At 50.6% G+C, this 56,182-nt stretch overlaps 2 protein-coding genes across 2 annotated transcripts; one reads left to right on the top strand and one right to left on the bottom strand.

Annotated features, from left to right (window-relative positions):
- The first annotated feature begins 1,189 nt into the window (after nucleotides 1-1,189).
- Nucleotides 1,190-2,511, top strand: LOC120647154 (transcription factor ILI3-like). The gene is made up of 2 exons (XM_039923808.1): nucleotides 1,190-1,683; nucleotides 1,851-2,511. Exons 1-2 carry the CDS (start codon nucleotides 1,579-1,581, stop codon nucleotides 2,001-2,003), a joined length of 258 nt encoding a protein of 85 aa, XP_039779742.1. The 5' UTR covers nucleotides 1,190-1,578; the 3' UTR covers nucleotides 2,004-2,511.
- A 15,729-nt stretch (nucleotides 2,512-18,240) lies between these two features.
- On the bottom strand, nucleotides 18,241-27,129 carry LOC120648252 (serine/arginine repetitive matrix protein 1-like). Its single transcript, XM_039924981.1, has 4 exons — nucleotides 27,037-27,129; nucleotides 25,872-26,087; nucleotides 25,294-25,408; nucleotides 18,241-18,740 (listed from the first exon to the last, which is right to left on the bottom strand). The coding sequence occupies exons 1-4, from the start codon at nucleotides 27,127-27,129 to the stop codon at nucleotides 18,241-18,243; spliced, it is 924 nt and encodes a 307-aa protein (XP_039780915.1).
- Nucleotides 27,130-56,182: the final 29,053 nt, after the last annotated feature.

Here is a 56,182-nt window from a genome sequence, read left to right as displayed (position 1 = left end):
TGGTGGTACTGGAGCCCTGGAAAAATACGCGGGGCCGGGGGACACCGATGGGCGGTCGATGGATGGATACGCTACGCTACGATACGCACCCATCCGGCCGGGGGGCGCAGGGCGCAAATGTACATACAACATAAGTGGGGTCCGTCCGATCCGTATGCGCGGGTGTCATGTTCCCGGGCGAGTTATGAAGGTCATATCGCGCGGGGGGGAAAAGATCTCGCCGCCGAGTTAAAGGACCACGCCGCACCGCCTCAAACGGGGCGATCCCAAAGATACTCGCGATCTCGGGCCTCGTCCCCACACAGGAGGCGCGTCCTTCTCCATGTCCGGTCCGGGCCAGCGCCCAAAGCCACCACCCTGCCCTCTTCGTCGGTCTTCGCCGCCGGCCACGGATCTACCACTGGCTAGCTAGCAGCAGCTACTACTGTAGTACAATGCACGGAGTTAGCATTAGCATCAGCGACAGCACTGCAAGCTGGTAGTACCTTCTCCGACCGTTGATCAGCTGGTCCGTGCATGTGGCGCTCCCAAGTCAACATTTGCCGTCAACTGAATGCGTACTAATATATATAAAAGCCCCTGATCATTTCTCTTTTTTTTAGAGTTTGCAGAGAGAGTGCACACTATCTTTATGAAAGTTCAGGTTAGCACATGAACCTATCTTTAAGTAAGCGACCGAAGTGACCCTGCAGTATTGCGAAGAAAACCGGTTCCCACAAATCCCCATTTTAATACGACGTCTCATCTCCTAAAGTCGCCCGCCTCATTGTCACCGGCACCAAGTTGCTGATACAAGCGAGCTGGAGGAGATGATGATACAACTAAACTTAAGCTCACGTGGTTCCGAGTCCTAGCTTCACTAAATGCATTGTCTTAGATTACACGAGCAAATTATGCTACAGATTGGCTGCTCAGTTTCTAGGAAGCCAGTACTACTGGTGCTAATCACACGATCAACACTGGCGTTGTCTGTCACAAGTACGTGTCGGTTGGTATACTACCACTGTCACATACATCCCTTTTAGGCCCTGTACCTGGAGCCCAATGGGCCGGGCCTGGGCAGCCCGTGTCCGCTTCCTCCTCATATCATGCGGGCCGGATTCACCCGCGGTGGGCCCATCTCCCCTCTTTCCTCCCAGTGACAGTCCCTCTCCTCCCTATTAATACGCGCTCCCTCCCCATCTCTTTCGGACCAACCCACTGGCTCTGGCTCTGGCTCCTCCCGGTTGCAGTTGCAAGCTGACCTCGCTGCTGCTGCCACCACTCACTGCTCTGCCAGTTCTTTCCCTCGACCTCACACAGTAGCAAGCTATTAAGAGCACTCCCCGGAGTTCACCAGCTAGGTTTAAGGCATTGAAACCCTATCCTTTTCAGGTCCCTCTCGCCTTTTCTTTTCCTCCCTTGGCTCCTATTTCCGTTTGCAGACCGGAGCTCGCACACACGTACTACTACATATATACCCAAGTTCTGCGAGAGGCCGAGGCCGAGGCAGGGACGACGACGAAGAAGAATAATCCACCAGGAGCTGTATAGTAGCATCATCCAAGCACGTACTCTCTGAGCTAGGACTCGCCGGAGATGTCAGGCCGCCGCGGCAGGATCAGCGACGACGAGATCAACGAGCTAATCTCCAAGCTCCAGGCGCTCCTCCCGGAGTCCTCACGCCGCCGGAACGCGAGCCGGGTATGTTAATTCACAGTCACAGCTCACTTGATTCCGTTCCCCAAATGCACATCCCGCTGGGCGCGTGCAGTGCAGCCCCATTTCGTCGGTGCAGCCGCAAAGCCCGACATGGATTGTTGCTCTCGGGCTGTTCTGTTGTCTGATGCCGGCCGTGCGTATGTGTGCAGTCGTCGGCGTCGAAGCTCCTGAAGGAGACGTGCACCTACATTAAGAGCCTGCACCGGGAGGTGGACGACCTCTCGGAGCGGCTGTCGGGGCTCATGGCGACCATGGACAACGACAGCCCCCAGGCCGAGATAATCCGGAGCCTACTCCGGTGACCGCCAGGCCGGGCCCTCCTGCCGGCTACCTAGTTAGCTGCAGCGGGCCGCGCAGCTGAATTATATTAGTGAAGACGACGAATTGAAGGAGCTTGCTCGCTCGCTTGCTACGACCTTTTCATTTTTTTTTTCTCTTCTTCTTCCTCCAGTATGTGTGTGTGTGTTTGTTTCCGTACCTGCTGTCTTATTAATCCAAGGACCCTCATCGTTCAGAAGACAACGAACGAAGGGCTAGCTCTTGGTGTACCAGAGGGGTTAGTAGAGATATATATGGACTTCTATTAACCGACCAAGCAAGGTACTGCTGGTAGCTTGTAGTAGCTCGTCATCTGTACGTAGTAGACTGTAGCTGTTATTCAGAGTTGCAGATGCATCCTAGCTAAGAGTTTATTTTTGCTTTGTAAATCGCCTGTTGTTGCTCTGCTTCTCCTTGTCTGCTCTGTCCTTGCTCTGCTTAACGACGACCACTCTGGAGACAAATATATAGCACCATCATGTGTTTCCCCTATCTGTTCACCCTGATGTTACTCGATAATAATGTGCTCCTTCCGTTAATTTTTTCATTGTTACATGAGAAGTCGAGATCGTTTTGGACAACATATCGAGAGAAGAAGCGGTCGAGTGAAAACCACCAGATGGAAGCCGAAAATGGATTTCCGAAGAAGGCTCTAAGCCATAGAATGATACGGAGTACATGCATGGAGTCATGGAGAGGGTTCTCGAGGGCTTCACATGGCGGCGCCCAGCACGGATACGGCAAACCACTCGAGCGACGTGAAATCAATACGAAAACGAAGGCCCCTCGTGCGGCCGCGCGCCGGCGTAACGTGGAACTGTGGAAACGGTTCGAGTTCCGGCAAGCCCGATGTCGGCCCGGCCGCAGATATGGAGAAGAGGGAACAGGCCGGCGACGAGCGGGAGAGAAGAGACGCGGCGATCGATGCGGGTTAAAGAAACCGCAACGTGGTTGAGGACCCGAGTTCAAAAACAAAAACGGGATCTGCTTATTCGAGGCTTTTTTCCAAAGCGAGGCGGTCCTGTTTGGTTTTCTAGTTCACGCAAGTTGAGAAAAAAATCTCACAGTCATGAAATACTAAATGAAGTGTATTTATAAATTTTTTTCAAAAATGAGTATAATTTTTCATGACGAATATAATGACGATAATTAATCCATCACTGGCTACAATAATGCTACAGTAACTATCCTTTAATCACGCGATCAAATGACTCGTTAGATTTTCTCGTGAAATAGCACAAAGATTATGGAATTAGTTTTATAAATTATCTTTATTTAATAACAGTAATTAATAATCAAAATTTACTAAACTAGTACTAGGGAACCGCTTGCTAGGGCTGTTCCCAGTTCCTAGAGGGTCAGACTTTCGAAACTATGCATACTAGAGCTGGCCCCAGTTCCTAGAGGGTCAGACTTTCGCCTTGGCCTGGCCTGGCCTGTCATGCATCGGACTTGGATCCTCAGGGAGTAGTAGTATCTTGGACAAATGGACAGTCCCAGAGACATGGGGACCCACCAGATGTCCATCACTGCAAGATCTCTCCCGGCATGGAAGCGTCGCGTCGGATCGCCGCTCCCTACTGGATTACTACTACTGCTGGATCGTAGCCCGGCCGGCCATTGCCATCAGGAATCAAGGCTCGTGTCCGAGACGCAGGGACAGCAAGTACGACGCTCTTAAGAGAGGTGGACGAAGATTTCTAGGAGCTGGGTACCCAGTAGGGGTTATCCTGTCCATCCATGGGAGCACTGTTCGTTCTCGAGATCTGTACCGATAGCAGGTTTATGTTGTATCATGTACTTTCTACTGTATATCACTTTATGTATACGAATATCTGTACACAATAAAACATGCGACTCGCTCTCTCACCGTTTCAAAATCATTTGAACCACACCTCTGATCTGTGTCTCCCGTCCCCTCCCCCCCCCCCACACGCCTCGCGGAGCAGTGACGGCGGCGATTCCATCCTCTCCACCGCCCGCACCGGAGAAGCCCAGATCCGGGGCCGGCAAGGCCGGATCCGGCGGCGGCGGGCCGAGATCCTGCGGTTCCCGTGGCCGGCGGCGCTTGCCTCCCGGGCCCTTTGCCCGGCCGCCAGTGAACTCGGCCCCGCGCCATGGGCTGCGTGCACGGCCGCCGGTACACCACCAGCCCCGCGGCCCCCGTCACCTCCTCCCGCCACCGGGACCACCCCGTGGGCTCCCAGCCGCAGCAGGAGGGGGTCGACTCCTCCGACGCCGCCGCGGCTCCGGCGGAGGTTGGAGCGGCGCCGGAGCAGCAGACGGACCAGAAGCCTGAGAAGCCGGCACAGGTGAAGAGGGAGCGCCGGTCGCAGTCGTCGAGCTCCGCCGCCGCGGCGGCGCACGCGGAGGTGCGCCTGGGCGGGAGCTTCGCCAACAAGGCGCGCGGCGAGCAGGTCGCCGCCGGCTGGCCCGCCTGGCTCTCCACCGTCGCCGGCGAGGCCATCAATGGCTGGACCCCCTGCCGCGCCGAATCCTTCGAGAAGATCGACAAGGTGCGCCCTTTCCTCCGCCTCCCCAGCTTCGTGATCCATGTCGCGCGAACGCCGAGGTGAAAAATTGCATCTTTTTTTTCCTCTCTCCCAGATCGGCCAGGGCACGTACAGCAATGTGTACAAGGCGCGGGACTCGCTGAGTGGCAAGATCGTGGCACTCAAGAAGGTGCGCTTCGACAACTTGGAGCCGAAGAGCGTGCGCTTCATGGCGCGCGAGATCCTCATCCTTCGCCGGCTTCGCCACGGCGGTTCCCGGCGATGAACGGCGGGCTCCCTGGATTCCGTACTCCTTCTGACTCCTGTCGTTCTCGAATTTTTCTCCTCCGTTTTGATTCTAAGCGGCTGCCGCTTCGGCTACCCTTTTCTCTCTGCTGCTGCTCGACGCCTTCACCGGCTTCGGAGGCGGCAGCGGCCACGCGGCGTCATGTCGTCGCGGTGTTCTTGGGGTGCGAGGCCTGGAGCGGCGGTGCGGCGCCAAGGTCATCAAGTGCAGCTCCAACCTTTGCAAGCGTGCGAGGCCTCTCGTGGCGGCAGCCCAGCCGCCCCCGGTGGCTCCGCCTGTGCAGCTCCTCCAGGCGCCCGTGCTGGCGGCAGCGGCGCCGGCTGCAGGGGCGGGAGCGGCGTCGCGCGGGTCTGCCGCCACCACGCCAAGAGCCGCAAGCAGAAGTCGCTAGGCCTGCTCTGCTCCAAGTTAGGCTCTCGCTCCCATCTCGTCTCTCCGCCTTGTTCTTAGGCCGGGTCGAACCCCACCTCGGTGCATTAGTAGTGCATTAGTCCATTGACACTGCAATTGTATGTAGCACCATGCATTATTTCAGTTCAGACTTCAGAGATGCAACGGACCTCGGTGGAGCGACTCCTTGCTGTGCGCGATGGCACTGGCGACGCCGTCCTGCTTCTCGACGAGCGAGTCGTCGCGGCGGGACAGCACGGGCGCCACGAGTGTCACGGCCGCCGACGCTGACCAGCTCTTGCGCATGCTCGTAGACCCCTTGCCTTGCCGCCAGCGGAGCGGACAGGTAGACCTTGTGCAGGTTTGTACGCAGTTATTCTAAAGCTTGTCAAAGTCATTCGAAAATTATTATGGCTGTGCTAAAATTATGAGTAAGATTTTGTTAGCTGATTCCTAGATTTTAGTTGCTGAGAATTTTGTATTGCTCAATAAGGCTATAACTTCTTTATTGCATAAATCAGGGCCTTGGTTCTACAACAATATGTGATAAACAGTATCATATGCAATTAGATGAGTCTGGTAGATGATGATTTTCTCCATTTTGATTTCTTTTCATGTGAATCCAATCTAAAAGCAAGTGCGTCATAAATTAGATAGTAGTGCTGAAATCTTATATCTGATGGCAGTAGCATGTAGATTGTTGTATATGAGCAAGGAGGCGTTACCGTGTTACAAATCATGTGGATTTAGGCGTTATGAAGCCCGTGGCTGAGGCAAGCCTTTCTTGCTTCGTAGTGCCTGCGGCATAGGTTGGGGAGGGAGCCAAGGTATGTGCAAAGTCCATGGTTGGCTAGCAGGGCTTATCATGCATGATTTATAGCCGATGCTCAGGGTGTGACCAAGCTCCCAAGTGTAGATTGACTCTATCTATCTTTGAAAATGAGTTATCTGTGTTGAAGGTTAACCGATTCAATCAATTGCATAGAAAAAAAAATCGAATTTAGCGGTGTATTATCTTTTTTGAAAGACTATACATATGATTCTCATATGGGTTTGTTGCATTCTTAACTGACGTGGTACTATGATTAAGGCATGCCATTGTTTAACTGGTTAATCTGCTCTTTTTGAGATGAATTTTTATTGTTGTTTTTGCTAATTCAACGTTTATATCGCTTCTTAGGTGTGCTATGAGGGACAAGGCAGTACAACCTGGGTATGCTATCTGAATAGCAAATGTCGATGTGGTGCCAGGACGTACTGCTGGACTAGAGGCATCAAAACTATCAGGGCTTGGCTTCATGACTGAATATGAGTGCATTCTGCTTCTTTGTTATGATTCTCTTTAGAAGCATGGGTTCCATTTTCTTATCATGTGAATTAGACTCTATTTAATGGGATTGCTTCAAATGTGCTCAATGTGCCTGCATTTACAGACTTCAGTAGTGAGTAGTGACTGACCAAATGCCAATTCGGTTTTATTTGGATGGTGAACATAATCAAACTACACTAGATTGCAGGTTACTGTATCTGCATTTGCTTCATTTCACTCCTGAATACTTGTTTCAAAAGCTTCTGATGTGTAAATACATCCTGCCTGTTTTCAAGTTCCCATTTTTAGGTCTCAGAATGTTTGTGCTTATTGCTACATGCATTGATGTAGTAGTACATGCTAATATTTATGTTTAAATAAAGTGGTATACATGTACTGAGTTTTTTCTATATTTATCTTTACTCTTGAGTTATAAAAATATTTCTTGAGTTTTAAAAATATTTCTTGTGTGGCACTTTGATATTCTTTGACCATGTTTCAGAAAATCCTGGCTATTTCGTTTCTTTATCATCCCTAAAAAATCAATGTGCTTAGGCTCGGGTGCTGGTGGTACTAGGTTAATTGAATAATATGCTGCATATACATCATGGTACATAAATAAATAGCATGTATACATGCTATAAAAAATCTGCTCAACGGATAGTTAATTCATTGATGTTTTTTTGTATATACACTACAAATGAGTTCTTATTCACATGATACTAGTATAGTCTTCTAGTACCTGCTAGAACATGAATTCATTGATGTTAAGGTACTAGCATGTATCAACCGGTATATGCTTATCCCACTATCATCAAAATATTATCGCTGGCAAGAACTACAGTCCAAGAAAATAATAAAACAATTAAATATTAGTAATGGCTAACCACGACCACACGTTAATGAGCATGCTACCAAAAAAATATTATTGTTGGCAGGAGCTGCAGTACAAAATAGTCTTGCCTAGATGTGTGAAGAATTGTAAAAAATAAGTAGTGGAGAGTTAACGGTAAAAAGTGCAGAGGGGTTGGCAGGAACGGACAGGCTTTCTCTCGGATCTATGCTGTCCTTCACTCTGTGTATAGCAGAAATACGTGAGTGAAAAAAATAGAATACAAAGGAATACAGTCATATAGGATAAGGATGCACAGATCTCGGTACAGCATTTGCGGACAGGATTGAAGCACTCGCGGTTGCCGGGAACAAAATCGACTTTTCGGACGAAAAACGGCTTTCCAAGCTCGGTCCAAGTCCCGCGAGATTCGACGACGATTAGACGTCTGGATTAAGGAGTGTTCAAGAGTGGCTGCAGGCTGATGAGGATGAACGATTAGACGTGTGGATTAGATGTCTAGATAAAAATATTATGAATATTAAATTTGCTAACATGTATCAATAGTAGGAAGAGAGAGAAGAGAGGAGTGTCATAAAATATGAGAGTGTCATCATCATGACACTCCACTGGTACAATTTAAAATTTCAATCTAGATAACTGTGTCGATGGCACTTCCACTGAGATTGGCCTTACAGACCATGATGGCTTCCCTTTCATCCAGGGGCTGGATCCCGGCGCTGTGCGGTGGTCCACTCACTCCCATCACTCGCGTGCCAAATCTACCCCATAAGGCACGAAGTTTTCTTTTCTAAGGCCACCCAGCAAATCTGCCCCCGCTGAGGAGCTGCTGAGGAGCTGGGTCCTTGTGCACCCACAAATTCATCCCCAGAAAGCTGCCTCTATAAAAATTGATGGTCCCGATCGAAGCCTGGAAGGCTTCAACGCCATCCAACGATCCATGTTTTAAGGATTCGCCGGCTTCAACGCCTCCTCCACCTCCGCCCCCTCCCCGTGCCCTCGGCACCGCGCGACTGGCCGCGGTTCGATTCCTAGCGACCTTCTTTTCTCCTTTTTCCTTATCCTTTTTCCTCGCTCTCTTCCCCCTCATCCAGCCACCCCGCCTCTCTCTCTCTCTATCTCTCTCTCCTGCCGGCGTCGGAGGCGGGTCTGAAGACGCGACGGCCGCGGCGCGGGTCACCGCTCTGGCGAGCTGGGAAACGCTTCCCGGAACGGCGGAGGCGGGGGAAGCGGCGCGGCGGAGACGGGGAAAGCAGCGCCGACGCAGCTGCACACCCCGGCTCGGCTCGGCGCGGCGCGGGGAGCCGGCACCGGCGCATCCCGACGCGGCGGCTGAGCGACGCGGCGCAATGCAGGTGGCCGGGCTCCAACGCTTTCTTCTTCCCTCGCTTCCTTCCCCGACCCCCAAAGCTCGACTTGCTTGACGGCGTTCGCAGCCGGCCGCCGGGGCCGGATCCGGGCTCGCCCTCGCCGGATCCGGCCTCGCCCTCGCCGGATCCGGCCTCGCTCTCGCTGGATCTGGCTGCTCCCGTTTGGGGGGTGCTGCCGCTCGCCCATGGGCGGCCTGCGTTCTCGCTCGGGGCCCCTGGCGGGTGTTCCTGTCCTTGCCCCCCTCTCCCTCGGGCGGGTCAGCGAGTGGCGGCGCGGCTCGAGGAGGCGCGGGCGACGCACAGCCACAACCACCGCCCGCTCAGCTCGCTCCGCTCCGCTCATGCCGGCCCCTCGCGTCCCGCTGGGACGCCCGCCTCGCTCTACTCAGCCACGTCCCGCCCCGCTGCGGACAAGAGGACCGGCGGCGGGCAGGCCCCAAGCCGCTGTGCCCCGCGCTGCCGAGGGCCAAGGCCTCCTCGCACGCGGCTACCGTCCACCAGTCCATGTCGTCGTTGCCGAGGCTGGCGTGTACGCCGGACGCCACGGGTTGCATCTGCCGCCACCGCCTCGGCTCCGCCGCGGCGCGAATCCGCTCTTCCCTCGAGCGGATCGGGGCCGAACGGCGGCGGATCGAGCTTCGAGCTCCGGCGGCGCGGGCTTCCCCTGTGTCGTGGATAGCAGCCGCGAGCAACAGGCGGTGGCCTAGCAGCAGGGCAGCGGCGCGGCGGGGCTCCACCAGGCGCGGCCCACGGCATGGTCCCTCGCCTGCGGGACCAAGTGGTGGGCGCCCCTGCCGTGCGTCCTCGCCGGCACCCTCGCGCTCCGGATCTCGCCCTCCCCGCAGTGGCCGGTGGTGTGGATCCGCGTCCTCCCTGGCCGGCTCAGGTCCATGGCATCCATGGCCGGCGAGGCCCTCCTTCCTCACCCCTCCCTGGCCGGCGCGGCCCTCCTTCCTCACCCTTCCCTGGCCGGTGTCGGTCCATGGCCGGCGCGCCCTCATATGGCCATGCGCGGCCGCCAGCTCGCCTCGCCACGGCGGCGGAAGCTCGCACGCACCCGGCTGAGCTCCGGCGGCGGCGTCCATGGCCGGCGCGGCTCCGTGCTGCCTCCGGGCACGCGCCGCAGCCGGGGTCGGTTGGCTGGCGGTGGCCCCCGCGCCACGGCGCGCGGTAGCGCGCGACCGCTTCCTTTCCTGGATTTCCAGGACCTGCTTGTGCAGGAGGTTGGCATCCGCCGACAGGTGAATAGCCTGTGTGTAAGGATCACCGGGGTGTCCGTCCCTAGAGGGGGAGGGGGAGAATAGGGTTGCTAATCACTTTCTAACCTAGGGCTCAATCTATTTGCATAAGATAAACCTAACACGTCCTACACATGCTAGTTATGACTAAGGTTTATCTATGCTACTCTCTACTTACCCCTAAAAGACTTGCAACCTATAGCCAATCCTAATCAAACTAACTAGGAAAGTAAAGACACGCAAGATAGAGTAAATACGGAAACATAATACGGTAAGTAAAGAGGTGAGGGAGAGAATATGCAAACTCCCGTGAAGACACCAAGACACACGATTTAACGTAGTTCGGTTAGGACACCAATTCCCTCCCTACGTCCACGGCCACTTGTCCAATAAGAACAAGTGTGATGCCAAGTCTCTTCGCTTGATCACCATCTTGCGTTCGCCACCAAGGCTTACGGCAAGCAAAGGCTAAGTGGCGCCAAGTCACCAAGACAAGGCCACCGCCACCGTCTCTCTCAAAGCGTCACCAACGACACTGTCTTCACTATTGGAGCTTCTCACCAAGAGGGGTCTCCTTCCCCGCACAAAGTGTCGTTGCCTCTCCACACCAAGTCGGAGGGTCACACGACGAGTACACGATTGCTTGCCGCAGCAAAACTCCTCTCAAGCTTGCTATCTCAAGAGCTAGGCCTAAACAAGTGCTAAGCACTCTCACAAGTGTGCTTAAGTCTATATGATGTACAATGATGCTCTATGGTGGTTGGAGGTGTTCTTCAAATGTAGCAGGCTTCAGCAACTCCAGCACCCACCAAATGAGGCGTGGGGTGGCATATATATAGCCCAACCCCCCAAACTAGCCGTTGGAGGAAAGCTGACAGAAAAAGCTCGTAACGCCGGTTAATCCGATGCTCCTCCAATGGCCATCGTCGGTTCAACCGGTGAAGGTAATCTGCCCACTTAAAAACTAGCCGTTAGTTGTACGGGCAATTAACCGACGTACCGTCGGTTTAACCGGTGAATGTAACTGTCCCATGATTCCTGAAAAGTAACTCTCTGGACAATTACACTGATGTTCACTTTGCCTTCATCGCCGGTTTAACCGGTGACTGTAAAACTCCTGCTGCTTCTTCGGCCTCCAAGTCCATTACACCGGTGAGTGTAAAATACCCAACACCGGTTAATCCGGTGCCAAACCCTAGCTCGCAGCTTCTGTGTTCATTGCACCGATGAGTGCAATTTGCTCATCATCGGTTTAACCAGTGATAGCAAATTGTCTTCGTTTTGATCTTTTCGACTTGGATTTATTCACGGTCTCTTCAATTCGGGTCCTTTGGACCGAAGAGGTTTCAGGGCGCTGCCCTGAACCACTGTAGGTGCGGCCCTTCGGGCCTAACTACGCCTATCTTCTCTTTGTCATCACTTGAACCTAACAGTCTGAAAATGGTCATCTTAACAATCATATTAGTCCAAGTGTTGTGTTGTCTATATCAATCACCAAAACATTATATTGAAATGTGGCATGAGAGACCATTTTCGCTACACTATGCAAACACATTTCTTTCCAAGCCCATCAAGTAGTGAAGTAGCTCATCAGGTGAAGACCGCAAACAAGAATATATATTTGGAAGAATATAGTTATAAAATATTCTTTTTTGCAAAAGAAAAATATAAATCAACCATTCAGAATCAAAATGGTATTAACTTAATTGAAATTGTTGTTTTCCAATGTTATGATTGTCAATGTACATGAGTGAAAATACCATTGATCCAATGCTCTGATTTAATGATCATCAGAACAATTTCAGCTTAGCAGCTGAAAGCAGCATCTCATATTCAGACATATAGAACAATCTTTATGTTTCTTGGTCTATTAATAATTCAAGATTTAGCAATTGATATTTCGTACAGAACAATCTGCATCCTAAGGAGCTTAACCAAACATGTAATAAGATTGTATCACCTCAAGTTGTGTGGGCTGCAGTTACTTGTAATGGCCATGTTACTTGTAATGCCAAACTGAAAACTCATTTAGTTGTCATGTCTGGGTTGCAATTTTAAATTTAACTAGGAGCTGATTTTATACTTTAATTTGATAGGAGCGACCAATTAGTGCTGAGTATGAAACCACATCGCAAATGTGCCGGAGCGAATTGGAAATTATTGCTGATGCCTCTTTTATTATGTTGTTGCGGTCTGTTTAGTGAGTTTTGCAGGAAAGGTTGGGTTGCGAATCTGATTTTGGGAAAAGGCAGGTGATTTCACCTCATCTCTTTCCCTTTCTTTTGATTTGATGTCAATCTGATTAGTGTAAGTTGTAATGCTTGTTTGTTTCTAAACATGACTCAATCTTTACTCTTTAGTGACCATATGCAGTGATGATTAAATCAGTGGACTGATGGTTTCATGGTTTAATCAACTACATTGTTTCAAATGCTTCATATATGAGCTCCTTCTATATTCAGTTGTTGCCTTTTTGTTTTGTCATATTCAACGCCATCCAACGATCCATGTTTTAAGGATCATCATGATCAAATGATGATAATATTTTTCTGAGACTCCTAAGACCTGTTCTTTGTCTTGTTATGTTAACAAGACATGGTGGATAACTGGATATGCTCTGATGATCAAATATCTTGTGAGGTTCTAGGCATGGTCCTTTTTTTTCTCTTTACTGGACTTCCTACCATGCCGTGATGCTCCAAGTTTACGATCATATGATGACTCATAAAATTTCTGAAACATGATGTTCTACCTGTTCCTTGTCTCAATCGCAACTTTCATGTACCACCTTATGCCTAGATGAAATGTACAACTGTACATCTAAGTTGTTGCCTTTTTGTTGTGCCATCTTCTTTTCCGTGTGATAGTTTTGTTCTAGATCCTTACCTTACAACTACACAGTCTTGATTTTAATTCATTGGAACTTGGGTAATCTTTGATGGATTAGGTGCATGCTGAACAATCTATAAAAGTGAGCATTACCCTCTCTAGTTATCTCCATGCTATCATATCATCTGGGTTGCCAATTGACAAAAGGTGTCCGTTGGATGTTGCTGAATCTCCTCTGATGGATGATGCAATGCAACCCAAGGAGGGGTACCGTGTTGTGACACCTCAGGTGTAAGTACACTTAAATATAGATCACTGTACCCAATTAAAACTTAAAAGAAAAATGTGGGAAATTAGTTCAAAGGGGAGAGGTCAAATAAAAGTCAAAGTATACAAAAGAAATTAAAGGAGAAAGAAAGCTACTCAGATTTCCATTCAAAAATGTGCACAAAACTTTAGTTGGCTCATGAGAGGTACTTCAATTGACATGAGCTCAATTGAACTTCAGCCAAAAACCAACCAAAGACTGAATAAAACCAAAGTCCTTTTGTGCAAGTTTGAAAATTTACAAATAGTTCAAAATGTGAGTTTCAAATGAAAATTTGCATAACACAAAAGTTGTAGATCTTAAAAAGTTATGCAAAATTTTTATTCAACACTTTTTCATTTGAGCCCTCTAAGAAGGAGATATTTTTAGTTTACCAAGAGGTCCATGAATTTTCAGAAGTCACAAAAAGGCCCTCACCTCCATCTCTCTCCTCTCGGCTGCTCTGTTTCGCCCGCCGCCCGCCGTATGCCGCCGGTGGACCTCGTCCACGGCGCGTCCGCGGCCAAGTGGACCCAAGGGAGCGCTTCACCGCCACCTGGCCTGCCCCTTGGCACATCTCGAAGAGGACACGCGCCCCTGAGGCCCTCCCGAGCCGCCACGCCGCCCCGCCATGCAGCTCGCCGCCTGCTCGCTCCGCCCGCTCGCCGTCGAGTCGCCCCGGACCAAATCGACCTCCCCCAGACGCCAATAGCGTCGCCCAGGTGCTCTCCGGCCTATAAAGAGGACCCAAGGCCCGCAGTCGCGCGATCCCTTTCCCCTTCCCCTTCCTTCCGCCGTCCGCCATGGCCGACGAGATCTAGCTCACGCGGACCGGCCACCACAGACCCGCATTGCTCCATCCAACCTCCCCAGCAGCTTCGCCACACCCCAGTTAAGCTCCACGCGCGCGGAATCGAACCCAAACCCTTCCCCGTCGCCGTTCCCCTTCTGCGCCGCCGCCGGCGAGCTCGGGCTCACTGCGGACCGGCCAACCCAGAGGGAGACCGTGTACGAGAGCTACCCCAGGAGCTTCCTCACGCTCTTGCGGTGCTCGTGCGTGCGACGTTCCTCTACTCCGAGCCCTCCTTCGCCTACACCGCCGGCGACCCGACCTTCACCTCCGCCATTGACGCCGACGAGCTTATTTCCGGTCACCGTGCACTCGAACGCCGACCTGGGTAGGTGTTCCTCGACCTTCTCTCTCTCTCACGCGCCTCCCCATTGCAGCCCCGGTAAGCCCTGCCTAGCAGAATACCACCGGCAAGATGCAACGGCGGAGAAGGCCGGCGAAGGACGCGGTTGTAATTTATTTTTTTTCGCTCAAGGGTGTGTTTACAAGATTTCCAGTGTTTGTCAGTGAACTTCTAAAATGCTAAACAAATCACTGAAAAATTGTAAAAATGCAAACTAAACTGATCTGGAATCCCTGTAACAAGATCTACAAGTTTTGTAACAGTCAAATCTGCAGAAACTCTACAAAAATTTAATCTAGGAAAAAGAATAAGAAAATCAACCCATGCATGTTCAGTAAGTTCCACTCAACAAACGACCTTGATTTTTGAATATATTGTCACAGATGAAATATTAAGCTTACAGTAAAAAGATGGTACCCAACCAAAATAGTTACTATGTTGGAAAAATCAAGATTCTCTAATCTATTGTTGACTTTCAGGATTTAATATTGGAAAACATATACCTAAACTTGCTCTGGAATTTCTACTGCATGCATGTGTAACTGAAACCTTGTTAATACATAAATTTCAGATTTATTAGAGTTCATTTTATATATACCATGATTAATGCTTGTTTAATCAACTTAATTCATCATGTATTGTTTTTATGCTCAGAAAAATCTATATTTATTTATTAAGTCTCATTTTAGTTCTGTGATCCTTTCTGATAATTTTGAGCTACAGTTACTTAGTATTTCTTTATATAAAAATCATGCTTAGTATCTCATGGTTAGATTTACCATTTTTGTTTTGAGTAAAATATGCCATATCTGATCCTGATTTTTGGACATATTCTTATTTAGAGTATTTATCACTATAATAAAAAGTTCACATGCAGTACTGATCAAATGAACCTTGAAAAATTTATGCTAACTCATGATAAGTTAAATGCATAACTAATTTATCTTGTTGTTATGAAGCTTAATAATTTTATGGAATATGTTTAGCTCATGACTAGGCTCTGGTAAAAATTTGAGAACCATATCCATAGTATAACTCTCTGTAGAATTAATCTTATTTAATAGCTTGCTAAATTTGTTCATTTTTTCACCTCTGATGTATAAGTATTTAAAATCTGGAAAAATTGCAGTACTGAGTAGCTGCTATGAAGTTTCTCCCGTAAAATTTGTAGCACCAGAACCCATGTCAAACGTTCTGTGCAAAAAGGTGAAGCAACTAGAGTAATCTAGTTACATGATTTGTTATGGTTAATTGCTTTATGGTTAGATGCTGAAATTTATGCCATATATGCTAGAGTATCTAATATGTATCACTTTAATTTTTCATCACTAGCTCATGAGTATATTGTTGTTATGAAATAGTAAAAGCATGCTATGTTTTAATATTGAAAATGAAAACCAAACCCCACACTCATTCATGAAGAAACATAGTTGTGTTTACTACTCTATAAATGACTGCCCATGAAATAAAATGTTGAGATAATCACTGAATTAACTTTGTTTGCCTACAACTTTATCGTGAAGAAAAGAAATCGTTATCCATGAATAACTCCTAATCTTGCATTGCATATAGAAACGGTTAATCTCGCGGACGGTGACTACGAATTGGTGCCCGCGGACTCTCGTTTTGATCAGGAGGTTAATTTGAACTGTGCTAACTTATCTCAAGGCCTGGGCCAAGCCCCAGAGGGGTTTCTGCCTGACAGTGCCCAAGAAGGCAAGCCCCGGTGCATAATCCCACTATTTTCCGAGTTATTATTCATCTAGCTTTTTATAATGTGTTGTAATAATTTTATTTTTGCATTTAAGTTTTCTAGGCGTTGATCGAAAACCTTAGATGCATGATCCCTAGGTACCTATGTTTGATACCCGGATCTTTTTATCGACTAGTTGCCATGCTAATTAGGTACGGTAGAAGTCGAGGGGTTTCCTGCCTCTCGCGAGCAAATAGGAATTTTACTGACTTTAATTCTTGCTGAAATATAAGGACAACGGGCGGGGTTGTGTAGTTATGATACCCCGCTGGTGTAGTCGAAAATGGTTAAGGTCGCGGTGTGTGGCTCATTTCGTTAAGCGTTTGAAAGTACTAGCCACATGCCTAGAAATATGGTAATCGGTAAGCTTAAGCACTTGATTGGACTTGCGAGTGGAACGACCATTCACCCTCTTGGTAGAAGTAGGTTTTATTTTTGTCCGGATGTACGGGTGCAGAGTGGTCGGACTTTGTAGTCGGGGAGGGTGACCCGGATCCACGGACTGGAAAGAAAGGGGAAAAGTTGCGTGGGCGAAAGCAACGTTGATCCCCATGCGTGTGTGATAGGTTCCCCTGGCCAGGTTGAAATTCGATTCAGAATCGTCCGCCTCTCACGGCATGAGATTGCTTAATGTTTTCGGTCACACAGAGTAACAAGTGAAACATGATGATGATAATACTGCTGGTTGATTAAACGATTGCTCTACCATGTTTGTGTAGAGTTAGATGCAAACTTAGAATGGTTAATCTAACTAGAAGATGGCTAGATAAAATCTGCAAATAAGGACCAACTCTTAGTGGCATGTTTTTGACAAAACAAACCCCACCAACCAAAAAGTCTTGCATGTCTAGTTATCGGACTATGTTATATCCGGTGACGGGTCAGTCTTGCTGAGTATTAGTATACTCAGCCTTTCTTATGGCACTGTTTTCAGGTACTAACTTCGAAGATCTGTTTGTGAGTCTTACTTGGCCGTGTACCTTGCCTCCGGGCTGGTTTGTTGAGTGGGATGGCCCTTCAGCTGGTGCTGACCACCCTCCCGTTGAGTGACACTTTTCGTATGGGCTTTATCGATGCGTCACACTTTTCACTAGTAGTCGTTTACTCTTTCCGCTGAAATAATGAGACTTGAATAATTTGTGTAGTTGGAACTCTGTAGTACTTCGCTACTCTGAACATGGTTTGTAATAAATTTCTCTTCCGCTGCAATCACTCTGAGATGTATGAAATGTTCTGTGTTGTAATCTCTGGGCTCACCTTCGTGTGAGTGTTGTCTGCTGATCCTGGAATAGCGTGGCTTTTATCGAGGCTTCACTCGAGGAACTACCGGTGAGTGCCAATTTGGGTCAGAGTTGCTTAGCAACAAAGATCAGTGCACCCGGGCCCAGTAGTTTTGGGTGGTTCCGCCACACGTGTCACCATTTCTTGACCAGCCTTTGCATTAAGATCTGTATGCAAATGCCAGTTAGTTGTTTTAGCAATGTGTATTTGTTTACTATCATACATCACTGTCACCATCCAAGAGTATGTTGTATTGACTGAGTGTTATTCTGGTGATTTGCTCACTGACACTTTCTCTCTGATGTTTATATTTGGTTCTCTTAGGTACCTTTTCCTAAAACATTTTTGTTTTGTAGTTTATATTTGAATTTTCTAATGCATGCTTGAACAGTTTGAAAAGCAAAGTACACCAGAGGTTCTCAGCTATGTCTCATACATATATATGGCTAATGGATCTTCCTGTACAAAATCTCAGAAACATCTCTTGGCTTTTAACTTATGAACTAGGATTTTCACTGCCGTAATTTTGCAGGTTAACCAGGTAAAAGATAGGGAAATTTGTCCACAGAACACTGTCAAAGCATGATTTTGTGTAGAGCACACCGCCAAACTCGAATTTGTTCCCAGCACACCGCGAAAGGGTCATTTAGTCTACCACACACTACATCCAATAAACTACTCATTTTCAACTGAGAGGTCAGATAAAAAGACAGTTTTGCCCTTTGCCCTCTTCCTCCTCGCTTCTCCCTCCCGCACCTCTCTCTCTACATGGCCGCGCCCTCCTGCTTCCTCCGCCGCCCCCTCTCTGCTTCGGCCGGTGGGCCGCCCCGGCCCCTTCCCGCGCGGCGCGGCCGGCGAGCCCGTGGCGGACGGCTTGGCGGGGGCGGCCCGCACCTCTCTCAGCCCGCGGCGAGGGACCGGCGCCGGCTGTAGGCCGCGAGCTCCAGCACGGCGGGGCTCGGGTGCGCGGCCGGGTCGCGGAGGAGGTAGTGCACGGCCTCCGCGCGCAGCGGCGGCTCAGCGCGCGCGAGCCGGGCGGCGACGGCATCCACGGCCGGACGCGCGGCGAGCGAAGCGCCGGAGGATGGCGGACGCGCTGCCGGTGGAGCGCCGCCGTCGCGCGCGGGAGGTGGGCCGGAGGATGGCGGACGCGCTGCCGGTGGAGCGCCGCCGTCGCGCCCGGAGGATGGCGCGAACGCACTACCGGCGGGGCGCCGCCTTCGCGCGCGGAGGCCGGGGCGGACGCGCGGCTGGCGGAGCGCCGCATTCGCGCGCGGAGGCCGGGGCGGACGCGCGCAGGGTGGCCGCCGCCGTCGCCCGCGGAGGATGGGGCGGTCGCGCGCGGGGTGGCCGCCGCCATCTCGCGTGCGGTCCTGGGGATGGGGATGGATAGGGTTACCTGAGGTGATAAGGTTCTGGGGGCATTTTGGTCTCTCTCTTTCATATTGTCTCACCATTAGATTGTAAAAGATTTGTTTAATAGAGTCAATGTGCCATACATAAAATCAAACATTCAGAATGTGCTACACACTAGTAATTTGGAGAGTGCAGTGTGCAGCGCACAAAATCACATTTTCGGAGTGTCCCACAGACAAATTTCCCTAAAAGATAAGGATGCTGGAAGAGGAACACAATGCACACTTGCAGAAGAAAGCTCTCCTGATTGATCGATGCTAGGTATTTGTTCCCCCTTCTGCCCTTGCTATTTATTGTCTTTGCTAAGCTGCTTGATCTTTTTCAAAGCTTGCCGAGAAGTGAGTAGATCTTGCTGTGGGAATTAGGAAGAACTATTGTTTTATGTGAATAAATATTATTGTTTTAACTCCCAGCTTGAACTATTGTTTTTTTCTTTCAGTTTATCTCACCACTTTGCGCAGAATTATGGAAGGAAGAAAGGACAAAAGAATGGCATTCAAAGCAACCAGTGAGCAAGCACAACTGGTGAGCCGATACCATTCTGAGTATAATTATGTGATGCTGCACTTAAATATGTTCATAACTTACTAGTTGATCAAGAAATCAAACGATGCACAGGGACCTTTTTGTCCCTAGCTACTGACTCGAGCTCGAGTTGGACGCACCGGTTTTCCCCCCAACGCCTGCTGAGATCTCAACGACTGTGCAGGAGAATCCGGGCTTTGCTCTCGGCATCCAGTCAGATCTCTCGGGGCCTGTGCCCAAGCGCAGATGCGTCCAAAACGTTCCATCCAACTGGACAGATTATGGCTATTATCCTAGGGTTTACCAGCTCGACGCCCCGTGTTTCAGCTTTCAAGACACTGGCAGATACTAGTTTAGTGCGCGTAGTTTACTAAACCACACGCGCTTAGGAAATGGCCTCACTCTCGCAGTTCAAGAAGAGAGCACACGCGCTTAGCAAATGCCCCGAGATCAAGACCAAATAATTTAGTCAGTTGTTGGCTTATTGCTATACTCCCTCCATTCACTTTTGATAGATATATTTTAAAAACTCAAATGTTCACTTTTGATAGATATATTTTAAAAACTCAAATGTTCACAAATGATAGCTATATTTGCTAATGGCATGGGCTGTGGCAATAAATAGCACCGGTAACGAGGAGTTTCCAGTTAAAGCATTGGAGGACCAACAAAAAAGTCCGTGTTGTATTTATTACTCCCTCTATTCACTTTTGATAGCTATATTTCACCTTGACACAATGACCAAGGAAAATAACCTTACTTATCATATAATAAATGCAACACGGACTTTTTTGTTGGTCCTCCAATGCTTTAACTGGAAACTCCTCGTTATTAGTGCTATTTATTGCCACATCCCATGCCAATAGCAAATATAGCTATCATTTATGAACATTTAAGTTTTTGAAATATATCTGTCAAAAGTGAATGGAGGGAGTATATGATAAGTAAAGTTGTTTTCCTTGGTCATTGTGTCAAGATGAAATATAGCTATCAAAAGTGAACGGAGGGAGTATTATCTTAACCCAATTTAATAGCCAGTCCGGTCCATATAATAGTTGGCTAACTTGGCCGTGTAGGTGGACTGAATAATTACTATTTGATTCATCTTTCTTCTCCCACCAAGTTTATTGGACTCCATGCTTTAGCCGGCTAAGAGCAAGCTGTAAGGGTATGTTTGATAGAGCTTCATCTAATCCTGGTTCTCTCTATAGAAGTTGATTCTCTAAGAGAAGTGATTATGTGGCTGAAAATGATTCTCTTTGATTCTCTAGCATAAACTTTTAAAATTAGGATGAGAATCACTTCACAAAATTAGGAGAAACTATTTTTTTTCAATTTCCAGCCTCTTAGTTTCATTTCACAGAATCAGTAGAGAATCACTTCTCTCCGAAAAACTGATTGGTAGAGCTCCTGCTAGGTTCAGCTGAGAATCAGCCCTGGGAGCTCTGCCAAACGCATCCTAAATTTGCTGTCCGCTTCTCCTCTCTCTTTCAACCCGGCACAAGCACAAATACCATGTGGCACTCTATGTACCCACCTACGATGCCTCATAATACTTGCTCTGCGAGAAGCGAAAAAACTAGTGTTTGTTTATGAGTTCCGAAACCCTGGACGGATGGAGGGGATTATCCAGGCAGCCCGCACACACTGCCGAGGCCCGGGCCATGCGGCATGGAAAGCCGAGAGCTCAGGAGGATCCGCCCAAGGTGTCGTCGCCGGCCGGGACCGGGAGGCCGGAAATGGTTTTCGGAGCGATTTGAGGAGAGAGCAAGCTTTCTGTCCGCGACGCTATGGGCCGGCGCTGGGCAGGTGACTAGGTGAGGGTCGCCGGCCAGGCCGGTGCCCCACATAATGAGGAGCCCTGTCCTGGCGCGCCCTAGAAATGTGCCTCACCTGTCCCGTCAGTCAAACGGCCCGCCACGCCCAGGTCCAAGCAGCCACTATACTAGGACAGGCAGGCGCCTAGCGGCACAGAGGAAGGATTCCGTCAGTCGCAAAAAAAGAAGAAGGAAGGATTCCGTCCGCCCCTCAAGCGAAGCATCTCCTCAATCCTGCTCCCTCCATCTTAAAATACTAGTTATTCTAAAAATTATAAAACAAATTAACAAGAAAGTAAAATGACAATATTTACCCCTATATATCTATTATCTTATTATTTGGCCAACAAACGGAGTTTCCACGTTCGCTCTCGAGGTCTAGAAATTCCCACGTTAATTGGAGAAAAATAGAAAAATAAAAATTACCCACCACTGCCATTACGATAAAAATTATCTTAAAATACCCCTGTGGCTAATTAAAAATTATCCACCAATACCATTATAAAAAATTAAATATAAAATACCATTTATCTATGTATCAGTTACAAATATATACTATTAATAAAAACTAAAGCTAACAACAATCAATCAAAATAAAATAAAAATAAGAATAATTATCTGCATAATATTATTAAAGCTCAACAAATCAAATTGTTATTATAGGTAGATCATAGTTGAATTGTTTTAATCAACAATAAGACATAATTTACGATAATGAACATAATAATGTATAGTAAAAAAATAGTATAACCCTTAAGTAAGGATACAACGACATGCAAATTTTTAAATTTTCAATACTAGCCGCGTAAATACATTATACGTCTAGTTATCCATATTTGGCATTAATTGATTCTTGCATGCATATGTACTTTCTAAATGGAATAGGGTGATTTGTTTTTTGGGACAAATTTTGAATTCCAGGATGACTAGTATTTTGGGACGGAGGCAGTACGCTTCTTCAATGGCGACAAACAGAGGCATAGCTCGCATTGATTGTCAGTGTTTAGTCTATAATCCATGCACGCCACGTGCTCGACGGTGGATGCATATAGTATATACTTATTTTCCAAGGGATCGAGTGACGTGTAATGAAAAGCACGCCGACCCACTTGCCGGGCAGCAGGGGGGAGGGTCGCAAACCGGCCGGCGGTGGCATGATGGTGGCGTGGGGGCGGCGGTGGCGTGGCGTAACAGTGGCGCGCGCGGGGCCGGCGCGGCGTCGCTGTCAGGGCCGCGAGGCGCTGCCGCCGGATCGGGGCACCGCGATCCGGGCGGCAATTGCCGGCACGAAAGCGAATCGCCCCAGCACCCTTCTGTAGGTCGGGCAGCGGGCGCTGCCGATAAGGATGGTCCTCCCCCTCACCCCCCATCGCGGACGCGCAGATGGATCGGTCGATTATTCGATCCCACGCCACGCGCCGCGGCACCGGACCCCCACAAGCTCAGGCGGCCCGGGCCACCGCCCACCAACACCAGCTTCCATGGGATCACCCGCTGCAGATCGCAGCAACGAAAAAGGCGCGGGGGGCGCCCACGAGCTTTTCCGCGGGGTGCCTGTCAGGCCTGTGGCGATAGGTCCTCTCCGTCCTCGCCTGGGCGCCGCTGCTACTACTCTACCTCGGCAGCTAGCGCGGGACAACGCAGGACGCCGGCCCTGTTTCCGGAACGATCCGGCCCGCGCGGGGCAGCAGCAGTTGCTACTGCTGGTCGGCAGGAGAAGAAGGGGCGATGCCGCGCCGTGGTGGCGCGCCACCAGCAGGCCGAGGGTGTTGGCAGAGTACGGCGCTCGACGCAACCGCGCATTGCTCGAATCGATCGGGCCGGGGGGAGGGCGAGCACGGGGGAGTCGTCGAATCGCGCGCTCGGATCTAGACGGGGCCGCTTTTGAATGATTGAACCGGCCGACCGAGGAAAAAGCTGCTACCCGCCGAGCCCACCATGAGGGCGCGTCGTGGTCGAACGGCCCGATACTCTCATGGGCCCAAATATGTGTCGACGTAGACGTAGCCCAATTCCTCCTGCGTGTTTGTACCTTCAGAAAACAAATCTCTCTCTCTCTCTCTCTCTCTCTCTCTCTCTCTCTCTCTCTCTCTCTCTCTCTCTCTCTCTCTCTCTCTCTCTCTCTCTCTCTCTCTCTCTCTCTCTCTGTCTCAGCAGGTCAGCAGCATTTCCAGTTTGTCTTCAGAATCCATGCTAATTGAAGACTGAAGTCTCGTTTCAAAAAAAAAAGGACTGAAGTCACTGAACCCACACGGGTGGTCGATCTTCGCCAACTTAGCAACACGTCGAGAATCGAGATTTCAAAATTCAAACAGAGGATCGTCCGAGCTCAACGAAATCCAATCGGCTCTGAACGCGAAAAGAAAAACCCGAGTCTGAACTACCGAAAATGCTCTCCTCTCGACCTCTCAAGCGATCAAGGGCTCACAAGACATGGCAATTCGCCGCCTCGACATCGACAAGAAGAGGAACGCAAACTTGCAGCATCACCGACGAACTCGCTCTAACGCTTCAGCACCAGCGCATCCCTGAGGATCCAGACGAACTCAAGTTGGTAACCGGCTCCACCGAAGGCGTAACCCGCCAGTGCGTGAGAGAATTCGAAGGCGGGTCGAAACAAATCGTTTGAGCATGCGTGAGTCACCACCTAGAGCGCGTTTGGTTTACTGTGTATGCCGTGACCACGCTTTGAAGATGCACTAGCCGGACGTTTTGTTGCCTAGGTGGAGGCCGGTCTGAGCCTGGCTGGCGGCATGCAAAAGCACCCAAGCGAGCGTGGCTACGGGAAACGAGATTGAAATCCGTTTCTCTGGAGCCAGGCTCACAGGATGTAACATATTAGTTATTAGTAAGTTAATGATGGTATTAGCTAATAATTAGCATATCTTAAGGTATATTAGTTAATTTTAGAGTAGACTGAAATTTAATATGATAATAATAAGTAATATATTGTTGATTCAAACAAAATACTAGATATGTAATATACTGGTTGGTAATACTAAGATCATATCTATTGTGTTGCTAATACAAAACATACTACTACAACGAACCAAACAACGGTCGTGTTGCTCCTCTACATACTGATTCAGTACCAAATAGCAAAGTGTAGTTTTTCAAAAGAAAAAAAAATCAACATGTCGCATGTCTTGAGCTTGTCTCAGCTCGGCCTTGCTGGTAGATGCGCGATTGCGAGCCAGGCACCTCAGCAACGAACCAAACGCACCACTACTGAGGCCTTGTTTGGATAGAAAAAGTCCTAGAGCTAAAAAAAAGTCCATGGTCTTAAACTTTTAGCCCACTCTGTTTGGTTAAAGGATTTAAAGGGACTTTTAGTCATTAAATGAAGCTCTAAAAATACCATAGTACCCCTAACTGCTATGCAACCACTACCCTCCGCCGCCGCGCATGCATGCATGCACAGCGGCTGCTCTGCATGCATATGCACGGCTGCATGCAGCGCATGCCTTGCACATTTTATTATTTCAAATGATATTAGTACAAATTATTAGTACAAATCATGTCTTGCACAAGATAAAAATACAATGAAAATTATATTTATTTCAAACTCCACAGCCCATTGGCGACCCAATCCCGAAATTGATTCATCACGACGCTATCTCTTTTATCTGTAGCGTTGGCATTAGACCTTTGTGCATGTAATGGAACATAGTTTTCATCCCGGTCGCACAAGTCAAAATCTGTATCTGATATCTTGCTTTCTCTAACGAAATTATGCACTGCCATGCACGCCACAATAATCTTGCTTTGCTTGCGCTGCAGATAACTTTGGCGTAAACTTGCTATTTTTCAATCTTGGGTGCACATTTGTCAACTGAGAATCTTTTGGCCTAATGATATCTTTTGCTAGATTGATTAAACATGCCAACACTTTCTCAAACTTTCTATTACATGTCTCCAGATATCTGACAAATCTATTTATTTGCTGCCTAACTGATTGAGGGGGCACCAACTTTCCACAAAAATAGTGTCAGAGACTCTGTTGAAGACATTCTTCTAGTGGAATGCAAACCATAAGACTCAACTAGCACATTATGTAATTTCTCAAACATTGGCCTACTCATTCTAACCATATCATAGCAATCAGTTGGGTTCCCTAGTGTCCTCATAACCCATTCAATTCTAGTTTCTTTTGGCACCCCCCTTTATTGGAGTAAGAGTCCAAGTAACACATACCAATCATGTTGGCCAGCATAACAACTCTTCGCTTCTTCTGTTGTTGGAGCATCATCAGTGCAACAAGGTCATCATCATCACTGTCATCCTCAGAGCTGGCCTCATCACTATCATCCTACACCCAAAATAAATCATCAAATTTGAATCAGCACACACATAATCATGCAAAGGTTCAACACAAAATCAACAAATTTGTAGCAGCACACAACTTTAGGTTCAACACATAATCATGCAAAGGTTCATTACATGACACACAAAACACCATAATCACGCAAAGGTTCATTACATGACACATCAAAGCAAGTCCAAATACATAAATAAGGCAAACATCATTGGGACCTAAGCTACATCAGGCCCTTTTGCTGGCACCACCTCTTCAACCACATAAGCCTGGCCTCTTTAGTTTTCATGTTCATAAACATGACTCTGTTGTGTGCCTCAAAAAATAGTTGTGTTGCACAGAAGTACTCCACAGACTCTTCTGGTGCCCCACACTCTATTGCCAACTGTTGGCACCGAGTCAACTCCTCAACAAAGATGTTTTGACTCTTCTCTCTTGACTTCCCTCTCTTGTTTACTAATGCAGTCATGGGCTGAGAGGACTTTTCACTATCAATGGAGAAAGAAGTCATCAGCCCCCTCATGAGCTTGACCACTGGGCTCTTGCTTTTCTTCCCAGGACTAGTGGCAATTGAATTGTCACAAGAACTACTCCTTCTCTTGCGGCTGGTGGTGGTCATGGGGCTGTTATCAAAACCACCATCACCAACTGCCTGCTGAAAACCTTCAGGTGCCTGAACAAAACCCTCAGGGGCTGCATGCTCATCATCAGCTGCCTGCTGAATACCCTCCTCTCCTTCATCACCAGGGAAGTATGTAGTTGTCGGTGTTCGGACCTCGCGGTCTAGCACCAACTAGTGAATATGCTGCCTGTCCCGGTCTCCAGATGGTTGATGCAAGAAGAAACACAATGACACCGGGTTTATCCGAGTTCTAACCGATGAGGCCGTACGTCCAGCAGAGGAGTGTGTACTGTATTACTTGCACCGAAGTGCTTGTAGTAGGGGGTACAAGCAGAGGCGAGCGAGGGAGAGAAGCTCCCAGGTCTCAAGAGGTACTAGGAATGATTGAGGCGAGTGCCAATATCGATGGAGTGAGTACGTGTGTTCGCTTGGTCGTCACTTCTTCCGTTCCCCCTCCCCTTTTTATAGGTCCAAGGAGGAAGGGTTGCATGCATGGGGGGTCGGTGAGGTCGTCTACTCCCCCCATGGTCCGGGGAGAACAGTTGGTCTTTCCTGTCGCCCAGCGCTGTGGGGCATGGCGTAAGTCATGGTAATCATCCTTGCGAATCCTTGCGCCCATGCCCGGAGTGCGTCCTTGTCTTGTGGAACCTTTAACGGCGTGGCGATAGCTATAGAAGCGCGCAGAGCCCCGCATCAGATGAGGTGGGGCGTCGAGGGTGTTGAAGGCGCCAGCCCTGCCTCGGTCGAGGCTCGTACTGTGATCGAGGGTCGTTACCCATGCCCTCCGAGGGTCCTGCAAGGGAGAAAGGTACAAGGGGTAGGCAGCACAGTGGTGGGAGGCATCAGGCAAGTCCGCACAGGGCTTTGCAACTCGCCCTGCGTTGGGAACAGCGGCACAGTAGCAGGCGCAGGCTGATGAGATGCCAGTCATGTCCGCTGTGCGGCATGATGGTCGATGCCAGCTGACGCCGCCTGGCACCGCCCGATTCCTGCCCCATACCAGGGAGTAGTTGGCGAGTAAATGCGCCCGTCCCGTCGGGTAGTTGGGCCGCTGCTCCAGTCCGCCGAGGGCGGCCTCGAACGAGGCGGACATTTCTCCTGCGCCGAGGCCCCGTACAGGGCTCGGCTGAGGGAGCCTCGAGCGAGGCGGAGTCCGTCCTCGCATCGAGGGGCCCCGACGGGCGACCCTCGTGCGATGCGGAGATTGCCTTTGCTTCGAGGGTCCTCGGCAGGGAGCCCTCGAGTGAGGCGGAGATTTATTCCGCGGTCAGTGAGGCCTCAGGGGGACCGTATCGTGGTGCTGGGCCGTTGGCCGAACGTGACTTGGGCTTTCCGTACCTGAAGAGGCTTTGGGCGTCCGAGTTTGGGAAGGATCCAGCCCGGGTGTCGAATCCTGCTGTGCGCGTGTTGAGGGTGTTTTAGCCCAGGGTTAGGGTGCCCCATAGTTATGGTACCGGACAGTAGCCCCCGAGCCTTTGGTCGAGTCAGGGGACTCGGCCAGAGGGTATTTTGGCGATTTTACTCTTTGATATGTTCGATCGGCGTAGCGCTCCCGCTGGGCGCGTCTGAGCGCTTGCCTGCTGGTTGTGACAACTAGTTCGTCGGGGTAGTGCGCCTGCAGAAAAAACACTCCGATGCGCGCGCCCCTTCTTGTTTTGTTTTGGTGACAAGACGCGCCAGTGTACTGAGTGGGACAAGGCCATGATGGCGCCTGCTATGCCGCAGCCAGTGCTGACGCCGCGCTGTCTCGTGTGCAAGGTCTCAGCTCTGCCCTTCCTTGTTGCCTCGCGATGTGCTGTTTGAGGGCAGTCGGCCAGTGCCGATGCTGTGCTGCTCAGCATCTAGGGGTTTCGGCTTTGCTTTGTTCGGTCATGCTTTGGCACGGTCACCGAGGGCACCTTTTGGTTGTGAGGCGTTGTGCCTTCACGGGTGCTACAGTCCTTGCCCGCGCTGTTTGGCTAAGGATTAACGTCCGATGGGGCTATAAATAGGGGCCCAGGGACTCCCTTGTCGCTCCAGCTTCCCTGCTCTTGCTCCTAACCTCCCTTTAACTTGCAATGTTTCCTTCTATTTATCATGGCCGACCCCCGGACTGGGTGGTCCAAAGTCCTTAGGTTTCAGGCTAGAAGAATGCTTGCGAGCGGTGGGCGAATGCTGGAGAGGGCGTGCTTACCATCCCTCAGCTTCAGTGGAATCGACAGAAGAACATCGAACCCATGGAGGGTAAGCTTCTGTGATGTCCCCCAGCCTGTAGGGATGGCGAAGCGTCTCGGGCGCAGCGGCGGTGCCAGGTTTCGCCGCCATTCTGCGCACCGTCCTCGTTGACGAGGAGACGACTCTCAGAGAGTGTTGGCGCTCCTTAAGTATCCGTTTTATCCCTTGTTTATCCTTGATAATGGCATGAATTCAATATCAAAATCACTAACCGTCCTAACCCCGGCCTAATTATTGGTCATTTTCACGTTTGCACATATATTTTGGAGGAACTTCGTTTTTGCAGGTTTTTGGCCTATTTTAGAGCATGAAATGACGAGACCCGTGATCGAGTGCTAACACGGAGAAAGACGAAGGCCAAAGCCCAAAGGAAGGACCAAAGCCCATGTTGATTCGAAGCACATTCATGCACATCCATCCTCCAAGAGAGCCCAAAGGACCGAGCCCACGAAGATGAGATCAAGATACTTCGGGATTAAGCAGAGCAAATGAAGATTTAAGGAAGGATTCCATATCCTATCCTTTCCTCGAAGATATCTCCAAGATAACAACGTCCAAAGGGGTGCAATCGTGAAGGACAGAAACTCTAGAAGATGCGAGGAGTCTACACGCCAAAAATGAGACCGAGGCGAGCCCGAAAAGGGGTAGGCCGGCCGGCCCAGCCCTTTTCTGAGGTGGTTTGCCTTCCCCTTCGACCGGTGGTTTCCTCGGCTTATAAATAGCTCACACCTTATTCAACTTGAAGCATCCATCCAACCAGAACTCGACGAAAACCTAGGGCCAAGACCGGAGGGAGACGACGGCTGCCGCAAGTCTTCGAAGTTGTTTAGGAGATGGCTTAGGCCATCCCTAGCCGCCATGGGCTCCCTGCGTGGTTGTGTCATGGTGGAGTTCATGAGCTAGTTGGAGTCGTCAATGGTGTATACGCGGTGGTGACGATCCAAACGAATCTATTATGTGAGTAATGTCTTCTTGTCATCCGATCTATTTAGCGATCATGTCTCTCCTCTTTCGATTTTGTTCTTGCTTTGGGTGCGCTTATTCCTAGATCTATTCTCGAGATAGATTGCATGGGGTGTTCTTGTAGCTATGGTGGCTAGGAGTTCATACCGGATCTACCCAAAGGAGGTTCGACTTGCTTCAGGGTATCCCGTTGAAAAGGGGGGCGTCGTGACAGGCCGTCTCCACAGAGTAGGTTGGGTATCGAGGGATCGGATTGGAGGTTTTGATTTAAAGAGGCTTTGGATGAGATGCATGTTGAGCTTACTCGTTTAGCTAGAACTACAACTAGAATGCGTGTGATCGGTTTAGTCATGCCTTCGGTCATGCTTTATCCTTACCGATGTTCATGGATGAGATCAACCTTCGTACATCACTCATATCTATCAAAGGTTCACCTTTTATATGCAATTAATGCTTCATGTTAGGATAGATCCGTTAGATTAGATGGAAAACCCTAGTAAGTTCATTGTCGATCCACGGATTGATAATCCTTTGGGGAATACTCTAAGGGAAAAGCTACCACGAACCGTGCGCTTGCGGTATACAAAACGGGGGCGTTAGTGAACGTCAACAGAGAGGTGGCGTTCGAGGGTGCTGTCCACCATCTTGTCCCCCCGTAAGGTCTTTGGTGGAGGAGAAGCCAGAAGAAAGCTTACGAGAAGGGCATCCCTTTGGACCCTTGCGGTTTGGAGATTGCTTCTCGTGCTTTTCTCGTAGCCCGGCCGAAATGTCGGCCAAGGACTTGGTGTCCTTTATAGGCGGCCTCTCCTCCCCAAGACAAAAAAGATTGTCACGTAGGTGGCAATGTGTTTGTACCTTTCGACGGCTTCGAGCCGGTGACCCTTTGTAATCTTTGTTTGCCAAAGCAATGAAGCCTTTATTTCTCTTGCGCGGTTTGCTTTTTGCCTATTTACTCGGGGTTTTGTCCCTCAAGTTTTGTGAAGTTCCTTCCGTGAGGGCGCGTCAGCGCACCCGCGGGTGTAGCCCCCGAGGCCTTGGAGGGGTGGGAACACTCGTCCAAGGGCTATGAGCATCGTGTTTGTACGGTTGACTGGGTGGCAGGGCCTCTCAGCGTTCGTTTCAGCCGGTCTCGGCATTATTTCAGCTAGAAATGCATTCCGTACTTCCTTTGGACCAATTCACACAGCTCACCAAACGTGCAAGGTGGTATGTCTGACACATAGGACTTCACCGCCGGGCGGTAGCCGGCTCAATTGAGGGAGTGGCTCTTGCTGAGTCGTGCGAGGAGCCCCCGAGCCCCAGCCCACGTGAGGGCGATCAAGGGGGACCCTCGTCTTATTGGTTAGACCCTCGGTCAACCTTTCCGCAAGGTGGAGGGGTGAAACAAACCATGCTACCCTTGCCCGGGCCGCGAGTCATGGATGCTTCGATGAGCTCTTAATGGGTGGTTCGAGTGAACGTCCATGCCCCCATTCGATAGGGGTTAGCTCGTGGTCCGGAGACACGTTCCATAAAGCGCTCGTAGGGGTTCGTTAGGCATGGCTCAGACCCATTCGATTGGGTCCGAGGGCTCGATGCTCTCCCTCGATGGGATCCCTCGTACTAACCGCATCTGTCCGGCCTCGAACACAACGTAGGGCATCTCGAGCTCGTGTTCGAGGCTTAGTCTTTGTATGAGCATGCCCGTGTTGCCCCTGACTCTGTTAATCCGGGGCGGCTGTTCGAACCCCCTGTGGGTCAGCCTTCGAACCCCTGATCAGTAGGGTTCGGAATAGCAGTTCCTTTGTTGGTAAGGAACCCCTCGGAGGGGAATATTCTGTCATAGTTTTCGGCATGGCACGCGGAGTCGTGAAGTAATGCGCGTCACGGTCTGATGCGCGCAGGGCGGGTGCGCCTTTTGAGGCAGCATTCTCGGGCAAACGGAACGGCGCGGGCGGCCACAGAGTGATGGGACGCCATCAACAGTGCGCTCGCGCCGCTTCAGGAGCCATCCCACAACATTTACTGCGCGCGCATGTGCGCCTCCACGATCGTGGGACCCAGCGGGCAGTGTTAGCGGTATCTACCGTATTGAATGCGATAGATTTGGAACTACTGCGGGGAATCCGCCTCGCTGCTGCGGTTAAATATGGAGGTGCGGGCGTGGTGGTTCGGCTTACCTTGCCGTTGTCTTCTTCCTCCTATCGCCATTCTCCGCTCGAGTAAACAGGCGAAAGAGGAAAAAGAGAAACAGAGAGAGAGAGAGAGAGCAGGCGCACCTTTCCTCTCCTTGAGCCTTCTTTCCCTATTTGCCTCCACCGCCGCGATGGCGAAAGTGCAGCTCGTCAACCCGGTGCCGTGGGGCCGGTCCACCGCCGACCGGTAGCATCTGGAATCGCTGGTTGCCGCCGGGTTGCTTGTGCCAAACACTGATCCGTCGCGCCTAGTGTGGATTGCGCGGAGGTCGGAGACAACGCCGAACCCTCCGAGCGGCTACATCGTCAGTTTGGCGCGGCTGCACGAGCGGGGCTTCGACTTCCCCTCTGGCAGGTTCATCCGCGCGCTCTGCCACCACTACGGGGTGGAGTTGCACAATTTTGCCCCCAATGCCATCTCGCAGGCGGCTGTCTTCGTCACCGTCTGCGAGGGCTATTTGGGGATTCCGGTCCACTGGGACCTATGGAGGCACCTCTTCCGAGGCGAGCTCTATACCGAGTTCGTCTCGGCGGGGGTGAGGAGGCCTGTCCGTACCGGGGGCCTGACACTCCAGCTACAGGGATCGAGGAAGGACCTCTACATCCCCTGCAAAATGACAACCAACAATAGCGAGTGGGACCGAGGGTGGTTCTACCTTCGCAACAATGACGGGCGGCTCCCGGCGTACACCGGCAAGGTGCTGCTGGAGAAGCCGGACGCTTGGATGTATGGGGTGTCGCCCCTCGAGCGCCAGGCGAGGCTCAAGGTGTACACCGACACTCTCCAGCGCCTGGCAGGCAAGGGGTTGACCGCGGCCATCGTCATCGCCAACTTCCACTCATGGAGAGGAAGCTTCCCTCTTTTCCAGATGACGGGGGACGCCCCGTTCGAAGGTACCCGGATGATGGAGGAATTCCTGTCTGACGACGTGTCCACTCAGCGAGCGGGGCGGGCGGTGTCCCAGCCCCCGAGCAACCTTTCGGACAATTGGAGGGTCTCGATGCGCCCCGACGCGGGGTACATCAACGTGGTAAATCTCATTCCCAGCCCTCGGCAAAGACATTGTTTTTCCATTCCTAATCCGAGTCCTGTTCGCAGGGGGCACGTGGCCAGGGGTACACCTCGAATCCTCCGCTCCTAGAAGTTCGAGCCACGAAACGCGAGTTTGCGGAGAGGAAGAAGGAGCGGAAGGACGCGGAGAAACGCCGCAGCAAGAGGAAAAGGAAGGAGAAGGAGGCGAGGGACAAGGCGAACCGAATGCTGGAGAAGCAAGGCAAACTGCTTATCCTGACGCCCGACTCTACGCCAGAGCCAGAGTCCTCGCCCACGGCGGAGGTCGAGGTTGACTACTCAGCGCTGCCCGACCCCGACACGGAAGAGATCGGAGGCCAGTCGCTGGACCAGCGGGGAGCTGGTACGGAGCCCCCGGCGCAGGCCGGGGTCGGGGATACGCGTGCGCCGTCTTCGGAGGAGGGGTCACCCGCACGGCTGGAGGTGGGGACCCTCGAACGGGTACCACCACCGAGGCACCAGACCGGCCCTAGCGCATGTGACGGAATCACCAAATTAAAACTCTAAATTAAGCGTAATGACCATGATTTGGACACATCAGGCGCATTAGCTTAATGGCTTAATTTGACAGTCCTTTCTCAACCCACGGTCCGATCGAAACATCACCGGTAGTCTCACGCGAAGGTGAGTGCAGATGGTACAAGCATGACATAATACTTAAAATACAAGTACAATACGATTATGAAACATTAAGTTTTACATACCGTTTTACAGATATTTACATAATTTATAAATTTTTACAACATAAGCAACCCAAGTTTGGAAATAAAAAGGTCTACCCCTCCTCCATACTGACCAAAAGCGTGCACCCCGCCAACTCTAGGAACTACTCCTCAGGCTCAACTACTACCCAACCTTCTACATCTCGACGGATAAACTTGGCACAGCAGGGACAGAAATCGATGTGGGAAGTACCTGTAATAAATTTGCAGCAAAGCCGTGAGCAACTAATACTCCGCAAGACTTACCCGCCTATTGGGTATACTTAGCCGAATATCCAGACATGTATGGCTATCTGGCTAGTGGTTTGTTTTGCAGAAAAATCATCTATAGGTGGATCCTTACTTTCCATGTTTTAGCCGCATATTTATATAGATAGACTATCAACAATTGTTTGCATATCTAAAGCAAGCATGTTGGAGCATTCAATAATGATTCAAATTAGTATCATCATGTATCACTAACATTCTAGCTCATTTCTACGAGGTGACAAAGAGATCAAGGCCCTCATATCCGCGAGACACGGCGAATCGATCTATTTTAACCTTGCAAGGTGGACCTAACCAACACGGCACGCATAAGCCCCGTCGGACCACACGCACCAACCATTCCCCTCCCCGCCTCGAACTACAAGACCGCCCCACCATCATATGGTCAGCCGAGCTCAATGTGAGACCACCAAAAGTAAATACATGCATCCCATTTCTCCGCGACTACTCGACTACCCCAGGAGGTGAGTTGGAGTCCTGTACTTTCGAAGCGAGGCAGTACTAGACTTACCGGTTTCGACTACCTCCTACTCCCGGCATGCGGTTAGTACAATTCAATCCCCGATCAGCACTGCCACAACGACCGGTCCTTAATCGACACAGACGAGGCTAAGACAACCAGGAACCCTTTCCTGCTGCCATACCTATACACCATCTTCATTCCCCGTCCGGTCTCAAGTTTCCATCAACTTCACATTTGCATTCCACAACTCACTACTGAAGTACATAAATAATTAAACGTCTCGCGAGTAACTGGAAATTACTCGACTTCTGAAATATCCTATATCTCGCGAGTGACAAGAAGTCACTCGGCTTCTACCGAGTCCTATTAAGCATGGCATCGCTAGTGACCCCTATATACTAGTATAAACTCAAGGTATCCTATGGATCATGCAACTAGGGTTCCAATTAACTCCTAAAACATAATGCACAAGCAATACATAAACACACACACACACACATAGTGAATCATAAGTTGAACTAATAGGACATGCACTGGGGCTTGCTTTCGGGCTGCTGCTCGACACTGAGCTCAGCTGGGCCTTGGGCCGGGTGTTCACAATTCTCCTGCTGAACTTGTCCCTGCTGCTCCTGTGGCCCGGCAATCATCTTGTACATGGCTCCCTCGGTGGCAGCGTCTACACGTATGCAAATGATATGAGAATGCATGCAATATAATTTGTAACTTTGAAATAAGCCTTAACCGATCATAAATACTGCTAACCGAACAACCCAACACCCAACAGTTCTGTAGAACCCGGATTATCCGGATTTTATATCCAGAATATCCGGATTTTCTGGAGTATCCGGGTTAATACATAGAGTATCCGGGTTTTGCACAGCTTTCGCCCCCAAAATTGAAATTCTGATTTCTAGCAAAACCAACCTACAAAAATCGAAACCCTTCTAGACCCTAGTAGAGGGACTCGTATGGAGATGATTGACCCAAAAGAAATCGCTTAAAACATCCGAGAATGATCACTCCCTTAAACCCTAGCTCGAGTACCTTGAGTAGGCTTCCCTTGCACCAAGAGCTTGAACCGAAGCCACCCCAAGGTGAAGCTCATAGAAAGGATGATTCCCCACGCCGGTAGAAACTTCTTGGGCCTTGGAATGGATTTGTAAGGAAGGATTTGGAGTTTAGGGCTAAGGAGAGAGGGAGAGCTCGTGGGGGAGTGAGGAAGAGAGAAAAGCTGATGTTTTACCATTTGGAAATAGTAAAAGGACCCTAACACGTGATATAGGATTTCAAGTCCGGACTATCCGGAAGAAAATCTTGATTATCCGAGTTAATCCGGAGTTTCCGGGTTAAAATCCGGAGTATCCGGGTCCACCCGACTCCAGAAAATAAATCTGAGTTTTGATTCGATTTGTGACTCGATTTGCGACGAAACGAATTACGTGCTAAGTATCTAGTTAATCCCAAGTTTAACACTCGAGTGTTACAGTGCAGCGCCCGGCGATCGCTCGTCGGGGGCCGGTAGGTCGGCGCGGGCCCCGAAGAGCAGCTCGAAGAAACGTAAGTTGGAGGCTGCCTCGGGGTAAGTTTTCTTCCATTCATTTTTTCGATCCTGCCTACCACCTTTGCTTTCGTTGGCTTGATTCCTCCCTCGCTCGACTCAGCATGAAAGTCCCTACTGCTCGGGTTCCTTTGCTGGCGCCCACCAAAGCCCTCAAGACGGGGAGGTCTGCGACGCCGGGCACGTCGCCGCAGCCCCTGAGCGGGGGGCCTCGGTCGGCGGAGGAGATCGCCGAGGAAATCCAGGCGGCGATTGTCTGGGGGGCTGCGTCGGCCCGCGCACAATTGGGCATGAGCGACTCCGGTCGGCACGGCTTAGAGGACGCCATCCGGCCAGGCACCGAGGGGGAAACTGTGACATCCCATCCCAGGGCTTAATAGGATTGATAGAATAGTCATGTCAACAAGTTGCAACTTCTTTTCCGGAAGCTAATCTCGAAAGAACTCCAAAGATAAGCGTGCTTGGCCTGGAGCAATTTCGGTATGGGTGACCGACCGGGAAGTTCTTCCCGGGTGCGCACGAGTGAGGACAAAGTGTGTAGAAAAGACTGGTGGTGGTCTGTGAGGGTATTCTATGTCCTATAAAGCTGCCAGAAGTAAGCGGGCCTGGCCTCGAGGAGGCGGGACGTTACAGAATGGTATCAGAGCCGACTCTCGCAGTTTCACGGGCATGTACGGGCGCAAGTGCACGGGCATGTGGATGGGCGCGTGTGGGCGCAGATGCCACCGGCATGTGGACGGGCACGTGACGGGTCAGTGCGCGGGCATCTGGGATGCGCCATTGGCACTGGACGCACGGATGTCGCACAGGGACCGTTGGCACTGGACGCACGGACGTCGCACATGGGCCGTTGGCACTGGACGTACGGGACGTAGCCAAGAGAGGACGTTCCTAGCTTGGGATTGACCGACGAGGACATCGGTCTCTTAAGGGGGTAAGGATGTGACATCCCATCCCAGGGCTTAATAGGATTGATAGAATACTCAAGTTAACAAGTTGCAACTTCTTTTCCGGAAGCTAATCTCGAAAGAACTCCAAAGTTAAGTGTGCTTGGCCTGGAGCAATTTCAGGATGGGTGACCGACCGGGAAGTTCTTCCCGGGTGCGCACGAGTGAGGACAAAGTGTGTAGAAAAGACTGGTGTTGGTCTGTGAGGGTAGTCTATGTCCTATAAAGCTGCCAGAAGTAAGCGGGCCCGGCCTCGAGAAGGCGGGACGTTACAGAAACCGGGCGAGGTGCCGAGGAAGAAACCGGCCGAGGCGGCGAGGAGGATGCCGCCCGGCCGGGCACTGGTGGAGATGAAAGGACCGACGGGGCTGTGCCGGAGCAGCCCGTTGGTCAGGTGGAGAGAACGGGCCCCGTCCCAAAGCCCACAGAGGCCAGGGACGACGGAGCCACGGTGGTGGAGTCGGTGGTGCAGCCGGTGCTGCGGCCGGCTCCAGAGGTGGTGCCGGTGATGGAGATGCCGCCGGAAGATGAGCCGGAGGTGAGGGTGTTGGGGCAGTTCGAGGACCCAGAGTGGGTCGCCCCAAACACTGCCCTCGGCACTACCGGCGTTGCCGCTTCTTTTGAGGGTGGCTTTGATGCTGGAGAAGGGCCCCCCCACAGGAACCGAGTGGGCGATGGTCCAGCACGGGGCTCCCTCGAATTTTATATGCAACTAGTGGGAGGAGGAGGAGGTCTGGAAGGCGCAGTACGAAGTTGGTTCCCAGATCCAGGCCACCCTCAACCGCGCCTTACAGCTCCATAAGATGACGGATTTCCAAATCAGCAATGTGAGTGCCCTTCCCCAGAACTCGTCTGTTTCTGCTCACATTTATATGTCTTCCGCTCACACCCTCCGCTCGCAGCGGCTGAAGGAAATCTCACGCGGCAAGAGCGTCGAGCTGGCCCAGCAGTACTCCAAAGTGCAATGGCTCGAGCAGTGGAACACCAATCTGATCGCGCGGCTGGGCGAAGCCAACACCTTGGTGTCCGATATGGGGGTGCAAGATAGTGCGCGGAAGGAGGAGCTGGCCCGAGCCATCGAAGAGCGCGACGCCTAGAGGGCCGCGGCGGAGCAGAAGGCCCAAGAGGTCGAGCTGCTCAACGCTGCACTGCGGCAGAAGGATGAGGCTCTCGAAGCGAGGGCGGCTCAGTGCGAGCAGCTGCAAAAGACTCTCGAGGTGCAGGCCGTCTCCCTTACGGAGAAGGAGGCCCTCATCGAGAGGCAAGGAAATGCCATCCTTACCGCCGAGATTACCCTCAACTCTGCGAATGCGGAGCTAGAAGAGGGGGAGGAAATGCATCATGGGTAAGTACCATAGTTAAGTTTAGTGCATTTGATATTGCCGAGACTTATCTTTTGTTTGTGTTCAGAGCTGCAGAAGGGGGTGGTGGACGAGACCGCGGCGAAGGAGGCCCTCTAGGCCGCGTACGCGTCAGTGCAGAGGGACTACGACGACTTGGAGGAAGCCGCAGTGGCCGCATGTTAGGGTGCCGAGGGTGAAGGCGGTCAGTCGGGCAGCTCGCTGGTCAGTCGCCTGAGATCTTTGGGTGACCGGGCGACCGAACGGCTCAAGGGCGCCCTTCGCCTTGGCGTCCAGAAAACCCTCGGCGTTGTCTCGACGCACTACGTCGTCGACTTTGAGCACTTGGCCACGGGCTACATCATCCCCGATGGCGATGATGATGCCAAGGTTGAGGCTATGGAGCAGGCTGACGCAGGTGCTGAAGGCGCTGCCACCACCTTGGCCGGGCTCTTCGAGGGCGACCTCTTCCCCGATGCCGCGGATGATGGAGACGAGGGGGAGCGCGGCGAGGGGGCTGGTGGCAACCTGTAGATGGCCTGGGCCTCGAAGCCCAAGTAGATAAGTTAGGATTTTGTCCAGATTTTGTCTTCTGTGTAGCGAACAAAAGTGCAATTTTGACAATATGGCCGCTTGAGGCCTTTGTGTATATTCGTGTGTTGTTTTTTCCTACTTATTTCTATGCGCTCTCGCGTGCTCGCGTGTGACTTAGATAAACTTCTGCAAGGGTGGTTGCGTTCATAAACTACTTAGGCGCAATGAGGTGAGGGGGAATGCCGTATCCCGGAGGCGTAGGTAGTCCCACGGCTCGGCCGATCCCGCGCTCAAGTCATTTACGCCTTGCGTTCATTTTTGTAAGCGTTCGGGAGACTTAGATGCGAATTTTTTTTAGAAAAAACGTGACATTTTGGGGACGTTTTGGGGTTCCCCCCATTGTAGCCCCCGAGGGAGGCTCGGTTTTGCCGAGGGCAAAGCCGAGGCTCACTCAGTGTTGTGCGCGCGCGCGCCCGGGCCCACGAGGGTTCGGACGACTCTCGAGGAATTTAAAGGTAAAGCGTACTTCTTTATTTCCCCGAGGAATTTAAGATACAAGTACAAAGTATGTACAAACGACTTGGAATTTCAAGGATAGAAGCGACGTAGCCGCTGGATGTTCCAAGCATTGGTGAAGGCTTCGCCTTTTTCGTTAGCTAGCTTGTAGGTGCCGGGCTTTAGGACTTCCGCGATGATGTACGGGCCTTCCCATGGCGGCGTGAGCTTGTGGCGCCCTCGGCTGTCTTGCCGCAATCTCAGCATGAGGTCTCCCTTGTTGAGGTCGCGGCGTCGAACCCTCTGCACATGGTATCGTCGCAGAGACGGCTGGTAGTGCGCCGAGTGTAGAAACGCCACGTCTCGAGCCACGTCCACCTGGTCCAGCGAGTCCTTGCGGGCCTGCCGGTTTTGGTGCTCTTGGTAGGCTTTGAGCCTCGGGGATCCGTACTCCAAGTCGGTGGGGAGGATGGCCTCGGCGCCATAGACCAGGAAGAAAGGGCTGAAACCCGTGGCTCAACTCGGGGTTGTTCTTAGGCTCCAGATGACCGAGGGTAGCTTCGTGAGCCATCTTCGGCCAAACTTGTTCAGCTTGTTGAAGATTCTTGGCTTGAGGCCTTGTAGGATCATGCTTTTGGCACGCTCCACTTGGCCGTTCGTCTGTGGGTGCGCCACGGCCGACCAGTCCACATGTATGTGGAAGTCGTCGCAGAATCTTAAGAACTTCTTGCCTGTGAACTGGGTGCCGTTGTCCGTGATGATTGAATTCGGAACCCCGAACCTGTAGACTACGTTGGTGAAAAACTGCACGGCTTGCTCGGATTTGATCTTGGCGATGGGTCAAGCCTCGATCCACTTGGAGAACTTGTCCACCGCCACTAGCAAGTGGGTGAAGCCCCCGGGTGCTCTCTGTAGCGGTCCAATGAGATCCAATTCCCACACGGCAAAGGGCCATGTGATGGGTATGGTCTGCTGAGCATGAGCCGGGAGGTGCGTCTGACGGGCATAGAACTGGCAGCGTTCGCATGTTCGCACGATCTCTGTGGCATCGGCGACCGCGGTTGGCCAGTAGAAACCCTGTCGGAACGCATTGCCCACGAGGGTGCGTGGCGCCGCATGATGGCCACATACTCCGGCGTGGATGTCTCGAAGCAGCTCCCTGCCCTCGGGGATAGGGATGCATCGTTGCAGGACCACCGAGGGGCTGCGCTTGTAGAGCTCTCTATCGATTACGACGAAGGACTTGGCTCTCTTGGCGGCACGCCGCGCTTGAGCGCGGTCCGAGGGTAGCACCCCTCGGGTGATCCAATCGAGGTACTGGTCACGCCAGTCTTGCGAAAGTGGAGCCTTGTCAATTTGCATTGCCTCACCCTCGTCCTCCGAGGATGCTTCGGTTTCTGTTTCCATGGGCTCGACCTCGTCTGTCGATTGGTTCCCGTCAGAGGGCTCGGTAGCCGAGGGGCCCGGTTCCTCTGGATCCTTGAAACTGACTGAGGGTTTGGCGATGTCGTGAGCAAAGATGTTCGGGGGAACGGTGGTCCACCCCGATGCGATCTTAGCTAGTTCGTCCGCATCCTCGTTGTACTTGCCCGGGACATGGTTGAGTTCCATGCCGTCAAACCTGTCTTCAAGGCAGCGCACTGCATTGCAGTATGCCTCCATCTTCGGATCGTGATAGCTGGACTCCTTCATCACTTGGTCGATGACAAGCTGTGAGTCGCCACGCACGTCGAGGCATTTGATACCGTGTTCGATGGCGATGCGGAGGCCGCTGAGGAGTGCCTCGTACTCCGCCATGTTTATGGACGCTGGGAAGTGTAAGCGAATCACGTAATGCATGTGCATTCCGAGGGGTGAGATGAAAAGGAGGCCAGCTCCGGCGCCGGTTTTCATCACTGACCAGTCAAAGTACATGGTCCAGCATTCCGCTTGGATTTGCGGTGGGGGCAGCTGGGTGTCGGTCCACTCAGCAACGAAGTCGGCTAGGATTTGGGATTTGACCGCTTTGCGGGGCGCGTACGTGAGGGTTTCTCCCATCAGTTCCACTGACCACTTGGCAATCCTACCCTCGGCTTCCCTATTGCGGACTATCTCTCCCAGGGGGAAAGACGAGACCACCGTGATGGGATGGGCCTCGAAGTAGTGGCACAGCTTGCGCCGAGCCAAGACTATTGCGTATAGCAGTTTTTGAATCTGCAGATGTCATGTCTTGGTTTCGGACAGTACTTCGCTGATGTAGTACACCGGCTGTTGGACGAGCAGAGCATGGCCTTCCTCTTGTCTTTCCACAACGATCACTGCACTGACCACTTGGGTCATCGCGGCTACGTATAGATAGAGGGGCTCACCGTCCGTAGGTGGCATTAAAATGGGGGCATGGGTGAGAGATGCCTTCAGCATGTCGAGGGCTTCTTGAGCTTCGGGGGTCCACGTAAAGCGTTCGGTTTTCCTCAGGAGTCGATACAGAGGCAGGCCCTTCTCACCGAGGCGTGAGATGAACCAGCTGAGGGCTGCGAGGCAACCCATGACCCTCTGCACCCCCTTCATGTCTCAGATTGGTCCCATCCGTCTGATGGCCTCGACCTTTTTAGGGTTGGGCTCGATGCCTTTCTGAGAGACAATGAAACCCAAGAGCATACCTCGAGGCACCCCGAACACGCATTTCTCTGGATTGAGTTTTACCCCTTTAGCCCTTAGGCAATCGAACACAATTTTGAGGTCGGCTACCAGGTTGCCCGTTTTTCTGGATTTCACAACAATGTCGTCGACATATGCCTCTACGTTCCGCTTGATATGGTCCCCGAACACGTGGAGCATACACCGCTGGTATGTAGCTCCGGCGTTTCTGAGGCCAAAGGGCATTATGACATAGCAGTACATGCCGAAAGGTGTGATAAAAAAAGTCGCGAGCTGGTCGGACTCTTTCATCTTGATTTGATGGTAACCAGAGTAAGCATCAAGAAAGGACAAAAGTTTGCATCCCGCAGTCGAATCAACGATTTGATCAATACGTCGCAAAGGAAAGGGAACCTTTGGACATGCTTTATTTAAACAAGTGTAATCTACACACATCCTCCAGCTTCCGTTCTTTTTCTTAACTAATATAGGATTAGCTAGCCACTCGGGATGGAATACCTCCTTGATGAATCCGGCCGCTAGAAGTTTCTGCAGCTCCTCTCCGATCGCCCATCACTTGACCTCGTCGAAGCGCCGCAAGCGTTGCTTTATCGGCTTGGAGTTGGGTCCGATGTCAAGGGAGTGCTCGGCGACCTCCCTCGGTATGCCGGGCATGTCCGAGGGGCTCCACGTGTAGATGTTAGCGTTGGCGCGGAGAAAGTCGATGAGCACCACTTCCTATTTGTTGTTGAGGGTGGCGCTGATCTTCAACGCCTTGTCGTCAGGTTGGCTCGGGTCGAGGGGCACCACCTTGATACCCTCGGCTGGCTCGAAGCTGCCTGCGTGTCGGTGCGTGGAGTCCATGGCTTTGCTCGCCATCTTGTCGATGGTGGCTGCGAGGGCGTCGTCGTCCGCCTGAGCTTCAGCACGCTCGGCGCACTCGACGTCGCACTCGTAGGCGTGCCCGGACGTCGGGCCGACGGTGATGACGCCCTTCAGACCCGGCATCTTCATCTTAAGGTAGGTGTAGTTGGGGACCGCCATGAACTTGGCGTAGCATGGTCGTCCCAGTATGGCGTGGTACGCCCCACGGAACCCAACCACCTCGAATGTGAGTACTTCCTTGCGGAAATTTGAAGGCGTGCCGAAGCAAACGGGCAAGTCGATCTGCCCGAGGGTTGAACCCGCTTTCCCGGTGCGACGCCATGAAATGGCGACACACTGGGACATAGCTTGTCCAGGCTGATCCCCATGAGCTTGAGGGTGTGGGCGTACAAGATGTTGAGGCTGCTGCCCCTGTCCATGAGCACCTTGGAGAATCGGGTGTTACCGATGATGGGGTCGACAACGAGTGGGTACAGACCCAGATTCGGGATGTAGTCGGGGTGGTCGTCGCGGCTAATGGAGATGGTATCCTCTGACCAGTCGAGGTAGGATGGCGTAGCCTTTGTGATGGAGAAGACTTCTCGGCGCTCTCATTTGTGCTGCCGAGTGGTCATGTTCATCGTAGGCCCGCTGAAGATGAAGAACACGTTCTCCACCGAGGGGTAGCCGTCGCCACCCTTGTCATCTTTGTCCTTTTCCTTCTTGGCCTCGTCCTTGCGGCCGAGACGGTTGAAGTACTTTCGGAGCATGTCACACTCTTCGAGGGTGTGATTGACCCTGCCCTTGTGATAAGGGCACGGCTTCTTGAGCATGTCGTCGAATAGGCCACCGCCGCCTCGAGGGGGGCCTCGAGGACCTTTGCCGTCAGGGGTGACGATGAGGGCCTCATCGGAGTCCTCCTCTTGCCCCTGACTGCGTTGGTTAGGTGGGCCCTTCTTCTTGGCCTTCTTGCCCCGTTTGGGCTTCTTTGAGTTGTTCTTGCCCTCAGCAGGCGCGTCCACCTTGCGCTTGACTTTGTCGTTGTCGAAGATGGCACCAACCGCTTCTTCGCCAGAGGCAAAGTTGGTCACCACGTCGAACAGCTCGTTCGCGCTAGAAGGTGGGTTTCGCCCTAGCTCGCACACGAGGTCCCTGCACGTTGTGCCCAGATGAAAGGCACTAATGACTTCGGAGTCCTTGACACTGGGGAGCTAGGTGCATAGCTTGGAGAAGCGACGGATGTAGTCCCGCAGAGGCTCATTGGGTTGCTGTCGGCACCCTCGGACATCCCAGGAGTTCCCAGGGCGCATGTACGTGCCCTGGAAGTTTCCCACGAAAATCTTGACCAGATCAGTCCCTGGTTGGCCGGAAGATGTTCGAGCCAGGTGCGTGCAGAGTCTGCGAGATGCAGGGGAAGGTTACGAATGATGACCGCATCATCAGTCGCGCCATGCAGCTCGCATGCCAGGCGGTAGTCGTTGAGCCAGAGCCCGGGATCCGTCTCTCCCAAGTACTTGGTGAGTGTGGTGGGCTGCCAAAAGCGTGGGGGGAAAGGAGCGGAGGGATTTCCCGGCTGAACACACAGGTGCCCGGAGGCTCTGGTGATGGGCTCTTATCCTCCTTGCGATCATAGCGTCCACCACGTCGAGGGTGGTAGCTGTGAGCGGCACCATCCTCCCTTTTCTGGTCCAGGATGTTGCGGGCGTCACCATCGTGGGCGTTGCCGCGTGTGTCCTGAAGTCGGTCCTTCACAAGGGTCAGCTTGACACGATCATGCACCGAGGGTGCCTTTGCCCTATTCGCCGGTGGGGTATGCATCGAGGCTTCAAGGTCCTGCTGCGCCGCCCCATCAGCTCTCGCCGAGGCCACTGAGCGCAGCCGAGATGCGGAACTCTCGGCCTGCTGTACTGCAGCTTCCTCGAGGAGCGCTTGCGCCTCTTTGCGCAGGTTGCGGCTGTGGCAGAACCACCTGAATTATCCCGGCTCAAGTGCACAGGCCATCACCATAAAGGCAACACCGGCTCAAACGCACTTCAAACGGAATAATTCTTGGTCTGTCGGGTAACGTCCCGATACAACCACCGGTTCTCGGATCGAACAAGCATACCCCGCACGAAGGCGAGTCCAGAGATATTACAACCACAATTGTACAACACATGCAAAGTAGTGATTACAGCCAGTTTAAGACATTATTGCAAAACCAAACTTAGTAAACCAGTTATACAAGCCATAAGTGTAAAGTTTCAGAGTTTAAACAGCGGAAGATAACACACGACGGCTACAACACGTCGCAAAAGTATACCAGGCTAGCCCAAGCATGGTATCACTCGTCAGGGTCATTGCCGGCCGAAGACGTATCCCACTCTACGGACCAGCCAGGAGGCAAAGAGCAGGGCCAAGACAAACTAGCAACCTGGTCCTCAAAACTCATACCTGAAAAAGGGTTTCAACAGCAAGGCTGAGTATTCTAATACTCAGCAAGACTTAACCGTCAACGGGTATACATAGCCCACCTAACTAGACTATGCAGGGTTCTTGTGAGGCTCTGGTTTTTCTTTTGCTGAAAAGCAATAAAGAGTAGGTCCTTACTTTCAAATTTTAGCTTCCAAGATTCTAGTTGATTAACCATTCTATGTAAGCAACTACTATTCAATCATGGTAGATCTTTAAGCAAACATCAAAATTGATCATAGTAATGTTGCTCTTCTTACTCTGTGTGGCAAAGGGATCAAGCAGTCCCAAACTGTGAGAAGTAGACGATTCGAATCGAATTTGTTAACCTGGCCAGGCAGACCTAACACACACGTTTGGAACACCGTCGGGTCATTCCCAAACAACCATTTACCTTTCTTTCCGGCTTGTGGATATGGTCACTCTCCCCGACTACAGGGCTCCAAGGTCCAAACTTGTCCCTCGAAGTCGCAGTGTTGCGCAACATAAAAATAAAACCTATCCCTAAGAGAGAGTGAAAGGTATATCCACTCCCCGGTCCAATCGGCTACTAGGCTTACCGCGTACCATATTTACGGCATGTGGCTAGTACGTTCAAAAACTTAACCACCGCTACCACACACCGCGACCTTAGCAAGTTCATCAACATAGATGGGTCTCACACAAGGTCATGATATCGAACACAACCCCGTCCGTCGTCCTTATATTGATAACAGAAAGTAAACAAGCAATTCCTATAGAGCTCGCGAGTGACAGGCAATCACTCGACTTTTACCGGTCCTATAAGCTTAGCAATTATTCGAACTCAGGTCTAGTGTTCAGTACATAGGTTCCTAGGATCATGCATCTAGGGTTTCAATTCAACTCCTAAGAACTGTAAATGCATAAGCAAATAATAACAGTAAATGATAATAATTTGAAGTATAGGTTATGTCCGGGGCTTGCCTTCTCGGTAGTCACTAACTATTTCAGCCCTGGGCTCTTCCGAACTTTGGTCCGAGGCTTCAGTTAGTACAGCAGTGTTCACTTGAGCTTCGAGATCACCTCCTTCGGAATCTGGGATCAGCTCGTACGTCCCGTCTGATAAAGCAGTCGTATCTATATGTGATGCAAGAACAGTATTATAAACACGCTCACGATGTGGGGAAGCTAAGCAAACAAAATTAATACACACATGGGCAATCATTTATAGAGTAGTAACTCAACATATCTAACTACACAAGGCATCATGATCAACGGCACAAAAGAAGCTTACTAACTTCATAAAGTAAGTTGTAGTGGTTTCCTATAACAAGTAAACTATGGTTTGCTAATAAATAAACAACTCAGTACATAAACAGCAACAATTTAAGCAAAAATTCCTATAAACAGAAGGTACAGAGAGAAATCTACTCTGTAAAAATCATGTCATTTCATGCATCCATTTAATCAGAACAATTCATTTCCTCAGATAACACCTAGAAAAATATTAAATTCTACATAACAAACCAGAGCAAAAAAGAAGCTGAAACTTTAACAACAACTCGATACAGAGCTAACTTAGCTACTGTAAAATTTTCAAAAATTACTCTGCATAGAATTAATTCTAAGAAAATAAACAAAACAGACATCAATCTAACAAGATTCATTTTTAGATCCTGTTCTATTCATGAACTGGTGCTCACATTTCACAGGCATGAACATGAGACTAAAACAAGGCTCTACAAAAATTACCAGGATTTTAACATGATTAAAGCTTACTTAACAAGTATTAAATCAAAGAAATAGCTAAACAGAAGGAATGACCACGAAATTTTTATAGAAATACTAGAGTTACATGAACAAACCACCATAAAAATTTCAGAGCATAACAAGGCTTCAAGCAATAGTTAAGAAAAAGATAATACAACTAGCCTTTTTGTACCTAGTAACACAAATCTACTTCTACAGCAAAACTTTCAACTAACACCCATCATATTATGATCCTACTGCATAGAGCTACTCTCAAGGATTCCAAAACATCAAGGTTTACATTTTTCTGAATTTCCTATGAATTTCTATGGAATATCAAAGTTTACAGCCAAAAATAACAAAGAGGCCCTTGCTGCTACTATTCACTTGAGTCACGGGCTATTCAAATAACCCCCTGGGTTTTTGTTTCTTTCAACCCGAGGTCCCTAGCCGGTGGTCAGAGAGGGGGGCGGGTTTGACCGGCCAAAACCGGCGACGGCGATCGCCGGAGGCGAGGGTGGAGGGGTGTGGGAGGTACAACAGTCCAAGGTGCACCTCTGGCTGGCTTGGGAGGTCGAGGGGAGGATCAGAGCTAGGGTGTCGACAGCGAGCAGCGGCTGGCGGAGCTCGGCTACGGCGGCGGGGTGGTTCCAGTAGGGATTGGGCGAGGAGAAAGGGTAGGTGAGCTGCGCGGGCCCATGGTGGAGCTTGCTAGGGGGTCAGCGCGGGCGGAGGAGGCCTGCAGTAGCGGTTCCGCGGCGGCGTCGAGCTTGCCGGGGTTGCGAGTGGACAGCGGAGGCAGAGGCGCTCGTCGGCGGGGGCGTTCCGGTGAGGTGGAAGTGGCGTGGAGTGGCCGGGGAGCTTCACCTCGACATGAGGGAGCTACTGGTGGGATCGATTTAGGGTGGGAAAAGGCGGAGGAGGGGGCGCGACGGTGAGCTCAGAGGAAGACGGCGGCCATGGCAGAGGCGGTGGTGTTCTGGGGTTTGGGGTCGGGGAATCGGCAAACGAACGAAAGGAACGGGTTGCGGGGCTATTTGTAGTGCTCATGCGCGCGCGAGATAGGGGTCCGGGGTGCTGCGCTGCATGGGCCACGGTGGCGGCGAGGTGGCAGCCGACGGCAGCTTCGGGGGTGGTGTGGCAAGGGGAGGAGGCTCCAACACAAAGGAAGAGGGCGACGAGGAGCTTGGGCGCGACGCGTGGAGCAGCATGGCAGCAGGAGGTGGCTCGGGGGCGGCCCGGAGCGGCGGGCGGCGGCACTGAACAGCGGCGGGGTGAAACAGAGAAGCAGGCAGGAGGAAGAAGAAAGAGGATTAGTTTGCAATTTCAGAAAATTCCGGGGATCCAACTGTAAAATAAAGATAACTTTTAATTTAGGGCTCAGATGGAAAAGTGCCCAACATGAAAGTTGCTCAATTTTTCAAGATCTACAACTTTGATGTTGTGCAAAAATTGATTTGACAAAAATTTGAAGAGTTATTTTGAAAACATAAGAAGGATTTTGAATTCAAAGGACTTTTGTCTTTTTCAATGCAATTTCACTTTAAATTTAGACTGAAATGAAAGATTTCCTGCCATACAATGATTGCACTGAATTTTGCAAATACACCCTCACAAAATCTATAATTCCACAACCTATTCAAATATAACTACAGAAAGGACCTTGCATAAAATCATAATTACACATATAACCTTTATATTTACAAAAAGATCATTTTTCAAGCAAATCAAGCACATGATGCATAAAATAGATACACAACTACTGACTCTGGGCGGGAGGCGCTCCATGAGGTAACCGTTGCCGGTTGCCCGAAACGGGTTTGGTCTGCCCGCCATCTGGAGATCAACTAGGGAACAGGAAAGAGTTGTCACGCAGCGTGCCCCTACCTGGCGCGCCAACTGTCGGTGTCCGGACCTCGCGGTCTAGCACCAACTAGTGAATATGCTGCATGTCCTAGTCTCCAGATGGTTTATGCAAGAAGAAACACAATGACACCGGGTTTATCCTGGTTCCGGCCGATGAGGCCGTACGTCCAGCAGAGAAGTGTGCACTGTATTACTTGCACCGAAGTGCTTGTAGTAGGGGGTACAAGCAGAGGCGAGAGATAGAGAGAAGCTCCCAGGTCTCAAGAGGTACTAGGAATGATTGAGGCGAGTGCCAATATCGATGGAGTGAGTATGTGTGTTCGCTTGGTCGTCTCTTCATCTGTTCCCCCTCCCCCTTTTATAGGTCCAAGGAGGAAGGGTTGCATGCATGGGGGTTCGGTGAGGTCGTCTACTCCCCCCCCCCCCCCCGTGGTCCGGGGGAGAATAGTTGGTCTTTCCTGTCGACGAGCGCTGTGGGCATGGCGTAAGTCATGGTCATCATCCTTGCGAATCCTTGCGCCCATTCCCGGAGTGCGTCCTTGTCTCGTGGAACCTTTAACGGCGTGGCGATAGCTGTAGAAGCGCGCAGAGCTCCGCATCAGATGAGGTGGAGCGTCGAGGATGTTGAAGGCACCAGCCCTGCCTCGGTCGAGGCTCGTACTGTGATCGAGGGTCGTTGCCCATGCCCTCCGAGGGTCCTGCAAGGGAGGAAGGTACAAGGGGTAGGGAGCACAGTGGTGGGAGGCATCAGGCAAGTCCGCACAGGGCTCTGCCAACTCGCCCTGCATTGGGAACAGCGGCACAGTAGCGGGCGCAGGCTGATGAGACGCCGGTCATGTCTGCTGTGCGGCATGATGGCCGACGCCAGCTAACGCCGCCTGGCACCGCCCGATTCATGCCCCATGCCGGGGAGTAGTTGGCGAGTAAATGCGCCCGTCCCGTTGGGTAGTTGGGCCGCCGCTCCAGTTCGCCGAGGGCGGTCTCGAACGAGGCGGAGATTTCTCCCACGCCGAGGCCCCATAGAGGGCTCGGCTGAGGGAGCGTCGAGCGAGGCAGAGTCCGTCCTCGCATCGAGGGGCCCCGACGGGCGACCCTCGAGCGAGGCAGAGATTGCCTTTGCTTCAAGGGTCCTCGGCAGGGAGCCCTCGAGCGAGGCGAAGATTTCTTCCGCGGTCAGCGAGGCCTCAGGGGGGCCGTATCGTGGTGCTGGGCCGTAGGCCGAGCGTGACTTGGGCTTTCCGTACCTGAAGAGGCTTTGGGCGTCAGAGTTTGGGAAGGATCCAGCCCAGGTGCCGAATCCTGATGTGCGCGTGTTGAGGGTGTTTTAGCCCAGGGTTAGGGTGCCCCATAGTTATGGTACCCGACTGTAGTGGATCCATCAACTGCCACATCTTGGTACATCTCTACAAGCAAATCCAAGTACTCAGGGTTGCCAAATTGAAATTTCTTGGCGTGCTTGTTATCCTGCATAGTAAATGGATAGGGGAACACAAGTACTCTCATAACACAATTGAAAATGCTCATTGACACATCATGGCTGCATACCTTGATTCTTTTGGCCCACCAACCAACTGATGCAACAATTTCATCGTTAGGTCCTCTACCATATCCAGTTTGAAAGCCAAGCCACACCCAAGCACAATACCACTTCTTCAACGTATCAAATTTGTTTTTAATTTGTTTGGTTGAATGTCTCTTGAATGCCCTCTCAAAGTATTTGTCCTTGATATTCTGGTACCCTCTAGTTGTCCAAACACCATTGGGACAATTTCCATCTCTCATTTCTTCAACAGCTATTTCACATAATGTTAAAGTATTTTCTTCTGTCCAATTAGCCTTGTCAAAGGTTTTCTATTAAAGAAAATGTGAATTAATACGTATCCTAATTAACATATCATCAACACAACTTTAATGGAAGCATACTTGTATGAACTAGAAAAATGTTGCACACAAATCCAAGCATATACCAGTTTTGCACTTGTATCAACTAGAAAAAACACATATCTTTCCACCAGGGTCAATCTCTTCCTCATCTTCGTCGTCTTCGTCCTCGATGTCCACTGCAGGGGCAGCAGAGGATGACGGCTGGCCGCGTCTAGCACCGAGGAAGTTTGGACCACCGGGTGGCATAGAGATGCCACGGCCGCCACCGCATGGGACATAAGCGCCGTAGCCCATGAACTCCTCATGGCCAGCTCCTCTGAAGCGCCCACGGCCGCCACCACCGGAGACATGACTATTGGCATTTCTTAAGTCAATACCGGGTTTGCAATGACCTCGATAACAACCTCAGAATTGCCTGTTGGCGGTCCTTAGTGCAATCACTAGAAATGAGGGGGCCGAACCCATCCTAGCAACTGCACCCAAGGGGTGCCACTCTCGTGGTATAATCAATACGATTATAGATGAATCCGCAAGCGCACAGATATACCGTTGCAGCATTTCACCCGGAGAGTAAGGGTATCGTCATTTATTTGTGTCTCAAAGGACGACAGTGGCAAAGGTATTGTACATAACATTAACCATGACATTGTGCCTCAAGCAATAGGCAAAACTCTAATAGGTGTAAGTCCAGGTAAAGAATAAGTAAGGGTAATCCGACACAACACACATCCACACTCAAAGAGGAAGGAATAAAAGAGAGAAATGACAAAAGAAAGAGCTACTCTATCCTATGTTAAGTCAGCTGGAGCTTAGGCTAGATTAGATGTCCTAGTGCTTCTATCCAAAGTCGGGGTTATGTTAGGACATGGTTAGGACTGCAGGTGCCAGGAAAATGAGATAGCGGGGAGAAGGTCCCGCACTGGAGTACATCCAGTCCCGTTACCTCTTTGAATACACTCCTACACGAAACCCGAACGTCGGGGAATATGCTAAACGCAACACAGCTGTTACGCCGGACGGACAGGGCTGTCACCACCTGCCTTCTACCCCAGTCACACCGTGGAGCACGGTCATATCCGAGGGATCCCGCATACCCGAGCACCACGCTCGTGTATGAAGTCACTACTCTAGCGCCCCAGGTCTCCCACTCTTCGGATGGACAAGTAAAACACTAGAGCAAGCCCGAAAGCACAACGAACCTCTATCCGTACCCGGATTATCTGGCCTAACCAAGACCTTTGCATAACTTATGAACGAACTAAGCATGGATTGATAAACTATCAAGATAGTAAAGCAACCATGGCACATCTCTATATTATGAATAGAAGTCTGACAAGATGAATACAAAGCCATACCGGGAGCCAAGGATTGCTCAACGACCCCAAGGACGACTTGCTTCGCTAAAGAGAACTAGCCTAGCTCCACTACCTAGCTAAGAGAGCAAGAGAGAGAGCCTTCTTGGAGAGAGTGGAATGAGAGGGGGTGTGTGTTGATGTAACACCCCCAGTGTTAATGAGCGCTAATCAAGAGCTTAATTTGCTAATTAGGAGTTTAACCTTGTCATTAGCGTTAACCAGGTTTGCATAGTAAACTTCGAATTAGTCGTGTTTGACCCCGTTTTTCTCCCTAATCCGGGTCTCGAATCAATTTTCACCCAAAACTAAAGTTGTAGATCTTCTCTTCCTCTACAACTTTTATTTTGGCCAAATTTCGAGTTCCCATATGAAATTTTATGTTTTGGAGTGTCAAAATCAGGCCAAATTTAGTCAACCGGGTGCATAGTGCTCCTCCTGTGCTCACCGTGCCCATACCGGCGCCTGGACATCGGCGAGCCCCTCCACGCGTCGGCCGTTGGCGAACCTCGCCCGCCGCGCTCGCGCGCCCGTCCTTATCCCCACGGAGTTGTGTTCATTTTCACCCTCCCCTTCCTTCCTCGAGCTCGAACTTGCGCCAAGCCCGACATGAGTAGAGCCCGCCGCCGGCGTTGCTCCAGCCAAACCCCGCCGCCCCCGTTCGATTCCTCGCACCCGACCTCCCTAGCCTCGCCCCGAACCTCCCCCACCTCTCCCCGAGCTCGGCCGTGCCATTTTCCGGCCGGAATCGAGCCAACACCGCCGGCCACCATTGTTGCCCTCACCGGAGCTCCGCCCCCTCCTTCGATCTCACTCTCCCGGCCCTCCTCCGTCCAAATCGAGTGCACGGTGAGCCTCCACACGAGCTCCTCATCCTCCCCGAACCTCCCCCCTCCAAATTTGGCGCCACCGCTGCCGGGGCGCCGCCGCACCGCCGTGGGCGCCCTGCCCCCACCGCGCGCACGCCGCAGGACCGCCCTGCGCGCGCCTGTGCGCCCCCGTCGCGCGCCCCAAGGCCGCTTCGCCCCCCTGGCCGCGGGCCAGCCCCGCCGCGCCGCCAGCCGACCCCTACCAGTGAGGAACGCCGCCGCCGCGGGATGGTCTGGCCGCGCGCCGGCCATGGCGTGGGCAAAACAGGGGAGGGGGCTGGGCTGGGCTCCCCTGACATGTGGGGCCCAGCTGTCAGCCCCTGGTTTAGGGTTTAGATATTTATTTATTTTGTTTATATAGCTGAAAACTTTAAAAATTTGTAGAGAAATTTAGAAAAATGCGAAAAATGCAAACTAAATTTTGTTGGTTTTCTTAGATTAAGGTCTTCAGAGAAAAAATACTCATGCATGTGAAATGTCACTTTTGCCCCTGCTAAAAGTTTGGTTTATGCTTAAGCTTGTTTATTTAATACCGGTTGTTCTGATGCTCTAAAAATTATGAAATTTATGCAGTGGTCTACTCTTTGTATGTGTATTTCACTAAAAAAATTTCAGGTGCATAGCCTATGTGTATGTTTGTGGATCTGTTGTTGTTCATTTTATATTGCTAGGGCTAAAATAAATATTTTCTATCACCAATAAATATTGGTAAAATTTTGTTGCCTGAGTTATCAGTAGCTTGTCATGCTGGTAATTTTTTGGGTGGCTTGATTAGGTCTGTGAGCTATGTTTTTGCATTTATTTCGTTCCTAGTTGCGGCGTTCTTTTTAATGGCTGCTAAATAAATTATTTTCTGCAGTATATCTTTTTTAATAATGGTTTGGTTTCAGTTTAACCTTTGTGTTCTTACATTAGAATCAGAATAAGGTGCTCTCGGATATATTTTGGTTCTATTTGCTTGCTAGTAAATAAAATCTCTAATGAATCGTTACCGAGTTGTATCTTCTTTTAATTGCCGTATTGCATCCTGAGTGCCTGGCATCCTTTATTTGCATTGCTTTAACCATTGCATGGCATCCTTTTTCATACGTGTAGACGCCGCGAACGAAGCCGTCTATGAGCTGGTTGCTGAGTCGGTCCAGGAGCCGCAAGCAGGAGAACAACCGAAGGACGCAGTTGAGCATGCTCCCGAAGAAGCCGCTGACCCTGCTAACCTGCAAGGCAAGCCCCGGAGCATAACCCCTAGTTTCAGTATCCAATGTTTATTATATAAGTATTTGTGCATTTACGTTCTAGGAGTTGTATGGAACCCTAGTATACATGTTCTCTCTAGATACCTGTGAGTCTATACAAGTATTCAGTTGTCGTTAGAAATGCTTTGCTAAGTAGGATCTCGGTAGAAGTCGAGTGATTCCTGTCACTCGTGAGATTTAAGATCTGGTTACTTATAGCAAAGTTACTTGAGAATGAATCGATGAGGAAAGAGAAATGGAGACCAGGCGGAAAGGATTTTCGTTATGAAATGGACGGGAAAGGGAACTTCCGTCTGTGTCGATTGAGGACCGTACCGTTGTTGGCCCTGGTGACTGAGGATTGAACAGTACTAACGACATGCCGGGAGTAGGAGGTAGTCGAAACCGGTAAGCTCATTACTTGATTCACAACGATACTTTGAATCACGACTTGCTACTCTGGAAGTGGGATGATGGCGGGTGTTGTAGTCGCCCTCGAGTCCACTGGGTGTTCGCCATGTGGGGCTCTTCAGCCGAGTTTTGGCAGGCGTGATTCAGATGTCGGGGTGATGATGGGAACAGTTGACATGTGTAAACCGACGGGGTTGCACGTGTCGTGTGAGTTAGGTCCACCTTGCAAGGTTAAATCGGATCGATTCGCCGTCTCTCTCGGTTAAGAGAACCTTGGTCACTGCGTCACATCGTAGTAAAAAAGTGGAATAAGAATGGAAAGGTGAAGATGGAATGTCATTTTTGTTGATTTTGAAGAATTAATCTGATCTACCATGTGTGCTCTAGGTAGTTAAGCAAATCTAGTTAGTATTCGATATACTGAACTTGAGCTAAAATATTGAAAGTAAGGATTCACTACTAGCAGCTTTTTCAGCAAAACAAACTCCAGAGCCAAAAAGCTTTGCATGTCTAGATATTGGGCTAAGTATACCCATAGTCAGGTAAGCTTTGCTGAGTATTAGTATACTCAGGGTTGCTGTTGTAACCCTCCTGAGCAGGTTGTGTCCCCGCTGACTTCGAGCAGGTCTGTGCGTCCTGGATTGGACAACTGCTTCCTCCTGGGTGGACCGTCGAGTGGGTCCTGGTTGACACCGTTTTTTGACACGTGTCAAAGAAAGTGATTTTTGTGAAGAGAAGGTGGCCGATTTGGAAGAAACCAATAGATGCACAGTGTTGGAATCGGCCGATGGAATCTGTCCGATGGACCAGAGGAATATGCCGTGAAGATGCTGATTTGACCGTTCTGGTGTTCAGCCGATGGATAGTTGCCGATGAAGTCAAGGAAGGAGGAGAGGATCCGGACTCTACGAGAATCTTGATGATTCGGTTGTAATATTTAAAGTAGTTTATCTTTAGATAGTCTTTTCTTTTAATTCAAGTAATATTCGCTGTAATCGGCTAGGACTTGATAGCGCTAGGCTATAAATATGGTTGTAAAGGACCGGAAAAACTTGATACACATCCAATACAACAAACTTTACAATTCCTTTGCACTTTATTGGCGACTTCGCCTTTTCTTTTCTTTTTTCGATGAGTTCTTTCAAGTTGATCAAGGACGCCTCACATTCGAGCGACATGATTTGCTGGTGAGTTTTTGTTTTACTGAGTATATTTGAGCTTTAGCTCCGGGGCGCATCGCTGTGGCTTCGTTCAAATCTATTCAAAAGTTATCGAGTTTATCTAGGCTTTGACTTCCGGGCGCATCCCTGTCGTCTCGTCTAGATTTATTCACCAATTATCGATATCGGCTAGATTTGTAGGTTTTCCTATGCTTTTTGACCATTATCACATCTAAAAACATACTAGATGGGCTTTAAGTTTTGGAGTAACACTTTTGTTATCTCAAAAGCCGGTTTAGATATGTTTTTAGCTTCACATCATCTAAGTTACACATTCGTAGCTTAGATCTTGTCACACACACACGATCGGCTGTTCAAAGCCGGTTCTGTCATTTAGTGTATCGGCTGATCCTGCCGATACGCTTGTTTACTACGCGCTTGTATTTAATATCTTTTTATCATCTATAGTATCGGCAAAGCTTGCCGATGTGCCCATCTGAGAGATATTCGGAATCCCAGCCGACACGCTCTCGAATTTGACTTTGTTTTCTCCCTTGTCAATTTCAGATCAAATTGACTGGCACGCTTGGTTGACTTTCCGTGACTTGGCGAACACTTGCCCTCGGATTCCAGTGTGTTGATTTTTGCATCAACAGTCCCGTCTTCTCCGTGAAGTTCGGGCCAGTTGGCAGCACATCATGGGCAAGATGTGATGCTCACTTTTATCGTTGTTCGTAGTATCTTATTGTATTTCGAACTCCGGTTTAAACTTCCACCGTGTGTTGAACTCTGTAGTTTGTATTAAAACTTTTCTGTAAAACCAGTGTTGTAAATTAATTTGAAAATCTCTGTATGTTTGTTTCACCTGTGCTCGTCTTCGTGCGAGTCTTCTAGTGCAAATGTGATCCTAGAGTACTGTAGTTTAATCGGGAATTACCCGACGGACTGCCGGATTACACCGTTTTAAGTGCGTGGTACCTTG

Source organism: Panicum virgatum, chromosome 9K (assembly GCF_016808335.1).
Source record: "Panicum virgatum strain AP13 chromosome 9K, P.virgatum_v5, whole genome shotgun sequence".
Lineage (NCBI taxonomy): Eukaryota > Viridiplantae > Streptophyta > Magnoliopsida > Poales > Poaceae > Panicum > Panicum virgatum.
This window is presented reverse-complemented; position numbering and strand designations above follow the sequence as displayed.

Excerpts from the sequence above, each read along its gene's own strand:
- LOC120648252 (XM_039924981.1), bottom strand. The coding sequence starts at position 27,129 with ATGTCCGCCTCGTTCGAGGCCGCCCTCGGCGGACTGGAGCAGCGGCCC. Across the intron at positions 26,088-27,036 it reads TACTCGCCAACTACTCCCTG|GCACCTGAAGGTTTTCAGCA; the intron begins GTATGGGGCAGG and ends GGTTTTGTTCAG. Across the intron at positions 25,409-25,871 it reads CTCAGCCCATGACTGCATTA|GATGATAGTGATGAGGCCAG; the intron begins GTAAACAAGAGA and ends TTTTGGGTGTAG.
- LOC120647154 (XM_039923808.1), top strand. The coding sequence starts at position 1,579 with ATGTCAGGCCGCCGCGGCAGGATCAGCGACGACGAGATCAACGAGCTA. Across the intron at positions 1,684-1,850 it reads GCCGCCGGAACGCGAGCCGG|TCGTCGGCGTCGAAGCTCCT; the intron begins GTATGTTAATTC and ends GTATGTGTGCAG.